A 61,594-nucleotide genomic window follows, 5' to 3' on the forward strand; every position below is an offset into this window, starting at 1 on the left:
CTTCTTCTCCTAGGTGTTAAATTCAAGCCAATTTTCTTGTAAGCTTGTAGAGCGAGAATCTGGGATTGTAGGGGCTCATCTCTGTTTTGGATTATGAAAAATGCACAGTCTTGATGTTTACGTGTATAAAAGCTACAAATACTTTTTAAAGTCAGCAATTCTAAGGAAGAAATTACTTCAAACACCTCTCATGATCAATAAACATGAACCTCTTCTTTTTATTGTTGAAATTATTAAATGCACTTGAAGTGTTGGAGTATAACACAAAATCCTATAAAAATGGACACAGTTTCTTCTTCCTCAGCTGCAATTTATTCCATTTGACAAACTCGTGCTAATACAGGAGAGAATGTTGGGGAGCAAGGGAAGATTCTTTTTTTTTTTTTTTGTAAGCGCAGAGATGAATATACTTCATTACTAAAATAATTTGCACAATAATAGAAATACGTAAGTGCACTGCAGACTCTCTGGAGTAAAGCTTTCCTTCTCTCTTTGCTTCCCTGCAAACTCTGACAGTCTGCTCATTAACAGTGAATTGGATTTACATGCCATTTCAAGAGAAGAAGAAAGCACTGGTGTATATACTGTATAATAAGCACTTAGATTTTTGGTTTAATGTAGATGGGAGGGAGCGTTAACATTTTTAAGGCTTTCCAGGGTGAATTAAGTTTTGATGACCTGCTTCATTTCTGACAATAGTCCCCAGCTTTAGACCTGTAAATTTGAGTTTGATTAACAGGACTGCATGCATCCTGCTGCAGCAGTCTGGCTTTTGCTGATTTTGGTGACCATGCAGGCAGGAAATAATCTACCAATAATTCAGGTAAAGCACCTTTTTCATGGGTGGGTTTTTGTTGGTTTTGGTTTTGTTTTGTTTTGTTTTGTTTCTTTGCAAACTCAGCATCATTATGAACCGAAGGATTTGGCTCTGGGAAAGTGTTATGCAGCCCCCTTGTTAAAATGATGCCCTAGAACATGCCTTGTGTCCTCTTGGAGGGGAGAGGGCTGTGCCAGTCTGAAAAAAAAGGCAGGAAAATTTAATGCATTCTTTTTCCAGAGCAGTTGTTACACATCTGCCTTTCGAGTGCCACACATTAAGTTGGTTGAAATTGAAAGCTCAGATAGGAGCCTCTCTCTCAAAACATTTCTCAGGAATATTTTTCATTAGCTCATATCATTACGTGCACAATCCCTTCTTCACCCTCACCCCTGTCATGGTTTCATACATGAGGGAGGTGAGGGAGTTTATCTGAATTGAAATCTATGCAAAGATATCTTTAAAAGTCTAACAGAGGGTGCTCTTCTCTCAGAAGCTGTGATGGGGAAGCACATGCAGAATGACTAAGGCAGCCAATTAATATGTTATATAAACAGCAAGCACCACTAGAAAAAGGAGAGAGAGAAAGAAAAATGAGAGATTTGGGGTGGGGGAGGAAGGGGGGAAGGGAGGTTGTAAGTATAAAGTGTTTGCCTTAGGACTTGTCTTCAGTTATAGAGCCAGACTCACATGACTGGAGCTGGGTTTGATGTGGTAATGAAGCATTGATCACAGGAAAAAGATGAAATGGCCTTTGCTCATTCATTATTTTTATCTTCTAGCTGTGGAAGACAGAAAATTGTTCATAGGAATGGTTTCGAAGAAGTGTAATGAGAATGATATCAGGGTGATGTTTTCTCCGTTCGGCCAGATAGAAGAATGCCGAATCCTTCGGGGACCGGATGGGCTGAGCAGAGGTGAGTGTGCAGTCTGTAAAGTCTCTTTCCTTAAGTGCTAATTGGGAGCTACATGTCACAGCCAGGGTAGGCATAGCCACTGTCTGCAGCTAGAGGTTACGCTGTAATACGTCCCACGTGATGAAGGTATCCACATGAACTTTTCACAGTGACTGAAATTATCACCTTTTATTTCCAGTGTCAGAAAGGTCTCGGTGCCAACATATTAACTTGTGTTATTGCCCTGTTTGTCAGCTGGAAAGGTTCCTTTGCACCCTGAGAAAACACCCTCAGTTTTCTGCTCTCTTAAAATCAAAGATTCTTCCCTGACCCCATTTCTGCTTTGTAACATAAGGCCATGAAAAAAAAATAGGACTGTAAATGACTGCTTGAAGGCATACAGGGTCATGGGAACTGGCCCACGCTGTAGCGTTATCTCCTCCGTTCCTGTGTTTTCTATAACTGTATGCAAAACATATGTCTGCTGTAACTCAGAAACAAAGGTTAGCTTGAACCTGAGAGCTTTGCCTGGACAAAACTTTGTAAAAAAGAGCTTTCAAAGCTTGTGCCTCTATCCCAACCCCAAGACCAGGGCAGAGGCGTTAAGCAGCATCACCGAGCGTGGTCAAGCGGCTGACCTGACCTTTGGCAATGAAGTGCAGCATAGACTTCAATAGACCTGTGATCCATTTTGAATGAAAAAGTGCCTTTTGGGGAAAGGCCATCTGAAAACATACTGAAAAGAGAAATAGATGTATATTGATGACCCAGGCTGCATATTAACTCCATGGTATATGGACCTGAAATTATTCTCAGAGCATGAACCTTCTCAAAAAGTCAGTGCCAGGTGGTGCTGAGTGGAAAAGAAAATAGTGATAGTCCCATCAGTCAGTGGGGAGGGATGCTGTGGTACCAGCCATGGCCATTTAACAGCACAGGGAGTAAAGTAATTTTAAGTGTGGAGCTGTGAAAACATCACTCTGTTTCTATAGGAAAAAAAAATACATAGAAAGCACAGTTTATGCATTTTATTACATTTTCAAAAGGCACTGAAAAAGTAATAGTACCCATTTTGCATAGAGATACAGGTATAGGAATTGTTCTTTACTTTTGGATCTACTTGTTTCCAGGAAGCTGTAGGAACCTCAGTATTTTGCGCAACAATTTATGTGTGGGATTTTTGTTTTGTGTGCACCCCAGCTTCTTTAAAATGCCTATAAACTTCAGCAGGGGAAGTTGCAGGTATTCCTATGTTTTGTGGAGTGGCTTGAAAGCACTTGCTCTACTACTTCTGAATAATAAGGACTTGTCGAAAAGACACTCCGACAATAAATAAGAAGCCCCAAGCAAATTACACACTTACAGTTATGCATGCTTAGTCTGGGATCCCAAAACTTCTGGGGCTGGGATGTGGCAATCCCTTCGGGCAAGGAGAGCCTCAGGATCTTGGCTTTTGCCTTGGGGAAGACTGAGGGAAAGGTCTGAGGTTGGTGCCTGTAGCTCAGTAATGAATGTTAACTGATGGAGTCGAGCACTGCCATTATCTGTCTAGACCCAACATTGAGGCAAAACAAATATTTCTGATTTTCACTGAGTACATTTTGTAAGTAGCACAGGGAAGGGATGATGGAAGATACAAGTGGGAAAGGAGCTAAGTGACTGCTGAAATAATAAGATCTGGGCATCAGATGTTCAGAGCCCCAAAAAGGTTTAACTGACTCCTAAGCATCACCCAGCAAAGAAATGGGATCCATAGAAATCCCACTGTGTACTTGCTTTTATTCAACAGACATTGGGCGTAGCACGAGTATAGAAAAGCTAATCAGGAAATCCAACAGGGTAAGTAAGTGTGGTGGGGTAGTTTTGTTCTGCAGTAAATAGCAATCTCACAATAATCAGAAGATGAGATTTTTAAGCCATGTCACCGACGTATCAGGCAGGGCGGTGCTGTCTGCTGGCCAGCAGAGCCGTAGAGCTAATGTGCTGCTCTCTCCTGCCAGAGGCTGAAGATCTCAGTCCAGGTAGGTCACACACCAGTAGTTGTAGCAGAGCTGTATCCTCTCTGCCACTGGGGTTTATTTCGGTCACAATCATGACTGATATTCTCTCATGCCCTCATGCATCATGCCTTGTTAAACTTGAATTGCTTTCTACACACCCATGTTCACACTTGAAAATGAGTTCAGCTGTGCCAACCAGGTTTTCAGGCAGATGTTTATCAGCTTCACAGAACCACCTCTCCATGAGAGAAGCCAACGCGTTGGGAAAATGGCTGGTATTGCAGTTGAAATGAAAAGTGCTAAGGGAGATTTGCAGTGGAGGGAGCTCGGCTGCAAAAGCACAGGGTGAAAAGCTGCTTCGCTAAACCAAGAGGGAGAATTTATACAGTTCAATCGTTGTAACAAGTTCCAATACTTAATGAGTTTTAATTCACGTTACCGTCTCCAAGATGAGTTCCCTTTGCCACAAACAGTATTTGTTTTCCCAGCACCCATCCAGATGTGCTTCCCTCCCAGACACAGAGGGGTGAATGAAAAATAGTCACTGTCTTAGGAAAACACCGTCCTCACCATGCCAGAGCTTTCGGGAACTCATGGTGCTCACAGCAGTGAGATGGAAATATGGCCCACTAAACCCTGTTTGGCATCTCTTTTCAATTGCATAACGAGTGCACATCATGGTATCTCGGATGAGAAGAGCTTGAAAAGTATATTCATTGGTATTTATGCCAACTTTCGAGCTTTGTTAAAGGTTCAAGCACATAGTCTTTATTGCCAGCAGATAGCTGCAAGGGATAGCACCGCTGCTCAGTAGAATAGTTTTGGTTTGTGCTGCTTTTTTTTTTTTTTCCTAAATAAGGAGTAAAAAGCTTTCAGCTGACTTGTAGACCATGTCTACACTACAACAGCAACCTTCCCACTAGTACGATAACGATCTGCCATCAACCCGTAGGCGGGATGTAGGGTTGCGGAGTACGACGTGGCTCCAGCAGCAAGGAGAAATCCCGTCCTGTGGTATCAAGGGAAAATGTAACACTTTGTGATGAGTGTGATATAAGTGCTAAGATAAAGAGAGAGCGGAAGAGAGATTGAGCTGGTTGTTTCTATTGTAGTTTCTAGTCAAGAGTTGACAGAACTTTAATAAAGTCACACCCATTGTTGTCACTACTGATAATGGACCGTCAGCATTTCCACTCCAAATTCCTACTGTCAGCTGTTTGAAATTCATCTGTAAACCAAGACTAAAATAATGATACAGAGCTCCAGTGGCAGAACAGTGGATTTTAAAGAAACTGAGATTTCTGTCCTTGAGTCATTTTTTTCCCCACTGTTGTTCAGTCCTGCATCTAAGAAATAATTGTTGTTTATATCTGTAACTTGTTATATTCCGGCCAGCTACAAGAAATAGTCAGCAACCAAAAAGCATTGCCTTCCAAAGGCTCTGGGATAGTCCCTGTGAAATTAGTTGGCTGTCAGAGAGGAATTCCTAGCTGTGAAAAGTATTAAAAAATAAAAATACCCCGTTGGCTGTAGAGATAAAGAAACCAGGGACTCAACAGACATGGAGGCTGGCCTTCGCTTTAGCAGGGTTCATGGGACTATCTAAAGAAGCTTGCCACTGCCTGCACTATATTCATTATTCAAAGAGAAAGATTCAGCCTGCAGGGTGGTTTAATCCAGCACTTTTTCTGAAGAGCTAAGTATGCTTTACAAAAATTCATGATTGTGATATCATGTGCTAAGCTTCATTATCATGAAAAAGCAGAAGTGAACTGCCTCAGATGATTAAGATTTTAAATCACTTATTGTAAACGGCTTAAGGAAACTTTCGGACCTCCTGATTCCTTGCACTGTGCAGTGTCTACTTGACCACAGATGCCAACACAGACAGCCATGCAATGATAGCTGGAGTGTGCAAAAACAGCCAGAAATACCCAAGTTTGATTTGTAGCTGTGCCACTGATGTGCTGTACTGACCGTAGGTGAGTTGGTCTCTCATCATCTCTCTGTTATCCCGTTCCTTAAAATAAGGATAGCGATGCTCCTCTACCTTTGTAAAATGCTTTTTTTTTACATCACTGGATCAATATCTCTGTATCACCCTAGGAATTATTACCATCAGTAATGATGATTTTAAAAATCCTCTTATCACAGGAGCACCACACAGCAAATTATTCTGCTGTATTGCTAAGTGCAGATTTATATAACAGATACCAGAAAGAAGCCAACTGGGTTGATAGCATGCACTGAAAAAAACTTCTAATAGCATATACGGACAGTTGGATATACCATGAAAATTGTGGAAAAGCTCCAGATGCCTATTCCTACATCTTCTAGGCTCCTAACTGTATGATTTTTTTAACAAAACATCACCAGGTACATGGGACAAGTGAACATTTCTGCAGACATTGATTACAGACTTTTTTTTTTCTTTGTTTTCTTTAAGAGCAGATTAGAAGTGGCATGGACACTTAAACCATGGCCAGGCAATTTAATTTCGTGAAAATCCATTCATAACTTTCAGACTCAGGAGTTTTTTTGATGACCGAGTAAAAGAAAATTAGTATTTGCATCAGAATTAATCACAGTGAAGGGTAGGAGAGGAGGTCTTATGCCTGTTTGTTTTTCTTTATGGATATTTACTTCTCCTTTCTGAGCTAAAGTAACATGAAGTACCAGCCACGGGAAAAGCCTGGATTTGGGGACACCTCCTGACTTGTGTATCAGTAAGTGATGGGAAATGAGAACAGTGGAAGTGCTGTATTTTTAATTGCTCTTCAGAAGCACTTCCATGTCTTGTTTCTTTTGCTGTAATGTGGTGACTTTTTAATTTTTTCCAATCATTATGGCACATTTAATTTTCTTTTTCCCCTGCCAAAACTCTTTTGAAGCTGGGAAGGAATAAACACATCCAAGTGACCAGTGTCTCTGCTGGCCTTTGGCCAATAACTACATCTCAGATTTCCATTACTGCAGCTTTGCAGCAATTGCTCCCCAGAGGGAAGTCTGAAATGAAATAATTTCCAAGAGGTTTTATTCCAACAAGGCAGTCATCTAGGCACTGTTAGAGAATGTGGCCTTTGGTACCTGTTGGATTCTGGTTTTGTGTAAATTCCAGTTATTCAGGTCTGCAATTTGCAGGGTGGTTAATTGACTGTCCAATTAGAAATGCTTTGAGGGAACCGTGAACTTCAGGAAGTTTAAAATCTAGAATCTGTTATCTGATCGATAGTCAAGAGAAGTCAGTAAAGCCAAAGAGATGAGGCATGTTCACAGGATGTGCCTCTTCTTTGTGCCCGATATGCTTAAATGAAAGAGCTTCACTGTGACTTTTTCAAAATGCTTTACTTTGCACTGGGTGTTGCTCCTGGTCTCAGCCCTGTCTTGTGTGTCTGAAGTAATACCTAATGACCAAATGTCTGTACATAAACAATTTGATGTCTTAGTTTGTAGCTGAAATGTATTTTAACCCCTAAGCCAGATTTTTGTGTGATGTCTTCATTAGAAGGCTGTTTCCCAGGCTGTTCCTTCATTCAGACCATGCTATATTAGCACAGTGTAGAAAAGGGAAAGTCTACTTTGCAATCTCCGCTAGAAATACTTTAACACAGCTAGAGCTTATTTTTATCACACTTCAATTTCCATAGCTTTTTATTTGAGCCTTATCTTGTCTTTAAATAGAGGCTTTCGTTTCAGAGGATCCCAAACACTTCTTGCAGGAGTACTTTGGCAGCTTTTCACTATTGTTTCTCCACAAAATTGATGAAAAACCCTGTTTACGATGAACGAGGAAGCTGTAGTGCAACCATTACAGCCCCAGCTGCACAGCCACCATACGTCGTACTGCGGCTGCTTGCATGACTTTGAAAATCTCTTGAGCCTTCTTCTGTGTCAGAGGGGTCATTGTATTTTTTTTAATTGATTACATCTGCCTTTCTTTCATCTCCAGAACTTTAAAGCCATGGTTTTAAACTTCCATTTTTTAACTCTAGGCGTGATTCAAAAAAGTCTAGGGGTTTTGCATCTCCCTTTGGCTTCACTGAGGGTTTGGGGGCTTTAAAACCTCTGGTAGACCATGGCAGTCTTATGTGGGAGGCTTTTTGTGTAGGTATGAAATCAGAGCCCTTACCTTGAGGCTTCCATACTTAAAAATGTTCTACTTCACTTGCGGCTCGCAAGTATTGATGTTATGTTAGATTGTGTGTGAACTGCTGACTGAACGTTTCAAAAGAGTCTATGAAAGCCTGAGATGAGAAGAATTGAGTGAAGCAAGAGCTGAAATGGGGCAGTGCTGAGGTTTTTAAAATATTTTAAATAATTCAGTTGCTGGAGCAGCAAGCCCTAGGTTTGGGATGGCATGGGTCAGAGAGAAACCTTACCAAATTTCACAGCCTCTTCAAAATTCTCCCTCGGTTTGGAGTGGGAGGGGGGTAAAGACCAACCCTGTGAGTTTAGATGTTCTCTCAGCTGAGATGGCAAATGTGATGACAATGTGCTCTAAAATATCGTCTGTGACAGGGCTGGGTGCCTCCCTCCAGTTCTGCCTGCAGAAGGAAATTGCTTCAAGCAGCCTTTCCCCAGTCAATCATTTATCTGGTGCAGGGAGTGAGGAGGCAGCCTTGGAGAAGCAACTAAAACTCTTAGACCTCCTTTCTCCCTCCCCTTTTGTTTCTGTTTGTGATCCCTGACATTTTGAAACCAGAGGTGATAAATAATTGCAAGGTGACTTGCAGGTTGGCTGTATTTACAAAAGGATTTTTTTTTTTTTTTTGTGGTTAGGTAGCTGGTGGTACAAAACAAAGTAATTTCAAGACATTAGCTATAGAAACAATCGCCACATTTTCTCTCCTGGAGAGCTTCATAGCTCTGGTAAGAAGGGAGTCAGTATGGTAAAACAGAAATAATTCGCTTGTAGCTGTTGGTCCAGAAGACCTCAGCCCACAGCACTACAATCACTGCAGTGTTTCACAGGAAGAGGTAAGAGGCCATGGAAATCTTTCTTGTTTCCTTGCACCACGAGGCATGAAACCTGATTAGTCTTGTCCTCTTGTAATTGTGATTTACAGTCCTAAAGCTGGCAGTGTGTTCCCGAAAGACCACCTGTATCCATGAGATACACTGAGTGAGAGTGTGCTGAAAAGGGTTTTCCCAGCCCCTCAGAAACTGATGCAGCAAGAGTGCAGGATGGTTCAGGCAGAGCTCAGCTGGATTAAACGGGCAAAATCCAGTGACTTGTGATTAAATTCTAGGTGCCCAACTAAACCATCCTCCCAAAGTGCATACGTACCCCATACAGAAAACTAAAGTCACTGCCATCAACTGTGGCAGAGAGTACAGGCATCTCAGAAGAACAGCTTTTCTGAATACCTACACTACACGTGCCAGTTTGGTGGACTGAATCCTATGACAGAGGCTTAGCTCCCCTCCAGTGTGGCAATCTGGTCGTGAAGGAAAGGATCCCATGGTTCACACATAATCAAATACATATGCACACATAATAAATATACAAATATTGTGTGTGAGTGTCCAGGTTTGGTAGCTGCAAAAATAAATAACTCTTGAATGTGAATACCTGTAGCAGTGTCTGGAAAGATGGTTAAATTAGCCAGCATTTAATTGGGGTGCTTGATGGTAACAACCAAAGGTCTAGGTTATCACATAATTTAGAAAGAAGGTTGTCTACTGAATTTTTACCATCGTTATTGAGACAAATTGGGTATTTACTGTGCAAATGGCCACTGTCCACTGGCGGGAAATCACCCACTGACTGGCGGTAACAAGGGGACCTAACCTTGTCGCCTCTGGCTGGCAAACCGTAATTAAAATGCAGTCCCGTCTTCTCTGCGGAATGCTGTTTCCAAATGCTCATATTCAAGCTGCATAACCTCATTCATCAGGCATTCCCCTTGCCCAGAGAACAAGTTTCTTTTAAATTGGTAGCTTGCTATATGTCACTTTTCAGAGATCTGCTGCGAAGGTCTTTTCACTCCATGACAAAAGCGATGGGATCTACGCAAATGGATTTGGACTGAGGAACAAGGAGGGGGGTTTTGGAGTAGCGTTGGGCACTGAAAGTCCCCAACAGCTGAGCTTTGTGGTTAAAAAGAGAAAAAGCTTAAGGGAGGGAAGAGTGCTTTATCTTGAGAGGAGCGCAGCTTTATTTCTCTGCTGAATCACGTTTCTTTTGAGACCTGCTAATTGCAACATCTCTCAGAAAGTTACTTACAGCGGTACTGCTGGGTAGAAATTGTGATAAATGCATAAACTGTGTCTTATTGATTTCTGTTGACATTTTACATGCTTCTTATGCATTCTAAACCTCCATTCAGTAATTGTCAGTATGGTACACACTCCTGGATAATGAGAGCAAAAGAAGTGAATGAAGCAGTTTCTTGAGCATTATAAACAATATTATTCAAGGCTCTGTATGGGGTTTCCTTCCTGCCCTCCAGTATATCTCTATTTGTGCTCATCCCCTATTGAATTTGCAAGACAAGAAATGAAAACCCTTGGTGTTATTTCCTCTGTTAATGACAATAACAGAAATGTTTTTTAAGAGAGATTACTTTGAGACTGCTGGTAAATTTGAGCCTCTTTAATTTTAGTGGACAGCAGCAATATGGAATCTAGCGGAGGTACTGTAGTTTGTTTACCCTTCTACTGCACATTTTGTCTAGGTGCCGTGCAGAAAGCTGTTTGTTACATCGTTTTCTTTGACAGAAATTTGTTGCTGAATAAGAATAGTATAGCCACACGTAGTATGTGGCTAAACACCAGTACAACATCATCAGCTGTTACCTGAGAGGTACAGAGTCACAACACTGCCGTGAAGTTTGCATAAAGAATTCTGACTTCTGATTTTATCACGCTCACTTATCAGTCAGAGGTACACAAGCCAGCTTAGGTTCTCTTGTATCAAGGGCCTCTACATTAAACAAACAAACAAAAAAACATACTGCATGATGCAAAAATGCATTGACTATTTTCATGAGTAGATGTAGTGCTTTTGGGTAATGATCAGGCATTGCTTTCTCTTACTGTTGTTTGATTAAAATGTGAATACAGTCTTGACTTGATAATCTCACCAGGTACACACAGAGCAAAAAAAGAAAGGTATTTTGTGCCTCAAATTGATTTGTATGAACCAAACAATCTGTTGCTTGTTGGATTGCAAAATAGTTTATTTTGCCCATTGGCCACAGGGGCAACAATATTGTATTTTTGGTGCCAGAATGGAGCTTTCATGCATTAGCTCTAAAATGACAATATGCTTTAGCCTCTCAGTGCTTAGATTTGCTTCATTTGGAAATCTTTTAAGTAGTAATAATAATAATGTTTTGAGGAAATTGAGTGGAACACTAAATTATTCTCTGAAACCTAAGTTCAAACTGTGCAAGGCTAAGGGAGCTGAAAATCAATGTACTTTTAAAGTCATTAGAGATCACAAGTGAAATAAGTCTGTGTTGCTTTAGCTAAGCTTTTAGTGTGCCATGGTATTATTACAAAATCAGCCTGAATCGGCATTAATTTCACAGTCTTTTTCTTTAAGATGCCCAAGGGTGCATGAAGAATAAAATTTAAATCTCAGAAGGCAATGTTTTTATTAGTCAAAAGGGCAATGAGTCGTGCACTAAAAAAGTTGACCTGTACCATGCAGTGTAGGTATGACTGACAATAGCAAAAGGGTGGAAAAATAGCCCAGGCATTAGCCTACTGGCTTTTCATTACTATTTAAAAGACTGAAGAGGGAAAAAAGTGGGTTTTCAGTTATTCATGCACATAGCTTCAGAATAGTTCAAGTTGGTGGTAGCTTTCATAAATCAAAGAATTATACTTGTACGTAGGACTTGGAGAAACAAAAATCATAAAGATTTTTATTTTAATACGTTATTTTCTTAAATGTTGAGATTCCACCTACATTACTGAATTTTGTCTGAGTCTTTTCACACTTAGTCGCAGGCTACACAGTGGAGATTTTCTCATCCTTATTTGTCTGGTTATTCTTGGTGCATCACGGAAATATGTGATATTATGGACTACTTTATTAAATTTCTAGTTCAGCTGCCAGTGATGCCAGTCATTTATTCACTATCCACAATCTACCAGAAAAGCAGAAAAGCTATAGCAAGCAATTGTTAATACATGGTCTGAACAGACTAAACAATGCAATCCAAAGTCTGTATAAAAGCCTTACTTATTTCAAAACCTGTGGCTAAAGAAAAAAAAAAAAAAAAAAAAAAAAAAAAAAAAAAAGAAAAAAACCCAGGAAAAAACCCTTCCTCCTCACCCATCCCCACCTAATTTTTTTCTTTCATCTATGGTCAGATTAGCAAGTCAGCACTGTCAATAAATAAACTAGAGAAGTTGTTTATTTTTATGTACTACAGAGAACAGTGTCGTCTTGTGGCCGTTCTCGTAGACTGTGTTGGTTTAACAAGCGTCCAACCCTTTTGTCTTGTTGTTTTTTGTCTTTCCTGCTCCCTGTCCCCTTGTTCCCACAGGCTGTGCGTTTGTCACATTTTCTACAAGGGCAATGGCACAGAATGCAATCAAAGCCATGCACCAGTCTCAGACCATGGAGGTACAGTACTGTATCATTTGCCCTTTCTTTGTTTTCTTTGTGCAAATGATTGCGAATGGTAAAGCCATGCTCTCCTGGACCAGATCAGACACATGACAATCACAGATTTAAATTTTTTACCAACTCACTCTCCCTGTCTTTCTGAAGCTTGTTTTTCTTAATGAAAGCGCACGATAAGGTTGCTGTGTGGTATCCAAACACAGCTCTTGATCCTCTTTTCAGTGGCATTCAGCAGAAAATAAAAACGCTGTGAATACCACTCCTCAGTCATACTCAGAGTGTATCTGATGAGTAAATGACCTCTAATTTTAACACACACACACCCCCAAAGAAAAAAAATCTTGGTTTCTTTTAAATAGATTTCTAAGCATTGTGGTTTGCGCTGCTCTGAGAAAAAGCTCAAGAGATTTAACCTGGCCACGCTGAGTTACTAGTGCATGTGTTTTTCTGCAAATAGAATCTCTTTTTAAGTTAATATAATTTCTCCTTCTTCATGTAGCCAATAAAAATGCTAATGATGACAGAGCATATCGAAGTGTGGCACTTCCTGCAGAGCGCCGTCGTGGCCAGCCCTTCGCAAGCAACGCTCTTTATTTCCTCCCAAACCGCCGCTACGGCCTCTTATTTTATCATGATGAGCAACACAAAACTTTAAACCTGTTCACTTAATGTGACTAGAGCTGCAGGCTAACGACCCATCCATTGGAGTGGTTATCAAATGCCACGGCTTGTCTGGCAATCTCAAAACTTTTTTCAGTCTGTGATTTTTGTCATGGTCTTTCAGAATTTTGCACAAAAAACCGCACAAGAATGAAGTCTTTACTTACTCTGGATCTTCTAGCTTATCATTGGAGAGTGCATGTTATACTGTATTATGTATACTGTATCTTTGTGTAGTGATGATTTTTCTCAGAGGTGGCATTGATGTTATGTGCACTTGTTTCTTTTTTTTTTTTAATTTCTTTTTCCACCAGGACCTTTCAAATTTATTTTTTTTTCTCAGTGATTTTTCTTTGCAATGCTCTAGTCTCCCAAAGCATGCTGGGTGCTAAACAATCATTATTGCGTCATGTCGTTGAGCTGCTTTGTGTAACGAGCCAAGGGGGGAGACCAGGGGTGGGAGGGTGGAGAGAGGAGAAGAAGGAGAAGATAAAAGCCAAGCCAGTGCATGAAAATGTCACTAACTGTTTCCTGTATCCTACAATTAATGATATCGGCATTGCAAAGCTATTGTCTTTCCAAACATCACGTTTGAATTTGGTTGAGCTCTCTTATAATCAATGTGTTTTCTTTTCAGTGCAATGCATTTTTAGACTCTGAGTATACAGTTTTAGATGAGAATCCACCAGTGAGATGAGAATAATTGGAATTATCTTTACTAGAAAGCTGCTGTTATACAACATATGCAATCTGACCGTATATTATGAAAAAACTGACACTTTGAGTCTCTGAAATAATACTCACAGTAATTTTTCTGCCATGCACTGCTTCATTAATTCAGATCTATATGTTTTGCTGGTTTTGATTCCAAGTAAAAACAAAATGTTTACTAGTAATACTGTGTTTTACCTATATTTTTCCATGTGTTTTAATGTATTTTTCTGTCTAGCAAAATGACTTTTACACAGCTCTACTTCAGAAGATGGTAAAATTAAAGCAATAATACCTCTCAGACAAATTCTCCTATTTTTCTGTTGTATGCGGTACTCCAACAGAGGCTGCATTTTGATGTGATACTTCTGTTGACATTAATTCTATAGAATAGTTGTTCTTGGATCAAAATACTTCTCAACACCTTTAGAGACGTCATCAATAAGGTCCCAAAATTGGCAAGGTGATTCCAAATATTTTGCACTTTGAACATCTGGGTCTTCGTGCCAATTGAGCTTAGGCTGAATTCCTTCTTGGAGAGAAGCAGGACACCCTCCAGCTCCCTGGGTGAGGGGCTCAACAAAGTCTTTACCTGCTGTCTTGACAACACAAAAAAAAAATATGAAGGCAGCACCAGATGTTGGAAAGAAAATGGCCCCATGTGGTGTGGAGATACTAAGCCATTGAATGAGGAAGGGAGATGCACCTTTGTGTACGTGCTGGGGTCTTCCTCTCAAGATAGAAAATGGAAGAGCATAAAATAGAAATCATCCTTTAAGCAAAAAAAGCTTGCTCGCTTTAGCCAATACTCTTCTAGTAAAACGTTAACTTGGGTTAGCTAGTGTTAAATCTCAACTCTCAGCCTGAAACAGTGGTCCTTGGACACTTTAATTTTATGGGTTTTTGCAAACAAAAGTGGGCTTGAGGGACAATATGTAGTACAAAATTGTTTCAACCCGATTACTGCAGAAATTTTTTTTCCCGATTTCATTATTTTCCGTTCTTTGGCACACATCATTGACCAAGATGAATTTTCAAAGTGGGCTAAGGAAGAACAATGGGGATGTTAATGTCCAGATGAACACGTCTCCTAAAATAATGAATTCTCTTATTGCTCTTTCCACCTGACTTTCTGACTTGGTTAAATCAACTGATTTTAAAAACATAATTGCTGCTCTAGAGTTTTTGCTCTTCTATCTCATTTCTGCGGAGTTTTTTTGTTTGTTTAAGGTGTTCAAATGCAGCACCAGTAGGAGACACTAATTTGTTATCATGGAGTAAATTTGATGCAACAATAACAACCCTTTTCTCATATAGAGACACTTGCTACATATAATTTCAGTCTTCAGAATGTTTGCTCTCTGGAAAATGATGAAGTGATGAAATATAGAGCAGACAGTGAAAAAATGAATTATAGATTCATAAATTGCAGATATATTGTTTTTATACAATTTACTGACATTTAAACATTCATACATTTGATGTCAGCTGTAGTGTTGAGTGCTGAGCTGCTGAACTGAGAACTGAAATAGCCATGTAATATTTCTTCCTGGGAAATTCATTTCTATTTCTTTGGAAATAGACTTGATTCTCCTGTACTTATAGGTAGAAGGCAGTAAGTTCTGTTTGTTCATAGCTCAGTGCTATCAAACCTCATATTAAATAGAAACAGCTTGCCTTTTTATTAGCGAAACCAGAAAAAACTCTCCCACAGCCTCCACCCCCTGGCTCCTTTTTCCTTCTTTTTTTTTTTTTTTTAAAGGGTCTTATTTTTAATATTAGTATAAAAATCACCGGAGAGAGGTAATTGTATAACAAGCTGACTCCTTTATAATCTTTGTTTGATTGCTGGAGTGGTACGTATCTCCTTTCTTCCTCATTGAAACATTGAAAGACATTTTTACAATGAAGCACACAGGAAAAGGAGTTGGTGGTGGAATAATAAATCACAAGCAATGATTTTCTAAGATAATTCTAAAGGAACAGTATTGATGGGAGATCTTCATACAAGAGATATTATTATTATTGTGGTTTATTTCATAATTTCGTCTGTTGATTGTGAATATTCTTTTCATTTGTCCTGGTGTGAGGTTCTTCAGAGAAAAGGTACATGGCTGCTTTTTGTAAATATTAGAGGACAGGAACTTTTCTGAAAAAGTTTACAGTGTTGTGAGAGCAGCCGTGGGAAGAGTTACGTTAAGTATAACCCCAGTCCCCATCCCACGCTGTACACTTTGGCTAAAGTGCTGCTGTGTTTTTTGGACTTGAGTCACCTTTCACTTCTACCAGATTCAGATTGAAGTTAGACAAGAAATTAGTAGAATAAAGCATGACGGGTGGAGGGAGGTTATTCGTTGGATCCTATGAAGTTGGAAAACAGTATGAAATGGATTGACAGTTTCTATGACTCACAGAATGCTTGAATTAATTTGAAGACCTGAATCATTGCAGTACATAGTTTGCTCCCTTGATTTGAAAAAAATGAAGACTTGAAAGGTTAAAATATGAAAACAAATTTTAATATCTTAGCGGGGTGGGAAGAAAGAGTGAGAGCAACAGAGGCATCTTTCTAATTCCCCTGTCTCGTTCTCTCAGTGCCTTTACCCAAGAATACCCAACCTGAAGTCCAGGGGAAATATCCAGCTTACCTCAGAAGCCCATCTGGTCCATGACCTCCTACTTCTTCTCAAGTGTACCTTAGACATGGGTGAGGAGTAGGCTGCAGACCAGACTTCTTTTTACAGCCTCCCTATTTCCTAAGGTGTCTTACAGCCCTCCCATATCATGTAACAAGAAGCTTATACAAGCAATAGAACTGGTGGCAATCAGGAATGGGATGCTATCACCACAACTAGTGACTTTTGGTCTGCATCCTGCCCTTCGTTCACATCTTAAGGGTGCTAGATACAAAGCGTGCCTGGGAGCAGACTGCAGGTGGGTGAATTGTCCCAGCAGCATTGCCCTCAGTGCTCACTTGGGACTCGGGGTCCTGGATATGAAAAGGATCAGTGACCCGCTGATGACGGGCGCAGAAGTAAATCTGTTGCTCACAGTCTGTAGACGTAGGGTACACAAGCCAGCTGCACTGAGCGTGACCGCACAGCCAGAGCGTGGTGGCAGGGCGGTGTTGGCTGTGTGGTCCCTGGCAGCGGGGAAGTTGGACACCTCTCCCTTTGGCGATGCCTTGAAAACAGACTGCAGACAAAGCATCGCATCCATCTTATCAGCTGTGAAGCTTAATTAAAGAGGACTGGTACACTCCACTGTCTCTGGCAGCGATTTTGATAGCTGGAAAGAAAAGAGAGCCTGAGGAAAGGTGCTTTATATAAAGAACGGGGGAATCAATAATTGTTCCATAGCCTCTTTTCCTAAGAAGCTGAAAATCTTAGTCCTTGCGGTCCTACATGTGCCAATCACAACAAGAGGGTGAGCAATCGGGTTGTGCCATTGCTGGTGGTCCTATGGGACACGGCTGAGCTCACAGCAAGAGGGTGACTTGGTGGGATTTAACATTTCTGTCTTTCCCGATCTGTCTAACCACAGGGCTGCTCTTCGCCAATCGTGGTGAAGTTCGCCGATACCCAAAAGGACAAGGAGCAGCGGCGTTTGCAGCAGCAGTTGGCGCAGCAGATGCAACAGCTCAACACTGCCACTTGGGGAAACCTCACAGGTCTCGGAGGACTCACACCACAGTATCTAGCTGTAAGTTCATTTCAGAGGTGGTGGCTGTATTATACTGTGTTTATTTCAGAACCATGGTAAAGCAGCCATAGCAAACTCCCTGTAATATATAGCATAGTATCATAGAATCATTAAGGCTGGAAAAGACCTCAAAGATCATCAAGTCCAACCATCAACCCACACCACCTAACCGTGTCTTCTTCTGTATAAAAAGTCTGTATGTTTATCACATGGTCTAAAAATAAATAACAAGGAATAGAATTTGAATAAACATTTCACAATGTGTCAGTGCTGTCAGAGGCAAGCATTTAAAGTTTACTCATACTGCAAAATAAAATTTGATTCCATTAGTTTTATTGTTCTTTTGAATGTTAGAGTCTGTTTTTTTATAGGTGGAATAAAATTGAAGTTTTTCCTTAGGGGAGGGCAGATAGGCAGCTGAACACTGTAGGGGCCACATGTCTATGGTGCAGCCTCTAAACTAGAATCTTGTAGTTCAGTCCTCTAATTTTCCACATTTTAATTCAGAAATGGCTTTCACTTTAATGCATGGTCCCGTCAATGCTAAACATGCGTGGTTCATACTACCTTGTACAGACAGTGAAGATGGCAGGGGAAAGCCATTTGTTTCTCATAAATTTAAAATGGTATTTTCTTTGGTCCATTTGTAAGATGAGAAACAAACATTTCTCCTTGTTGGAGAAATCTGAAATCCACAGCCATGTGTCTGAGGTCCTGGACAGCAGCACGACTGAGAAGGAGCCTCTGCCTTTTGTGGCTCTGAAGCTGAGAGTTCTGGTTGAGCAGCTTTTGGATAACTTGGGGAGTTCCTGATGGTTCTGAGTTAGACAGATAGACATGCCCATATATATGTACTGTGTATGGATAAATACATAATTTACACGCATACAATGCTTTGGGATGGTGATATAATTATAAACAGCAATTTACCTTGCAAATAAAAATATATATTAGTACTGAGGTAGGCTAAATTGTTATATACAAATACCAGCCTAATGAATATCTGTGTGCTTGATTCATAAAGATAATAAAGAAAAAACTGAATTCAAGGGGGTGAGGGAGAATGGACCGTGATTGACAGAGATGAGTTATGGTAACTACTAGACTACAGAGGGTTGTAATTAGTCACGCTATGTTGGTTTAAATAGATTTAACACCTGGTTGTTAAAAAGAATAAATTGATTAATTGTTTTAAAGCAGCAATGTTATTGAGTTTCCCCTGTGTCTCTGTGTTTCTTAATAGAGATTAGACATTAATATGGATTTACAGCATTGACTCTAGGGATGTTCATTCCAACAATAGACAGAACCAAGAGACTGTATAAATGTAAAGGAAGGCATAAATGCTCCAAATGTGAAATGATAGCTTATTTTAGTTTTCTCTTCATTTGTTACGTTAATGTCAGATAGATTGCCGTGTTCTGTTGTTAATTTGCAGCTCCTGCAGCAAGCAACTTCCTCCAGTAACTTGGGTGCCTTCAGCGGCATTCAGCAAATGGCCGGTAAGTTAAAAACCATTTCATTTTGCTCCAGTTATGTTTTGTATTCTTAAGCTGTTGAATTCTGTACCTCTAATAATCACATTGTCAGGGGTGGGGGGGCGTGTTGTGTATTAAATGTGGCAGATGTATTGGCAGGGGACAGCTCGCGGTTCAACGACAATAGAAACACTTTCTCCCCTCTTTCAGAAACTGAAATTAAACCCAGTGCTCCCAGGTTGTGCAAACAGTTTGTCTTGCATTAGTCACCTGCCATTTGTCCAAAGCAACCAATTGTAAATTGCAGGAGAGCTCTTAGTCCCTGCAGCTGAATCCTACCCTATGAAAAGTGTCAGTAAAGCAACAGCAGGATTGCATTCTAATTTCCAGTGAGATTTCTGTGTCCTGAAAAATCAAATTAATGGCAGCCCTCAAACATTTTAATAATAGGTGGTTGGTAAAAATGTTCTGACCTTTTTAATGAAACCCGAGATTACAGGCCTACCTTCAGTATGAATTTTCCGGCTCCTTTTATAATCATGGAAAATTAACTGGGTGCCTTTTTGACTTTGGAACCCTAGTTGACCAAATTACACAACAGAAGCTTTTATGTAAAAGTATAATCTTTAGTCTGGGGGAAAAAGAGAAAGAAAGAAAAGGGAAAAAAAAAAATCAAAGTGTGAGTGGATTTGAAAGCCAGCTAGTTGGAGGGTTTCTTAGTAATGAGCTGTGTGCCAGTAGTAACTGATGTGTAGTGATTAGCAAAAGGTCGCTCCCACTGTGTGACCTACCATGCTGATACCCTAACTTAACATGATGCTAGAGAAGGCAGCATGTGCAGTAAATCAGAGCACAGATGCACATTATGCCTGCCGCGAGAAACTGTTAAAAAGCTTTTTTTCTTGTTAGCAGGGAGGAAAAAAAAGGAAGCACAAAACCTCTAAATTGCTACATTAGTTTATTTTAATCATGAACCCACTGAATCAATGAAGTACAACATTGTGCTTGCTTCATCATCACAAAACAAGGGCTAAAATATTCAGAAGCCTTTATGAACACCATTTTATCACTCTTCTTTCAATCCTGCTCTTCTGCTTCTTCTGATTCCGCTTTGAATGAATCCTGAAATACTTTAACAAGTATAGATATACCGCACTGTATAGCTATACCCCACAGGTATTCTTTGTTCAATTGTTATATTATGCCATTATTGCAGTGACATCAGAGACTAATGTGATCCTGCTGTCTTGACAATATAAATTGGCCTACAGATGACAATATCTCTGAATTATTCTCTCTTCCTCAGACCTGCTGGCAGTGCTTGCTGGTTCTATTATGTTACACTTGCAATCTAGCATTTTTTCATCAAAAAAATGTATCTTAATATGATAAACAGAACAGAGCGATTTTATATTTGGCAGTTTTGGAAGTGGCTTTGAGCTCGGAGATTGTGTTTAATGTTTTCATATTTGGTTAGGTCTACAAAATGGAAGAACTGAGACCCCGAGGAAAAATAATGTGATATCCATTGCATTGTGTGCACCTTGGAAGTTTTCTGTGGCCTGTTTCTCACTGTTAGTGTAGATTCAGCTTTGTCTTCAAGAACTGTGTTGAAACTAAGAATTTTAGTCAAGCAGTTTCAGGATGGGCTCTCAATCTGGGATGTGATTCATTCTCTGAAAATCATATGGTCTTGAGACGAGTAGAAAGTCGTCTTAAGAAATCTTACTGGCACATCATCGTTACTTGAGGGATATACCTTCCTGACCACAGATTAGATTGCTCATGCACTCAGCTATGGGATAATTTAATGACTGGCTGCATCACATGGAATATATGTATTTTTTTATCTTATATTCATGTTATCAAAACAGCTTGAAGTTTACTCCTTTCTCTCCCCAAACATGTAACTCTTAAACCTTGATGATCAAAGTAAAATTAATTATTTTAATTTTCTCTCTGAGCTGCAGCTCTACATGAAAGTGCCAAAGCACTGTTTCGTCGTTAGGACTGAGAGTTCATGTCCTCTCCTCAGAAATCACGCAGTACTATGTCATGCAGTATATCTAGTATCACAGATTTGTGTATTATATTTTGTGAAAGGAATAGAAAATATTCCTGTGCCTGCAGCAAGATCTTGCATTACCTGCTGAAGCCATCCTTGAATGTTTGCAAAGGCCCAGAGTTTTTTAACTTAAGCTGTATATGTTTATTCTACAAAAATGAATCTAATACGTATTTCAGTACTGCATATAGCTTGCCTATTAAGAAAATATTTCAAAGCACAGAGTAAAATCTGGGCACAATTAAGTCAGGTGCTAAAGAAGATCCGTCATTGCAACTTGGAGGTTCTTTGAACATTGTGTTTGAGTGGTCCAACTTCTCTCTTTGAAGTCAATGGGTGTGCTTACTGCTGAATTCAGACACTAAAAGTTTGATCAAAAGCCACATGAAACGCTGAAATTTCACTCTTACTTACATGTGAGGGCTCTAGCATCTCTTTTGAGCTTAAGTCTCGAGGAAGTCATGGTTTGCTAAATTAGGAGTTGTAATACAGCCACGCTCTTGTCCAAAATTAGGGACTTTTTGCTCTGTACGTATTTATTTGTACTGCTAAAACTCATGTTGCCTCTGTACTGAGCAGAAAGGACACAGCACAAGCACTGCTACACATGTGAAGAAAAAAAAAAAGAAATATTTGTCGTCCAGTCCTCAGTGACATTATTTCTTGAAGCAGTTTTCTTTGATAGCAGAGCAAAGACACTGATCTTCGGTGTGAAAGTTTAAATTCCCTTTCCCTAATATTCCGTCAGTCTCATGAAACTAATTTTTATGTGTCAAAAGCAGGGATTCCTTGGTTTTGTTGAAAGGAGTGGTGGTTGAAGAGAACTGGAGCTTGTTTGTTTGTTAGGGAGCTGGGGATCTAATCCAAGGAAAAACTGGGATGTCAAGAAATCGCTAACATACAGACATGAAACACACAGAGCACTAGCTCCAACAATGAACGCTGTTCTTGCTGTAGCAGCCCACTGGCCCTGCTGTATGTTCAGACTTGCCTTCACCCTCTGTTCGTAAACCATGCATGATATCCAAGCAAATCATGAAACTGGCTCACCTAAAATTTGTCAGATATTAACATTTGAGAGACAAAAAAGTAGCAATTTGCCATTTAGCTTTCCAAGCTTTAAGCTTCCACATGTGGGTCCCCAGTTTAGATTTGCTCATTTTTATTGAAAAATTAGATTTTCATTACATTGTTTTATTTCTGGAGCCAAGCCGAAGAAAACAGTAATATGTCGACACTGGTAAGAAAGTTGGTAGCGTAGTCAGTGCCACCTTTGGTGTCACAGTAATCCCCTGGTCTAAGGATTGCAGGAGATAACCCTACCTTGACAAACTCTGCTTCGCTGTCCTTTGTAAAACGTACAAGTGTGTATTTTGTAGTGAGCACTTCCTCACTTTTCCTCCCCTCCTCTGGTATCTGCTACGGCTAATTTAAAGGCAATGTTTTCTCTCACATGCTTCTCAAGCCTCGGTGTCTAGCCTGTGCTTTGTCTTTGGGGAAGGCTGATAATGTAGATTAATTACATTATGTGATTTGATTGTCTTACTTTAAAAAGACAATACAAGCTACATTAAGCACTAGCAACCTTTCAAGCAAAAAAGATTTCTCCTTCAAATACATACAAATTGCATGGAAAGTGTAGTTCAAAGGAGATTGATGTCACTTGAATATTTCCATTGAATTTGGCTGGCACTGGATCAGGTCCTAGAAGCGGCAGTTATTTAAGCCAACCTGCCTATTTAAGAAGAACCTGGAAAGTACTATACAGACAGTATAAACAGGGAGGTTTTATATTACAAAGGGTGATTGTAATATATGTGCAAAAAATATACGATCTATGAAGATTTTCCATTGTCCATTAATGTAAAATGTTTTGTCAGGAATAAATATTCTCTTATACAGAAATATTTCTATATGTGTGACCATTCAGGACATACAAACAAGTACAGTACTCAGACACAAAGGGACTCTTAATTTTATTGAACAGATAGTGTATTTTGCTGTCTGAACTCATGCAGAAGAAGAAACCATGCTTTTGGCTTTTTGTGCTTTGGCTTTCAGATCACTAAACCCTCTGCAGCTGGGACTTTTTATATTTTTCCAATGTATGTTTTTTTTCCAGTCCTTTCCAAACGCTCTCACAGTTTGGTTGCATTTGGGGCTGAACTTCTGGGCCTTTCTGAGCCCTGTTCAATCCATTTCACCCTTCTTCTGTTACTCAAGCCAGATTTCCTCCTGTTGCAGAGTCTGTAGGAGCAGATGGGTGAGAGAAGCTCAGTGAGGTTCTGCTTTCTGAATATTTTCCTCTAATTGTTGGATTGGCTCAGTAGATCTGGAGGGACCGGTTGGAAGCCAGGACCATCTGTACGAAAGCTCTATACTTTTGCATTGGCCCAAGGATCCTTTATATCCTCTGACTCTTTGGTGGCTTCCTTCCAGCAGAGCCATACTGAAGGAGGGCTTCTCCTGCTATGACCTCTTTAGGGATATCATATTAAAAGTAAAGGTCACTGAGAAACTGTTTCCAGCTCAAGGGAGATAGCTGTTTCTTAAAGATAACTACCAGTTTTGAAAATGTAGACCTCAGGGACTGAAAACATTGAGCTTTTGTAAGAGTAATTCCATTGAAAGTCCTGCTTAATTTAACCCATACAATTAGCTTAGGTTTTGGGGGTTTTTTTAGCTAATAAAATAAACAACTCCATTTAGCATTTCTGGAGAGGCAGAGTTTGAAGCAAGTGAGGCTGTTTTCAATCCACACGTTGCTCCTGCTCGCAGGAGAAGGAGAGGCACCTTGAGAGGAAAACCAATGCTCGGCAGTTTACGAGACGTGCTTATTCAGGTGGTAAAAGAGCATGATGTGGAAGTTTGGCTGAGTCTGGGCTCAAGATCTGTAGCTCTGGCTGGGCTTTCCATAAATGGCAAAAGGAAGGAGAGGGGCTTTTTATTGTCTTCGTTCCTTTGTGGGTGGAATTCATGCCACTGAACCTCAGCAGTTTGGAAATCAGGCGTCTGGTCTCCCCGCGATGTCAATGAAGAGGGAGTCACTCCCGGGCTGCAGTTCATCCTACCAAGGGCTGGTGTTAATCTCTCTATTTTAGGATCGGATGAATCATCTTCTCACACTCTCTCCTTTGACTACAGCAAGATCCTGGGCGAGTAGCATTTATTTGGATAAAGTTAGATCAGATGAATCCTTCCCACTAGGCCTGGGAAGTTGCAATTGAGAAAAGCACATTTCTTGCCAGGGTGTTTTGAGAGCATTCGTAGCTTGAAAATGTGCTGAAATCCTACGTGAGTCAACCAGTAACTCTAGATTTCAGTCGGATTTAAGCACGTACTCCTAAAAAAACAGGGCAGAATCAAATGTGGACTTTAAAGTTGTTTTAAGGGCTTTGCTAAATCAAACACTAAATTGTCAGGATACCTGAAGCACTGTTCAGATTAGCAGCTTTTCTAAAGGTAGGCATAGAGTATATGTGGTTCGATGGAGGTAGTGCTCAGGTCTCCTGTCGATTTTAATTCTTAGACTATTGCTGGAATAACATCACACTCTTTTAGACACAGGCCATGAAGCCTTTACCCCCGTTTTTACCATCAGCATCTGGAATGGCTGACGGCAGTGTTAGCAAATAGTTGCTTTTTGGCCTGGAGATTATAAATTTTATCTTAATCAACAATTTTTAAGGTGCAGTCAGGATTTAATTCAGAAGGAATAAATCCTAATGATTGGGAAGGATAAAATTTCTAAAGAAAAGGAATTCAAGTTAGTGGGAACTGCCTATGAGCTGTCCAGATTTGGCTCTGATAATCACCACTGACTTTGAAACTCTCCATGCATTTCTTGTCAACAAAATGTAGCCAGTGCCTTCCTTTATTAGGAATTTGTTCAGCAAGTAAGTCTCAGCTACCTCCTAATATGATTTTATTATGCTTTTGGAAACCCAAGAGCTGATGAGACCTAAGAAGTCTTCAGGAACGGCTTGTGACTCTGTTGCCTCCTCTACAAACACGCAGTAATTCCGAATTTACAGTTATCACAGGAGAAAAGCTGTGGTGACTGAAATGAGGCAAATTGCCTCATTGTATGAAAGTTTGTGTCGGAGGCAGCGCAAGAAGTTGTAAAATGTAAATCTCGTGCTCTCAAATTTCCCCGTGTTTTCACAGAACTGCATCTGTGACTGTGCAGCACTACAAAAATTTCCTCCGCATGTGCTAATAGGCCTTATGAGAATGTTCTATCACCATCCATCTGTCACTTTTTAACAGGCCTGATTGGCAAGCACTTGTAACAACTGACATCTGTTCTCGCTTATTGATATGTAGATTTATGGTAATTGCTGTGAACAATAAGACACAAAATTACCTAAGGTGAACATTAAATTAAATTTTCATGCCCCTATCCTTATAAATAATTTTTTTAAAGTCTTAAGTTTCGAGGAAGGCATACTGTGCATCTGTTTTGTACATAATTTAATTGTTTTTTTAATCTGCTAAATAACAAAATGAAAGTTGAAATTCCTTGCAATCTTGAATATTTGCCAAGCTGATAGCGCATTGGTAAATACATGTTATTAAAAAATGGAATCAAACTGTATTGTGATTCTCTTTTTTTTAATCATTTCCCTTTAATTCCCAACATCGTCTCCATCATGAAGATCAAGAGTTATTCCTTACCCAGAAGTTTTTTTTTCCCCCTACAGGGGAATTTTCATTTTTCATGTGCAGCTCTGCCTGTGAGGCTGTTCTTCAGCATTAAGCAATTTGCATTTCTTCAGAGAGAGGTGCATTTGCTGAGTGAGCAGCACTTTCAAATAAAAACGATCTACTCATTTGTGGTCCAGCTCTGTTGCGGGATTTGGGACTGTTTTGAAAAAGCTGTAGGATGCGAAATGTATGAAGGCAGTGTGTGAAAGGGGAGCGAATGAGAGAGCAGATTAGTCCCACAGAACTATACCTTGGCTGAAGTTCAATTGAACCAAAAATCCCCATTTGAAAGCAAAGTACTTTTTGGGTCTGGGACTTGAGAACATTTGGTTTGCCTCCTCCAAGTTTGTCCTCGCAAGTGGGATGTTGACGCACTTGACAAGTTGACGGGAGAAACCAATAAAGAGGGAGCAGAGATGGTAACATGCCTGAGGAATGTGAAACAGTGATGACAGGACTTATTTTTTATATATTTGAGCAGACAGAGGGTCCTACAGAGGATGCACGTTAAGCAATACACCTGATGGCACAAGCAGCTCTGGAGTGTGCTGGCTGAGGGTGTGTGCTGTGGGTCCTTGCTGACAGTCACATTCAGGTGCTCAGTTCAGTGGGGCTCTTTGCCATCCTTCTCTTTTCCATGTGTGACAACAGCAAGCAGTCTTCTTTCCTGAAGGCACCAAAGCTGACACCCTCTAACATCTGCAGAGCTGGTTTGTGGCCAGTGTCTTTTAGTCACCTCTAGAGTAAAACGGACTGGGTGGGGAGACAGCTTCGTCACTGCCTAGCTCTCGTTTCTTAATCCTTTTTTTGGCAGTGCAACTCCTTCACCCAGTTGATGGGTTCCTCTTGTGCTTCCACAGGAAATGTCCCACTATTAAAAAAATGTTTTTGTGGGATGAGGCAATGCTGGGTTTTGTTTTGCATCCACAGAGGCAAGACGGTGGTTCGGGAAACCAAAAAGGCAGTTGTTTGTTCCACTGCCTGTTGACCTTGTCTTGCCTGCTGTACTTTCCTTGGGTACTGTATAGCAGCACTTATGCTGCCTTCCAGCTCCGTTCTCGTAGCCTTCTGCAGCCTGGCATGCATAGGCAAAGGTGTGCACATAAAATACAATAGAAAAAGCAGTATTAAAATGCTTCAAAATCCATTTGCTTCTAAACTGAGGGTTGGAGAAAAGTCCACGCATGTGGGATTTCACCTAGGTAAAGCCATTTCGCAGTCTCTACTACTGTTCTGTATTTATTCACTGTTATTTAATCCTGCCATGTGCACTGTTTGAAAGTCCAAAGTGGAAACCTCCCCACAGAAGAACTATAAGCTGATTATGACTGATCCTTCCGATGAATAACTAACCAGTGGGTGGGGGAAAACCATGCTGCCATGGTGGAGAGCAACCCACTGCTTTACCAAATCTCTGTTACAGAATGGCTTGAAATATGGCCTCAGTGAAGACCAGCAGTGTTTGCTGGACATTTTTTTGCTGAATTACTTATACGTCTTATGAAAGAGGAAGATAAATTATATTTGACGACCAAATATCAATTCAGGATGTAAATGGTTTCCATATCTCATTTTGAGAACCACTGTCTGACTTGTTTGCGAAAAGCTGGACCCCAGTTTAAGTCTTCTCCATCCCTAAAGTCTTGTCTGAAATAATCTGCAGAGTGTTACTATCAAAGAAAGAGGATTTTTTTAATGAAAAAAAAATTACACCTGAGACAAGCAAGTAGGTCAACTGAGTAATTAAAAAAATAAATTAAAATTATGCTTGCATATCTGCATTTCTATCTGAATTGTACTTTTTGACTGAAAAGTTGGCAAGTTGAACCAGAGATAGGATTTGAAAATTATTATTAATTTCCTTACCATCTCTGGTTTCAGAAATTTATTTGTTAATATGATGCTGCTTCTAAAACTTTTAGACTGATAGTTAAAATAAAAGGTTTTAAAATATTCAGTCAACTTTTCCTGCTTTAGAAGATGACTTTGAGAGTTTAAGCAGTTTTATTCTAGTCATTTAGGTATCTAATATCTAATTCTTTAGTATTTATAAAATGCCTATGTAATTAAGATACAGTTTTGCCATTTCAGAGTTATCTTTGTATTTTAAGCACTTAAACTTTGTAAGAACTGGTTTAGAAGGCTGACCAAATTGCAACAATGACTCATGATCACTTTAGTAGTTACACCTAATTGTCTAGGTTAATAATGACTTGTGACTAGGGTAGCTTTATTGCACCTTGCAAAATAGTTTGGGTTGGTAGGGTTTAACAAAAGCCTTATTTTTTTAAGATGGTCATTAGGCTCCAAAAGAAACCTGAAAGAGCTTTTTTGGTTACGTAATTCCTCCAAGTATGTTGTGCAGATTTCACGCTGCAAAGTGGTGGATCTTGGATCAACGAAAACCTTGCTCCTAACATGGTCATTGTGTCACATTTTCAAAAGCACCGACATCTGAGCTGACTTTGGGCATTTGACTGAGGCACACCAGTTAGAACCTCTGCATGCTAGGTGCTCAGCTGAGACCTGACCTGCCTGTTGGAACATGCTGTATTTAAATTTGGGGATTCATTCACAAATAAATGTTTATATCAAGGTTCACCTCAGAGTTCCTAATGTTTGGACAATAAGAATACCTCTTTATGGGGCTGGTTGATTGTACCAACCTGAGTCTGCAACATATGCATTTGAAAGTAATATTGCTCTCCCTTATTGCAGGAGTTCTCCATTCCTAGAAAATACCTCTCCTTCATTGCATTTTTTTGTCCTTCTCAAACATAATTACAAAGTATTATGTGTAACCTCTTTTTTTTCATCTTCTCCAAGTTTTTAAGTTCCCCTGGTTTGAGAAACAAAGTGTGCAGGGAGAAGTGATATCTCTTGTTTGACAGACTAACATTCAGAAAAAAATTGGACAAGTTTCCAGGCACTCAAGCTCTTCTTTGGGTGTTTGCCAAAACTCATATGCTGTTCCTAGCAATATCACTTGGTCTAAAAAAGATATTTCTCTTCCTACCACCTAATATTTTTGTGTGTGCTTATGTTATCAGGACTACAAGAACATTATGAAACTGTTTCAGTATTTTATGGGGCTTTTGTGCACTTTGTCAATTGTATTGAGGGTGCAAGCAACATGCACAGATTTCCCTCATGTGTCCAAACCAAAAAGGATGAACTCTCACTGCCAACCAAACAATCTCTCTCTCATCTGTACGTAGACACCCAATCTGATCATCGCCCCTATGGACAGTTGTATCTTATTCAGAGGATCCTGAGAAGGATCCAGTCTGTTTAACTCTAGCGCCTACCTTGTATCTGCATTTTAGTCTCTTACTGAAGCAGTTCACCTTAGAGTAAGTGCCTAAGTACTTTGTGTAGTCCGAGGTAAAAGGTAGGTACTTTTGAAGGCCTCTGGAAAAGCAGGCTCCTGTCCCTCTGATTTAAGTCAGTTCCTTAGTCAGCTTTTTTTCCATTTCACATAAATTCTGTTTATTGTTTGTCCTTTTTCACTTGCCACCTAAATTAAAGCTGTTGCTATTTAAATGCATGCATTTCTTGAAGGTCTTCATTGAAATGCAGGTGTATCTCCCCCACATCTTCTAAAACCAATGAAGTGACAGATGACTGAGTAGACCTGATACCACAGTCCAGAGCTTATGGCCTGAAAGTCCCTACCTCAGTGATGGCTCTGTGATCAGACTGATACTAATATGATGTTCTTAGTTCATATGTGGTTCTAGAAATGAACCATGAAAAGGAAAATCAGTGCAATTATTGACTACTGCACAGTGTAGCCTCAGTAGATACATACAGAGGAAACAGGAAACAAGTTGTATTCGTCCCAATTATATGACCCTGTCCTGAATGAGTTTTAAACGTTAGTTATCTTCTTTACACCTCCTGTTGTGTCAGGAAATAGTATTATGCCTGGGCTTCACACTGAGTTTAAATGACTTTTAATTCCACAGTTCCCTTATAGAAAAAGGCATAAACCAGGTTTAATTTTCCTGAACTATGACCTGGTGCCTTTGTTGTATTCTCTCAACTCCAAGGTAGAGAGGGGAGAGATGCTATTCGGGGACTCTAAGAGTTGGTTCCCGGATTATAGATGTCTTGGGAATGAAAAGCAGAATTGGATCTCTTGGCAAGATGCATCCAAAGCTCCATGTCCATGGAATAGCTTATTTTTTTTTAACTACGTGTTTTAATTAACCCTGTTCCTTCTCCACGCAGGCATGAACGCTTTACAGTTACAGAATTTGGCAACTTTAGCAGCCGCAGCAGCCGCCGCCCAAACCTCAGCTACCACCACCAATGCAAATCCTCTCTCCACAACGACTGGTGCTCTGGGAGCCCTCACGAGTCCCGGTAAGAGCGGAGTCCTTGCTTTCAAAATACAAAAATGAAAATGGTTGGGAAGATGATGTTTAAACCAATGCTTCCATGTTGTGTCTGAGTTCTGTGTTCATACAATTTCTAGAGACCCTTTTAATAGCTGAATAAATTTTTGTTGCTTATTTTTAAGCAAGTAACTAATTGTGGTCCAGTGTGGGCATGTTCACCTTTCCAGACTCATCTCAGGGGCCATTAAAGCCTCATGGGCCCATCTTACAAAACTCTACATGAAAATAACAATTGCTTGGGAAATTTAAGCTAAAATATACTTTTCAGAAAGAATTCAGAACAGGGCCAATCCTTCCCATCCTACAGAAAGAATCAACTGAGGTGGTTCTTTTTAATCGCTGAGAGAATGATCTTTGATTCCGAGCACATCATGCACGTATTTCCTTCACCCATTATGAAACTTTGTGAAGTCCTTCTCTCTTTTTCTTTCTCTTTTCCTTAATGTAGCCTCAGTTGAGCTTTCTTCTGTTTCTGAGAGCACAGTTACAAAAGTGATATCAGATGCATAAAGAATACACAGGCAGATTCTGACATCATTACACTAAGCAGAAGACAGATTTATGGAGGAATAAGGAACAGGATAAGAGTTAGTGGTGCCTCTGTGACCACCTTGTAGACTTTTCAGCCATGCATGTCCCATGTCTGGAAAACCCTAGAGAGAAATCAGGGCAAATCCAGAGTTCAGTGACACTTTAGCATCTTCAGAATCCACAGAGAGAGATGTTGATTCAGTGTAGTTACTCTGGATTTGCAGTGATGGATCTGAGTCAAGAATCCAGACACTTATCTTTACATAAAGGCTGCAGGGTGTAATTATTTGCATCATGAAGTGTGTTTATTGCTGTTCTAAAAAACATTCATATTATTTTAAGCACCACTAAAGAACATTTTTGTTTAATCTTGTTTAAGTGTGTATTTATTTCCCATGAAAAAGTAATTCATGGCAGACGGTTTGAGCCCATCGGTAAGAAAAACACTCTTCACTGTACAATAGATCTGGGACCAAGCATGGTGACGGGTGTTAAAGCTGGCCATCGCTTCCTGTTAGATTCTAGGGAGAGGTTAAATGGAAGGCAGCTTGGCTAATACTAAGTTTGTGCAGCATTTTCCTGTTTATGGTGTGAGCGTCATCTTGACCTAAAAATAATATTTATTTGCAACATCTTTGAGAAGCAGGCTGGGTGAAAATAATTTTGGTTTGCTGAAATATTTTTTTTAAACCTGAGCAATCTCTTCCCTCTGTCCTGGAGCTGGGGCTTAACGCTTTGCAAAAGGCTAGTCTCGGTGTCAGTGCTTCTGCGCTGCTCCTGTCTAAATGTCACCCATTTATAGAAGTGGAAATGTTGTATTTCATGCATGCTCTGTAATATCTCTGCAGTTTAGCTGTTAAGTGTCTGAGCAGCCTGTCCTGCCAAAGCATACTCAGCATTTCTTGAGCCGTACTGACAAGACTTCTTAGGGCGACTCAACGAACTGCGCTGCAGTGCAGCGGGGCTGGAAAGGAACTTTCCCTATCATTGCTGCTCTGCAGCAAAGTGGCAGCAGAACCTCAGGCAGCAGCATGTTTCTGTCGTGCTCTTTGTCTTGTCATGTTAGCACAGGACTTGGATTCTTCCTTAAGATCCACATTTTCCTCTCTCCCTCTCCAAAACAATCCTCTTATCCAGCCTGGCTGACTTGCAGTTCCCTCTTTTAACCTGGTCTGGAGGCTCCTTGAGTACCTAGAAAGTAGTTTCATCCAATGTCCAAGTCTTCAGAGATTCTTCAGCCGGGCTGGGCAGATACTTCTTTGGGATAACTAGAGCTTAATATTGCGCAGGGTGGTACTGTAGGGCAGATACCAAGGTTTTTCCAAAGAGATGAATGAATTTGGCTAACACATTGAAGATGTGACATTTTCAAAAAATTCTGGACATGTAGCCCTTGAAATAGTGTATTCAGAATGACAATTGCTTTTCAAAGTCTTACAGATAGTAGCTGTACACAAGTGTTTCTAATATTCGTCGGCTTTGTGTGCCAAAGAGAAAGTCTAATCAAATAGGTGCATTGACCTATTTGTGCTGCACAACCAACCTAAAATCAAGGCTTGTTAGAATGTCCTTCAGTTTAACCTTTCTTATCTGGTTCCACATTCTCCACCCTATTAAATATTTTGTAAACCTGAATAATGTCTTCAATAATTCTGCTCTGCTCTTTGGAAGATGAATTTAGTTCAATAAAGCTTTTCATAGTAGCTCAAAGTATTTCCATCAAAACTTGAAATATGTTGGCAGAAGACATGTAAATCTGCCTTTCAATGTGTGGATGTTTGGAGGCCTTGAGGATAATTTTTTGATCTAGTTTTCTTTTCATAGAACACTTCAGTTTATGTGTTTCATTAGTGTAAATTATTTTGTCTGATTTCAAAGCTTGCACTAAGCCCAGGAAGAAATGTTTGTGTCTCTCCTGATAATGCATTAAATTAATATTTCTTTGTTCAGAAAATGGCCCAAATTTAGGAGAGTGCAAAGGTACATGTTTAAATTTAATCCTTTTCTTGATGCTGTGAAAGCAAAATAACTCTATGGAACAGGGATGGGCATGAGCATGTCCTCCTAATATGCCTTAAACCATGGTAGCAAAATAAATCATGTCTATGTTTCTACCCATACATAACTATATCTCTCCTGAAGATCTCTTCTGAATCAATCTTTGACCAAGAGCTCTTGTTCTGTCCTTTGTAAACATGTGTCATAAGAGCCCCGAAAGGTGGTTACTTCCGTTAAAATTCATCTTGCAGCTTAATTTTACATAGATAAGATTTAGCAACCTTCAGTGTATCAAACTGTTATGGAGGGATGATGATCAGATCAACTTTGATGCATTGGCAACACACAAAAACGGGCCAGGAGGTGAGGAACAAGCAGGGCATCAGATATTTGAGGATGTCAAGTTTTGCTGCTGGCTTCCAATTGCAATATATTCAAAAGGAAGAGAAAAATATTCAGCATCCAATAGTGACTGTTCAATCTGTATGCAACTCCTTCTTCAAGGTCCATACAATCACATATTTCCAAACAAATTGAACTCCAATGGTCTTTCTCTCATACATTCTTACTAAATAGCTATGACCGCAAGTGAGTCTAAGGACACTCATTCTCCTCCGTGTGCTAAATACTTTCTCTTAAGCTTGAAACAGTATTCATTCAGAAAGAACAGAGACAATGCAATCCCCAAAACTATTAATTTTTTTATAATTGTAAATTTATAATTTCAATTTTGCATACCCATGGAAGTCTCTCCCTACAGCATTGTTAGAAATGATTTTTTAAAAGCCTTTGCTTAAAAAAACATGAAAGATTAAGCTTTCATTTTAGTAAAAATTCCCTCAGGCAATAAATAGGTTCTTTTGTCTCTTGGCCCTGGAAAAAAATTAAAATGGTTTAAATTGCCCATGGTTAAAGTAGCTGTTTCTTGCAATTATCAGATGGTAGTGAATAAAAATGAAAATGAAATCATGAAAGAATGAAAACCAGGTAAATGCATATTACGTCTTTCATGAGTTTCTCACGGGTCTTTTGAAGACTCATTTAATCATCTTTCTTGTCTTTTATTTTGATATGATAATTGTTTCCTTTATTTACTTTAATCACCTCTATTTAGTTAATTAATTCTTCACTTTCTTTTCGTTTCACTTGCTCAGAATACTTTCCTGTTTTAAAGGCAGGTACCTGCACTATTTCATAACATAAGGATTTGGGCTGGGGTAGCTTTTACCAGACTCCAGGTTGTCTGAGCCGGTTTGTCTCAACTCCCTTTTGGTTGGGCCCTGAAAGTTTGCACTTCCCATTAACTGGGAAGAACTACCTCAGGTGCAGGTATCAACACTGTAAATTTCTCAGTTTAGGCAGGATGAATCTTAGCTGAGTGACAAGAACCTTGTCCTCTCCTCCAGAGACTGTCCTTGATGAGTCCTGCAAATGGATCGACTAGCAAAGAGGTCGCAGGGAGGCTGCTGTTCCAGAGCCTGCAGAGATTTATAGATAATTCACTGGGTGGTGGGAGGGCCTGGAGCTGGATGTGAAGGAGGAACATACAAGCTCATGATCAGAGTACCTACCTTAATTTTCCTCTGTTCATGGCATGGTTTGTGTTGGAAGGGACCTTAAAGCCCATCCAGTTCCATCCACTGCCATGGGCAGGGACACCTCCCACTAGCCCAGGTTGCTCAAAGCCTCATCCAGCCTGGCCTTGACCCCTCCAGGTATTGGGCATCCACAGCTTCTCTGGGCAACCTGGGCCACTGCCTCACCACCCTCACAGGAAAACGTTTCGTCCTAGTATCTAATCTACATTTACTCTTTTTCAGTTTAAAGTGATTACCCCTTGTCCTCTCACTATGTGCCCTTGTAAAAAGTCTCTCTCCAGCTTTCCTGTAGGTTCCCTTTCAGCACTGGAAGCTGCTCTAAGGTCTCTCTGGAGCCTTCTCTTCTCCAGGCTGAACAACCCCAACTCTCTCAGCCTGTCCTCATATGGGAGGTGTTCCAGCCCTCTCACCATCTTTGTGGCCTCCTCTGGACCTGCTCCAACAGGTCCGTGTCCTTTTTATGTTGGGGGCCCCAGAGCTGGATGCAGTACTCCAGGTGAGGTCTCACAAGAGTGGAGTAGGGAGGGAGAATCACTTCCCTTGACCTGCTGGCCACACTTCACGTGATGCAGTCCAGGACACAGTTGGCTTTCTGGGATCCAAGCTCACACTGCCAGGTTATGTTGAGCTTCTCCTCAACCAACTTGTTGACCCACTACCCAATTTTCACAAGAGTAATAGTGTTTTTCTGACTGTCCTGAGTGGTACAAGGTTGATACAGCTGTAAAACATTTCCTGATCTCAGGAGCTATGAAGCTCCTGATCTTTTTGCAAACTCACATTAAGCAATAGCAGAAAAATGTTTTGTACTCACAGAAGGAATATGGAAGTTGGGTTTCAGACACCAGCTTATTTTGTTGTCTTGCCCTTCTCCATCACTGCATGGACTTCTGTTGTTTAATTGCATAATGTTAGAGTCACAGAATCACATAGGTTGGTAGACACTTCCCAAGGTCTCCAGGCTCCTGCTCACAACAGGACCAGTCAGAGCAGGTTGGTGAAGGCCATGTCCAGTCAAGGTTTGAATCACTCCAGGGATGGAGATTCCACTGCCTCTGTGAGCTCATTTCAATTTTGTTTCTTAAAATTCATGCATAAATGTTTTTTTCAGTAGCCAGTAGGAAAGCCCTTCTATGTGCAAATGAAGAGATGAAACATCTAATTATACATCCAAATTTATCTGCCTAAACATACACAATATAGCTTCTGAGCGCTGGGGGGATAGAACTTCTAAACCAGAAGCTAATTCAGTTTCAGACATAGAAGCCCTGATTTTCCGTGACATTTTCATGATTATTTGATTCTCTAAACTATTATTTATTCACATGGCTGAAATAGCTATTCATGCTTCGGTAAAAAAGCTCTTCAGGTTTATCTGCTGTGTAAACTTAAGAAGAAATCTTTCTGCAAAAAGTACTGTCAGTGTAGAAAATACAATTTTTTTTTCTTTAACAACCTCTTAAAATCCAGCCCAGCTTTTACTGTATTATATCAGAATTCAGCCATTAACTCTTATGTTGAAAAAGAGCTATCCTAAGCACAAAAGTCTAAAAATACTAATTTTCAGACAAATGCTGACATTGAAGAATAACAACCCCAAAAAAGGAAGTCTGTGAAGTATAGAATAAACTGAAAAAGAGAAAAAAAACCTGAATACAGTGCCTGTCCTGTAAGAATTCATTCATCCTTTCCCCTTGCTAAAATCAGAGCATTATAACTTATAGTTAGCATCAGTGGTTCGTTATTTTCTCTGCCCCTTCATATAGCATGAAGATTGTCTTTGTTAGTTGAAGGTATTCACGTTGTGAACACAATTGTTGAAATATGAGAGATTTTATAAAATATACAAGATGCTTCAGCCGAGAAGCAGTGAAGAACGTTCAAATAATCATTCTTAGAAGATTCTCTTTTTGTTCACTTCACTACAATACGTTTTTCTCCAATCAGCAGTGCAAGGCTGCCACCATGACATTTTGTTAGAGGCCAGTACACCCACTGAGATAGCTGTGATTTTCTTCCAGGATGATCCAAAAATAACCCTACCAGTAGGTGTGTAGGAAGGTCTGACAGTTTGCTAAAGAATGAATTGAGGGAGATGTTTCATGTTGGAAAAGATCGGTTTAAAAGGCAGAAAGGCACTCTTCATACTGTAGTACAAATTGATTATTTTTGTACCATTTCATGTGGAATTAATACATTATTATAAAACCAATTAAAATAAGATATCATTATTAAAAAATATTTTTAATCAGCTTTATTAGTTTTGCAGTGCATGGAAAATTTCCCTAGTATAATGTTCATTATTTTTAGGATAAAGATACAGTTGATAAATATCGATAAATATAACACATATCTTAAAGGTTTATAAATACAGTGTACACACAGTACACATATCCTGGATGGATGCTGAAACAACCCAAGTGTATGATTTCCAATTTTATATTGAAATCTAGTTATATTATTAGCACCATTATCTTAGTGCTTGGAGGACAGAGCAGTCCAATGCCTTAACCCTGATCTCAGCACCAATTTTTTAAAAGTATGTGTTTGCAAGGAAGCCATGGAAGAAAATCCTTGCCTTAGCATGCCCACCACCCAGTGCCTGTCACTCAACTGCATAGTTCAAAGAGATTTGTGATGGGAGAAGTATATTTCTCAACTGTTGTGTGGCCGCTGGGCTTACCCACATAGTGTTAAGTTTCTGAGTCTGTGGTTAGGCTCCTAAATAAGTTAATTGATTTTGTCTACTCTTAGTGCCCAGAGATTATGCTACTTCTGGGAGAGGTATATTGGTGCCAAGTCCATCTGATAATTAGGTCACCCTTAAGCAGGCATCCAAACACAAGCTGGAGCCAAAAATAGGAAACTGGGCATGCATTTTTGACCTGGATTTGTATTTCTAATAATGCTTCTAAATATCTTAAATAATTATAGAAGAAAAGAGGAGGAATTGTGGCTAAAAATCTGAGTCCCAATACAGTAAAGGGAGAGGTGAAGGGTGATGAATTCCCGCGGAGCCTCTCTGGAACGGTGCTGTCTCTCCCTGGTCTCATTTGGAAAAACGAGCCAGTGATAACCTGAAGGGTGCCGATGGCAGCAGACAGGCCATCAATTAACTGGAGTGACCTGTTTGCATATTTGTCCCTTAAAATGTAACAGGTCTTTGTATATTCTCCTAGCAAATTGGTTTCTGAACAGGTACATCAATTCCGCCTAAAGGCTTTTAGGGAAGTTCAGTTGCTGAATGGCTTAGGGTGGGCAGAACCTGTCAGTGAAGACAACTGCAGAAAGAGGCATTTTGCTAAAAGCTCCTTACCTCTTTTGTAGAATCAACATTATCAATTTATGAATTTTTGGCACAGAAATTTCCTACTGTTTCATCAGAATTGCATAAATACCGATTGTATGTTGAAGGACAGAAGCACGTGCGTGTTTTTCAGTGAAGCATTGTGATAGTTAATTCTTTGGGGTTTTTTTTTAGGAAACGGTGTACAGTACTAAACCGTGGATTAGTAGGATCTAATTCAACAGGAGACATGTTTGTTTTGTAAACATTACTACATTATCATCTTCCTAAAGTATTAAATCCATTGCCTTAGCACATTTCAGGATTTACTTTGCTTGCAGTATACAAATAATGCTTTGTAATACATTATATTTTGAAAGTGTCTCTCTACCCCACTCTTAATCTCTATTTCAAGTCACAAGAATCCCAGTTTGCTTTGTATACTGCAAATAATGCTCCATTATATTTTGAAAGTGTCTCTCTACCCCACTCTTAATCTCTATTTCAAGTCACAAGAATCCCAGTTTGTAAAAAAAAGGCTATTTTTCTCTCTGTTGGAGGTACTATTTCAAGTTCATTCTGGATTGTTTTCTACTAAAGAAACATGATCCTATCAGCTTGGCTACACAGGTAGATATGTGAGCTTATATGCTTATCTTGCAAGAAGTTCCAAGCCCAGAAAACTCTGGAGTTCATAATATTCAGGCAATAATGTAAATCTTAGCAAAACTTGAAGGAGCTTTCGACTCTTTAAGGTTCACTACTGCCAGCACTGCTCCTTCAACCCTACTGAATTGTGTGTGTGTCCGTGGATATTCATTGTCTGTGTTCCTAAGGCAGGATAAATTGTGGATCATAATAGGAATTAAAGTTTCCGAATGTCTTTAACCTAATTGTTTCAGCATTGTCTGAAAAGAGATGGTTGTTTGAATGTGGGGCCACTGATTTATTTTATGCATTGGCCAAACAAAAATATCTCCAACAACTGCGTATTTAAAACCCAATAAAGTAAACCCTTGGCTGCCTTTTCTGTTGACAGAACAAAAGTGTGCAATGTGGATGAAAAGAACCAGTGCCACACTGAACTGCGTATTACTTCACAAATGGTCTGCAAAGGACCTGGCTGAGTAATTTTACATGAGACAAGATAATCTTTGAGTTCTGCGGCTTACAGAGGTGAATGACTGTATCTTGTGGTGTGCTGTGACAATGAGGTTGTGCTTGCACACTCTACTAAAAATCCTTTCTTCCGTGGGAATTATTATCCATGCACTTTCTGGACTCATAACTCTTTCACCAACAGACTCAATTTTTCAGTGTATACTTTATCTGATATCTATTCTAAAATATCATGGGCAGGACTCCTAAGAGTCTAAAGTAAACAAATATTTTAGGCACATCTTGCAGCAATGGAAAGACAAACACCTCCTAGGGACTCTTTACCTGATCTTAAGACAGATGTGTTAGAGAGGTGAAAATGAAGAGGAATCAGGCCAGCCTCTCCCATGCACCAGAACTTGAATTGTCATATATGCATGTGATGAGCACTCTTGCAACAAAAACATTGCTTACCTTGAACTGTAGACTTGGACTCTACTGACACTTTTCTTTTATAGAGAGATGCTACTGCTTGTTGTTTGTTATTACTGAGTGGTGAAAGTATGTCAAAGATGTTGCAGGCACTCGGGGGGCAGTGTGAAGCAACCTGTACTCCATGCAGGAGATCCTGGTCTCAAGTGGAGCCTTATTGATTCTAGATCAGCAATTCTTTGGAAAGTGATTTAGAAGGGGCTTTATGCTGATGTGGCTCCACATGGAGGTCATTTCAGCATCAGGGCACAAGTCAAACAAAAGCTCACTCCAAATAGTGTGAGATAGCAGTAACAAACGTGAGAGCACAGCTGGAAGTTCCCTGTAGAAATGATCATGCTCTGGTTTGGATGTGAACTCAGTGGTGCTGATGAACACAGTCCACAGCCCTTGGCCCCACTGAGTAAAACAGAGTCATAAATACTCAGTAATTATTCTTTGTTTTCTTCATGTTGTGGGGTTGCAATTTGGTTTGTTTTCAGTGCAAGTTACAGTTGGAAATATCTAATGGGCGGGCAGCTATGAAGTTTAGCCCAAGCCAGTCCACTGTGCCCTCTTATTCTCTTCCCCAGCCTCCCTTTAAATACTTCCCACCCAAAAGCAAAATTGATTTATGGTTGTGGTCTGCTGGGGAGAACGCATGATATGTTGCAGGCACAGTGCTGAAGTAGGATATATGACTTGCAGTTTACACTAGAGGTGGATGATCTTCATTGAGCAAGACATTTCAACAAAACAGAAGCATCAGTGTGGAATTGGCCCAGAATATTAACTTGCTTTTTACTCTCTCTCTCCATCTTCATAAACTCACAGGTAAATGTACCCCTAAACACAATAGCCTAGATTCACAAAGATGTGCCCAGTCAATAAACCCCTGTTTCCTAAAATACTTCCTGTTGAATTGATAGGTTTGGAGGAAACTTACAGAACATAAGACTAGAAGACTACAAAAATAGCCAGCTGGTAGGCTTGTCTGCCATACCTGTGGTGCCTTTGTATGCTCTGTTTTCTTCTTCTTTGCACTGCTGTGGAAGGTCCTCAGTGTAGACACCGTATTTTCAAGACAATCATAAATGTCAAGTTAGGCTTTAATATAAATGACATAAGTGATTAAGATAAATGATCCTGATTTTCACTTGTCCCAAGCTCACAGAGCTTCCTTAGCTCTCAAAGACCCATGCACTACTGGAGAGTATGGAGTTATGATTCTAAAGTTAGTCTCCAGTTCTTGAAGACCTTGGCTGCTTCTGAATTTGCAAAGAATTTGAATGCCTCCCTGTTTTCTTTTTTTTTCTTGTACAAGTGAATGTACTCAAAGGACTTTGTAAAATATAAAGCTGTTTCCAGAAAGTCAGCTTCAGCCAAAAAGATCACCAGGGGGAAAGACTCCTCTCCTCTTCTCTCTCTCTTGCTCTGTCTTGCTTAGTCTCATTTGCACGTGCATGCACACAGCCACAGAAGCAAACAGATGTTGAGAGTATGCTGCTCTCCCTTCCTCCCTGCCCCGCTGGTGCTTCTCTTTTTCTGTGCCCTGAGAAGATATGGACAGTCTTTCAAAGGAATTGTTCACCTGTGAGCAATGAAGAAGTAGAAGGACACTGAGTTATTTGAGAAGGCTGTGATATTCGTATATGTCTTTCTATATTGTCATTCTTGTTTCTCCCTGACTCTTTCTTGCTCTCTTGCTTTTCTGGCACTCAGGAGTACGTCTGTCACTTTTCTTTTATTCTATCCAAGCACAGGCAGAGCACTTAAACTTACTAGAATTTTCCTTTTTGACATGTCAGACAGCACTTCCAAGCACTGGAAAATGAGCAAGTTTTTACTCCTCTCTTCCCCAAAATGGTAATGTGTTTGTCAGAGGACCTCACAGAGAATTAACCTCCCCAGACTAGGAAAATTCCCCTCTCCTTTGCTAAAAGCTGCCCGAAGAAACAGGACCAGTGCATGCTGGTTCCATGTTAGCAACTGGGAGACCACCGGTTTGTGCAGGGGTGAATACTTGGATTGGCTGGAGATCACCGTAAAGGGCAGACAATTTAATGCCAATCACACATGTTAGTTAGATTAGAATACTGATGAGCCCTTTTGAAAGGCCAACTGCATCTTCTTTCCATAAAAATATTAAAATGCCCCCCCTTCCCCCACCTCCCCCCCTAGATTCTCCACAAGAATAAATTAAAACTTGGAGGTGTGGTTATTATCACAGAATAATTAGACCCCATGGGATTAGAGACACTCAACGTTTGTTAATGCCCCTGGGTTGTGATTATCTAATAATGATGATGCCTCTGTCATCGCTTAATTATTCTTCCCCTCTAAAATGTTCCTTATGCAGTCAGAGCCTGTAGAGTGTGCTCATTTCAGACAGAAACGCAACTGCAAATTCCTGAGAGCAATGCCACATGGGCAGTGTGATTGACTTACCCACTTCTCCCCATGCCATGTTTATAATCCTCATTTCATAAGCTCCATCATTACTATACTTGAATCGCTCTCTTTTCCATAGGGGACACTTAAATTCTGTGTTTAGGAGAAAGTTTTTTGGCCTCCATTTCTTTTAAATGACCAGTTGTTGTTAGTGCTACATAAAGAGGATACACCTTAATCAGCTGACCTCAAATGTGTAAGATCAGATCTGGCCAGAAAGCTGAGTAACACCAGATCCATGGTCCAGATTCCCCACCACATAAGAACATCCTACAGTTGGGTGCCTTTCTTCTCTGTTTAAGAGACCACTACAACCAAAAGAAGATGTAAATCAGACCAAAGTTGGAAGCTTTGCATAGACTTTGTCCAACACAGCTAAACTTTGTCCAATATCTTTAGTCTTTCATTTGGGTCAGCAGGTGTTCATTTTGTTTAGATGCAGTTTGCAAGACATTGTTCCAAACATGGTTGTTTTTTGCAACTAAAAATTAGAAAGAAAACAGAGAATGCAGCTTTAATCTGATTATCCTTAAATCCAGTGTTGTCTCTTAGCTTTATTGTACTAACAGAACGACAATGGAATATTCAGTTTACTCAAGAGATTTTGGGTAGTAAACACAGACTTTAAATTCAACTTGCTAAAATTAGAGATTCCTTCTTTGGGTTTAATATTTCTTTTCCCTTTGTCCCCAACACTTATGTTTTTTTTTCCTGTCACTGACTGGAGAGATGTTAGAAGTATTAAAATAATTTTTATTTTCTTTTCTGACTGCATTTACTCTCTTTGCATGATTTATTTATATCTATATAATTTCTTTCTTTCCATACTTGTACTACAATTTTGTTTTCTGTTGTACGTCGCTAATCTAAAGAAAACTAAGGGGAATCTAAAATCTAAGGTCAAGACCTCCTTTTGTTAGATGTTGGTCTAGCCCTGGAAACCTTACGCACTGACTAGTTGTGGCAGACTAGGATCAGAAGCACAGTCAAGAGTTAAGTGGTATATTCAGTGTCAAGCTCTATACCTGTAAACAGACCCAAGAACAGAAGCCAGATCTCCTGTTCAGTTTTCTGCCAACACATTTTCATTCTTCAGTTTTCTTTCATTCTGCCTCAGCGTTACCTGACTTTTTCTCCTTTTCTGCTACACTGTTCTACTTTTCATAAGTTCATAGAGTAATCAAGGTTGGAAGGACCCTCAGGAGGTCTGTAGTCCAACCCCTTGCTCAAAGCAGGGTCAGGTGTGAGGTGAAATCAGATTGTTCAGGGCTTGATCGAGTCGAGTCTTGAAAACCTCCAAGGACATGGACTGGGAAATCTGGGTAATCTGTTCCAGGGCTTGACAATCTTCATGGTACAGATGTTTTTACTTATATCTGGACTGAACTTCTCTTGTTTCAATTTACCTCTCATCCTCCCACCATGCACTACTGCTCTATCTAGCTGACGACATCCTCATAAGTACTGGGAGGCTGCTTTAGGTCCACCTGAAGCCATATCTTCTCCAATCTGAACAATCCCAGCTTGTTACAGGATGAGTGCTCCAGCCCCTGACCATCTCACTGGACTTCCGCTGGACTCCCTCAAGCTGATCAATGTTTTCCTTACAATGTGGAGCCCAAATCTGGATGTAGTATTTAGATGTGGTCTAACAAGTGCTGAATAAAGAGGAAAAATCACCTGGGTCTCCTGGCTCTTCTTCTGTTCCAACAGCCCAGGATGCTGTTGCTTTTCTTTGCTGCCAGGGCATGTTGCTGGCTCATGGTCATCTCCCACCAGGACCTCCCCCCCCAGTTCCTTTTCAGCAGCGCTCTTCCCCAGCCCATCCATTCCCATCATGTATTAACCAAAAGGGATTATTTCTTCCCAGGTGCAGGACTTTGCTGTTAAATTTCATAAGGTTCCTGTTGGCCAGCTCTGCCTATCTGCATCCCTCTGAATAGCAGCCGTTCACTCAGAAGCAGATTAAGTCAGATCTCTTTTATCTAGTCCTTGGAGCCAGTGAGCTCAGGAAGGCAGCAGAAAATCAGAAATACACCCAAATTCAGTACAAGAAACAGGATTCTGGACTCAGACAACAACCAATGCAGATTTGACAAGCCTCTCTCCCAAAAGAGAACATATTTTCTCTGCAACTTCTCACGCTTAAAGTCATAGAGATGCTGAACCTTAAATTTGTGGGTAATTTTGATCCCTGGTGCACTGCTATATCATCTAAACCAGAACAAAATAAGCACTTTGAACACCGAGTTATTTCAACTCTCCATGAAGGAAAACAACAAGAACAAAGTTGTGGTTCCCAGCCGAGTGGTGTGGTTTGCTTTTTAACATATGCACATCCTCTACGACTGACTAAGCAGGATGTGACCAGAACACAGATAAGCAGGTCACGGATATCAAAGTAAACGTTGAGCTTCCTGTTGTGCCGTGCCTTAGGCAGTGACAGGCGATGGTGGGGTGTAACCGAGAGCTGCCTAAAGGAAAGCTGCCAGCAGGGCTGACACCGTTACCACTTTGAATCTCTATGGGGAAAGCCCCAGCATAGTTCAGCTGGTCTTGGAGCTGCCTTGACGCCCTGCAGCACCAGAAAGATGCTCTTCATGTGGATAGGGTGGGTGAAGGTCTGCGGCAACCCTCTACGCAGGCAAAGAGCAAAAGCTGCCCGTGCTTTTCTGTAGTCCTGCCCTAAAACCAAAGTTATGTACCAACGAAGAAACTTCACTTTAAAATCTTTCAAATTGCCTCTTTGATATTCTTAATACCGTAGTCCCAGGCCTCCAGTGTGACTGGATATCATTTCCAGACAGTATGTCAGTGTTGGAAGAGGAGGAAGGGAACAGGACAAGGCAAAGAGGAATGGAGAGAGTGCACAGCCTGCTGCGTATCACCACCCATAAAACTGCCAAGTTAACACATATAGTGGGGAGTTTCCAAGAGATTCTTTTTTTTGGGGGGGGGTATATCACTTTGCTGAGAAGTCATTGGAGTTCTTTATTACTTAGACATTTACAAAAAAAATTAAGGAAAGAATGGGTTCAGCAATGCACTGCAAACCATCTCTCTGCTAACTCATAGTGGTCCATGTATGATTTGAATAGGTCGTTTTCTTCAGAGCAACAGTGAGATGCAGTGCTTATCTAGCACTTTTTTTCATCACCAAATGCGCAGGCAGCCTCCCTGAACCCTCCGGTTGACCTCCTGTGTTGCAGAAGAAGATTCATTTCATAACTTGGCCCTGAGACATGGGAGGGGTGGCATTGCCCAAGGCTGTACTGCAGACAAACATAGGCCTGTGGTTTACTTCCTTCAGTATGCCTGGAAGCTGTATCAAGGGCACTCCTTGGTCCTCGCTGGAGGAAGTAAATAGGCATGACAAAAACGTGCCTGTGCCTCCAAGATATGGCTTTCTAAGAGACAAGCCAGCGACTGGAAAAAAGCAGAATTAGCCCTGTCTTGCAGCAAAAAAACATAGCGAGGGCTTTATCTAGGGCAGCACGGGAAGTTTGAGGCATAACTGGGAAAAGCATCAATAGCACCTAGTAGTTTAGCTCATCCTGCATGCCTTTGTGCAAGACCATCCTGCTTTGTATGACCTGTACTGTAACGCTGCAGAAGTCCCTGCTGCCTAGCTCCTTTCTCTGACAGGGTGTGCTTGGCAGAATAGTGCACATCCTCTGCAGATTAGCTCCAAATCACCCAGCATCAGGCAATTCTCTGAGCTTGAGATTTGATTGAGGTGACTACATTCAAACTCCTGAGTCTGCATGGTTTGGCATCGGTTCTGCATGCAGGATGAAAGCAGATCCATCACTTTCAGATCACCAGGTTGTTAGCACAACGTGTGGCCAACAGGAAGGGCAGGATCTGTCCTACAACATGTTTCCTCTCTGAATGGGCTGCATCTACTTTGAGTTCGCCATCTCAGTCAGTGGAAACGGGCACTTCTAGTGGGCAATTCAGGCCATCCTGAGATAGCAATCTAAAGGTAGGGTTTCTGAGTTGGAGGTCTCTTCACCTCAGAGACAGTCCAAAAGAAGCGTTTGGACTAGACTAGCTTAAACTAACAAGGTTGCCAAAGTTGGGGAAATTAATCCCATCCACAGTGTGCATAGCAAAGCCAAAGAAATATTTACACATCATTGCCTTTCCTAGATGCTCTAATCCTGAAACTAGTTTTCCAGCTGATGTACATCCAAATGATGTAAATCATCATGACTTTTTGGATATAAGCTAATCAAAACAATGGCCAAAACTTTCTATGCTAATACCATTTTTTTTTCTAGGTTGGCATAGTAGTTAGGAATTGTGCTGAAATGTTATTTAAATTAAAAGGGAAATGGCTCATTGCTAGTTTAGATTTCCATTAAAAAAAATCTCTGACCTAAAAGGTGCTATAACCTTTTACAGGCAGAAATAAATGTGTTGAGGAGAATAGTTGAAAATGCCAGCTCTTTCCAGGCTTAAAAATCTCTAGGAATGCAACATTACTAGTTAAACACAAATATCTATACCGTGTAGAGCAACCACTCCAAATGAAAATGTGTTCTCTGTATCAAAGAGAGCTCTGTTAAAGAATTGATTAACCAAAGGCTAAGTCTCTTTATTTATAATGAAGCTGACAGCAAAAAATTTCATCAATTAAATGGAGAAAGCACAGTAAGATCAAATGGCTGGGGTTGGGAGTGATTTGGGGGTGTGCTGAGGAAAGGCTGCAGCCATGCCCTTCTCCAGTTCACAGCTTCTTAATAATATTATTTGTATTAAAGTTTTCTGGATGTTTATTAAATTGGAGTTGAGTTTGGAAGAAAGAGGAGGAAGGCTGTGAGACTGACACAAATGTGGGAATAGAGGGGTCAATGAAGAAGAAACAGTAAGGTCTCTTATGCTAAAATAAACATTGTTAACCTTCTCACCTCTCATGGTTGGAGATGCTGAAGTGTTCTCTAAAGCCTCTGTATGTGGCCTGGATGGAGAAGGCAACAGGTGACCAGCACGCAGCGTGCCTGCAGGAAACAGAGCAGATTGTTCTACAGGTTACAGGACAACTACTCCTACAAGTCTAAACTGACTTCTTTATCCAACGCTGTGATGTTATTTTCACGTATTAATAGATTTTTAAGGTCAGCGGGGAATATGATGAACATCTTGTCTGAACTTTTGCAACAACAGCCAAAGGATTCAGCCCTGCAGCTGCTGCCAATAGTCTCTGCTTGAGCAACAGCCTCTTTGAGAAAGTTGTCGGCTTATTCCGATGACTGATGTTAGAGAGGAAAAAGTTCCTTTGAGGAGACCAAATCGTATCTATCATGTTCCGATGTTTATCCAGGGCTTATCGTTGTGAGGGAACGATCGGTGCAGCTGGTAAAAAGCGTCTCTGTTCTTCACCAACTGTTGTATATTCAGCTGGCATTCATCAGGCTGGAGCTCCAGCCTGTTGAATCTCTCCCCCTAGTCTCAGTATTAGCTGACTCACTTAATACTGCTCCAGAAACATATTGACTCCCTGACATGTATGGGTTTTAAGGAGGCAAGGGTAAAATTCCCAGTATAAAGAGAAAAATAATACACTACATGCTGTGGGTACAGGGTGTGCCATACAGAGTGACACCAGCAGCCCAAGTCATTTGCACTTTTTTTTGTGTGTTCTGATTTTCCTCCCTGTTGCACCGAATGCTGGTGCACCAGCAGCACAAATAAGGCAATTCCTAGTGGCACTATGGCTCCGTACATCAAGCTGTCTAAGTACCTGGAGACAGATGCCTACTGTTTATTAAGCAGCACTATGAAGTGATTCGATTCAGAGCAGCAATGTGCTGGTGTGGAGGATGGAGGGAGTTGCGAAATGTTTTCTTTTAATTTATTTGGTGGCAGGGGAACCTGCTAAAAAACAATTTATAAATTCTGTAGGTATCCAATCTATTTTTGTCATCTGGACAACTAAAAGCCATAAATATAGAATAATGCTATTCTGACAGTGAACTATACTTCCTTTGCCATTACTCTGAGCAGTTGTGGAGCCCAAGAGCTTTGCTGACGTGAGGGAGTTATACAGGTTCCCCCAAAGTAGTGCAGTCACCTTCTGCTATCACAAAGGGTGTGATTTTTCTTTTTCCCTTTGATTCAATATGTGTTACATTTTTTTAGCTGAAAGAAACTATCAAAGGGCAAAGGATGGGAGAAGCATGGTCCTTGTCTTTAGATGGATTTCAACGTATTCTGGGAGCACGTGAGGTAAAAACTTTCAGATAGCCTAAGCCTCCACACATGTCTTGTAGGACCTTTTAACTTTTGTTTCATCTCCCTTTAAGTTTTTTTGGCAACAGGGAATAGCATCGTGTCATCTGTTGGTTTTGTCCAACATTTTGTGAGAAATTTTCACCTCTCAATATCTTGAACCTTTTATGGCCACTTTATTATAGTATTTTAGCTCATCACTGGTTTCATTTCGTACATGCATGTCTTGGTCAAAGGGAAGGAGGTAACTAGAGTGGAGTCTCTCAGGAAACCTCATGCAGCAAGGTGCTGGATCGTCCTTTACAAGTGCCCTAACAAAAGGAGCTCCATTCCTTTCTGTTCACCCCATGCTCAATAAGATAATGGAAACCACAATATTTGTTCAGATTTTTCTCCTCAAAGTAATAATAAGCCAAAGAAGAAAAAGCATTGTCCCAGTGGATCTGTGAGACAGATCACTGTTAAGCAGAAGAAATAGCCACAACAACAAAACGCTGATTTCTGAGGTGCTTCAGTGCTCCAACTAGTATTTTACATTGATTATACGCCAAATCATTATTTAGGCAAACTAGATAATCTACAGTGTGACTTCAGATGCAAGGATCACTGAGGCACCTGCCCTGTGTTTGTCAGAAGGAATAGAGAAATTTGATGTGAATAAAAGAAGAAAAGAGATGTTGGCCCCAGACACTGGCCATCCCTGGAGCATGTGTTTGAGCAGTGAGACTATGATAAGAGCCACCATAACGTACTCTGTGAGCCATGCAAGAGGGAAGGATTTAATCAGGTTTTTCTGCCTTCTCCAACAGATGTGTTGACGATCCATAAGCGTATGGCTCTCATTCACAGGAGTTATTTGCCCCCAAGAGCTTTAATGTAATTTTCAGGCAGTTTCCTAGCCCCCATTTCTCTCATTTCCTAAATATATGTTTTCTCAAGAGAAAAGGGTAATAATCCTCTGAAACAGAAATGGATGGAATTCAGCCCAGTCAAAACCAATCAGATCCTTCAGATGTGAGGTTTATATACTTCATTTAAATGATCTGCTAATGAACATGAGCAGAAACACGGAGCAGTGTTGGTCACAGGGAATTCACTGACGTTCATTCACTTTGATTTTTTTCTCTGTTCTCTGTTGGTGCCCACATTATCTGACAAAAGTGGTTTTTTGCTTGGTTTTTTTTGATTACTTTTTTTTTTAATCAAAGACATTATTGGCTTCTTATTGCTTTGCGGAGAGAGATTGAATAATCAAAGCTGCTTCTATCTGCAACATATAAAATTATTCAAGTTAACATTCCGGATACGGGGGAAGTGGGGACAAGAAATGCCTCATGGAGTCTGGAAACCTCTCCTCACCCACACCCAGAGAGTCTCATGAGTGTGAAGGCTTGTCTTTGGTGGGTCTTAAGGTTGTAAAGGTGGGTTATTAAGGTTGTAAATATGGGGTATTTGTAGGTTAGAGCTTTAAGGTTGACCCACAGAGTGAACAAGTTGCCTCCTACTTTCCTTACTGGTTCCTGTATAGACTTCACTTTCTTGAGGATTTACAGAGTAATCTGGTGGGTTTGACAGCTCAAAAGAGCATCAAGATAAATGTGGTCTTAACCATTTCACAGCTAGACAATGAATAGGAGCAGAAAAGTACGATGTAGACATGATTTGCCTCTGGTAAAAATCATCAACAAAACTGACTTTAGATGTTCACTTTTCAGAAGATAATACAACTTTTTAAAGGAAAAGAAAGTCTTTATGATTGATGCACTAAAGTGGGGCTCAGGAGACAAGCTAAAAACCTAATTGCTTTTGCAGCTTTTATGAGTGTGATTCATCTGGTACAGCTTTACCTACCTGTAAGTTAAGTGTTTAATCTACACTGGTTATTCAAGGCCCTTTTATGAGAGAGACGCATCTTTCTAGTTCATCCAACCTATCATTTAGGATAGCTCTTTGTAAGGTCCTTCATTACTTTCTGCAAGAGAGTGAGTCTCTTTCTCTTCCTAAGTGTTGTAGTTTAGATGGATTAATCTCATCCACCTTCATCATTCCCTTGGCACTGTAGCCACAAGGACCTTTTCTCCACCTGAGCCTCAGTTTCCCCTGGCAGAGTTTTTGGGCATGCAGATAGTATCATTTATGGGGTGCACATACATGAGTAGTTATGTACGAAGGCCAAGCTAAAAGCCTGTGGTAAATGGATAGTAGTTAAATTTTGTATTTGGCTGGCCTTTCTTCTTTTTGTAAACTTCAAGACTTTAAATGATGTTCACACAGTGTCCTAGAGCAGAGCCATAATGGCATAGTGTCTCACTTAGAATAAATAAAATTTCTCTTAGAAGACTTGGGGCTCAGAACAGAAAGCCTTTGTATGACAAAATTACTGTGAGTAATTCTAATTTTTTTTTTAATGATGGAGTTTAAAATGTGGCAAAATTTCAGTATCCTGGTTAGCTGGTCAGCCTGGGATGCTAGGTTGGTTGACAAACTTTGGAGAAAATGACTGATCCCATACTTACTGTTTCTGTATTATGTTTGCAAATAAAAGCACAATGCTGAATTTTGTGATCCAGCCCTTCAGTTCAAGGCTCATCAACACTTTCCATGAATAATCATGCTATTAATATGTTGAACAAGGTTGGTCTATTGGTCTCATTTTCTTTTTTTCTTTTTCTTGCAAGCAGCCCTGTTGTTGTGCTCAGCATTGTTGTAAGATGGGTTGTGATCAAATAAAATAAGCAAAATATGGCCTTTAATTTTGCCTTGCTTTTTTTTTTTCCTTTCAGTGGCTGCATCAACTGCTAATTCCACAGCTGGTGCGGCCATGAATTCTTTGACTTCTCTGGGTACTCTCCAAGGATTGGCTGGAGCCACTGTTGGACTGAATAATATTAATGCACTAGCAGGTACCGTAAACAGTGAGTATTTATTGCTGTGGTGGACAGCCTTCCCCAGTAATCATGCCACAAAAACTATCAACTGTAAAGCGATGATATTATTATTTTTAGTCTATATACAAAATAAGGGGGTCAAGTTGATCTATGTGTGCCGTTCTGGAGGCTTTTCGTTTCACATAGTTTGCTCTGCAAAGTGAAGTCCCTTGGGTCCCTGCACAAAGACTCCTTTTCTTGCTGGGCATATGGAAGGTAAAAGAAATGTCACCAGGCATTTGGGTTATCTAGGTTAGAGGAGAGGCTCCTTTTTCATTTAGGGAGTCTAAAAACAGGTAATCACCCCAATGTACAAAACCTCACTTAGAAATGTAGTGATAAGAAAGGTGTTTGCTATGGAGGCAGTCTTTTAATGTCTGTAGGAATTATCAAAGTGACTTGAGAGCAACATACTTTAAAAATGAAGGCAAGTCTTTCGCTTTTAATTGGCAAATAGAAGAGAATGATGCTCTCAGTCACCTGTAATACCAGAGCATGCACATCTATCCTATGACATCTGAAACAAACCCTGGCATCTCCAGCTAAATAGATGCCGGTAGTTGTTAGAACATTCTTCCTTGTTCTTAGCCTTGGTCAAGACTTTCCTGAAGAAGAAGGATTTTTTTGGTTTTTTATTGTTTCTGCTATGATGATTTCACTTTTGCCTGCAATGGAAGAGATGTGTCCAGTGACATTTCCCCCCCCTCCTTTTTTTTTAGCTGCTGTTGCTCCTTGCATTTCCTTTTGCAATGCAAGGAATCTATTTGGTCATTGCCAGTCCATGACCCATCATAATGTACCCCCAGGAATGGGTGTCCTCCTCAGTATCTCTTGCTCACTCTGATGCTCTGCATGATGTCCTTTCTGTCACTGTTACTTGGCTGCTCACCCAATCTTTTTGTCCTGTGATCTCTGGTTGTCATTGTTGGGAGCTGGGAAGGAAGGGGGCTAATGGATGTCCATGTAGCAATGTTGAGTGGTTGCATGGGGTCTTGTGTAAAACAGGTCTTGCTTCTGGCAAGGACATGCGTATTTCACACTAACAACCTCATAGTGTATATGACTCAAGAGCAACTTAAGAAGAGTAAGTATTAGGTCCCAAAAAGGCAGATGTTATTTCATTTCTTGTTATTATGTTAGTATTAAAGCAAGCCACTGAAAATGGCATGCATGAAAAGCTAACTTACCACCTCTCATGGGTTCTTGTAGTAAGGGAGCTACCTTGTCATAAGTAAGAAATCATTAAATGTCCTTTCCTGGTAAACAATCGTTGTGCTTTACTTGGTTTATAAGAAGTCAGAATATCAAGAGAGGAGTATAGCATCCCACTCCTTCCCTCCCACAAGTACCAAGAACCCAGGTACACTGGAGCACTCCAAGATAATGCCCCCTCCATTAAGACTGAGCAATAATGAATCACCTCTGAGCTCTTGACTTTGAGTGGGAACCCTTCTGTTGCACTCCTTTTAAACACTTCTTGCTAGGCTACAAGCAAAGTGTTTACATTTTCTCAGCAAGTATTTTGAGGTGATGTGTGTGCAAGCTTACCTGCATGTGTAATTCGAAGTATTGATGACGTATTCACAACCTAGTACCAAATTTCAGCTTGTTTTAAGCCACCATTACTTCCTGGACTTGTACCAAAAGTGCATTAAGTCCCAAGCCTTCTTCATGGATGTTTTTAAGGACACAGAGAGTGTATGTGCCTAGAATATCTGTATGTGTGTAGCACTTACAAAATGTATGTGGATATGTCTGTCTATGTATATGCACATATGAGAGAGATCTAAAGAGGGGAAACTGCTTCCCCACAACACAACACGGTGTTGTGGCTCTGTTTCTCTGAAAAGGAAGGCACTGATTATCAATTTCAGTTACTTGTGATGCTAACAATAGCGAAGCATTGTTCAAGTTACAACAACCTCCCTTATTTATTTTAACAGCAGGCCAGTGCTTTTCCTCACCACCATGTCTGATCCAGTCGTTCACACTCAAACCTGCCTAAGGGAAAACCTCACATTCAGTGAGTCTCATGTTTCACACTATGCCGTGGTCATAAGCACTCCAGTAAAAAGATTCAATGGTCATGGAGGTTCCTGAGGTAGTTGTGCAGAGAAGTTGGAATTGAATGAGATGCTTCTAATTGGAGACTTAACAAGGGCAATCCAAAGCACAAGTCAAGCAGAGCTTAACCGAAAAATTAATCAGAAGGTGGCACTGGGCTTGGACATTGATTTACACAGAGGTGTTGGAAGAAGTACTCTGCTGTTGAAGCCATGTCCTGTTCTGTATGTGCAAATCACAAGGAGAATGTCTTCCAGGCTGAGCCCACTAGGAGACTTTTATCTGTTTTCTGGATCCTGGCTGGGTCCATGAAAAAGAAGCTGGGCTGTGGAGACTGGTGGTGCTCTCAGTTGTAGAGAGCACCAGTGTAGAAAGATGTCTTGAGGTGTTAGAAATTAAAGAAGGTGGAGTATGGCAAGTTTAACTGTCTCCAAGGGTGTGGGGATTCACCCAGTCTTGCCTCAGTTGTGCTTGAAGCATCTAAAACCTTAAATGACAAAACATTACACTGTCTCCTTTGGGCACATAAGTTCAAATAATGTAACTAACAAAAAGAATTATGAATAATGAAGAAAAATTAATAAAGAAGAAGGAAGAGATTCTTTGCAATGAAGAAAGAAGCCCATGGACTCAGGATGCTGGACAGCTATTACACAATATTTGTGTGTGAACCCAGGGCAGTTACTTAGCCTTTCTGCCCCCATATTTACATCTGTAAAATGGAGATAAAACTATTCAGGATGGATTTGAAGGTGCTTGGAAAGCACTTTGAGAGACCTTTGGACTTGCCAAGCATTGTCACTTCTGTATTATGTAGAGTAACTCAAAAAAAATAGAAGGCCATAGATGAAAGACTCCAAAAGGTTATTTCACAGAAGTGAGGAAGGGACCAGAGTTCAATATCAGACTGAGGTGCATTGGTAGAGATAAATAAAGAGATGGCAGAGATGTGTAACTGCAGCTGGACCTTGTAGATTTCATTAAAATGTAAAAAGGAAGAACAGAAAAAATGTCAAGAGCCTTCTGCAGATCTGTTTTACTTTAGGAGGGAAGAGTATTTAGACACATGCGTGGCAGTAGCAGCAGCTGCGCCCTTCCCAGAAGCAGTGCGGTGAGCCAGGGCTCTCTGGCTGTTTGCTAATCTGAAATCATTTGGTGGGAAGGGACTATTGATTCTAGGTGAAAGAAGAGGGAGGATGCTGCCCACTGCAGCACAAAGCATGTTTATCTAATAGGCTGATGACTTACGAAAGATAACATGTTATCCTAATGCATCCTCTGTTATCAAGTTATTTCAACACTATAATAAAAGGAGAGATACAAGCTGCTTCATCAGGAGCCTTTACTTTAACCAGTGCTGTGTGTAAACCCATGCAAGCAATGACACAAACCTCAGTACAAAAACATCACAGCAGGTTAAGGTCAGGCTCAGGACCAAATAATGTATTACTATTATTATCATTATCATTATTATCATTAATTTTCCAAATGTCCTGTCTTTTAGATATGAGATGCTTCACAAGCTATCTTGGTCTGCAAGTTTTTCTTTTATGACTGGAACCATTACACAACAAATATCTGTTTCTCTTGTGCTCTGACAGAGGTTTTTGTTCAAAGTAGTGGCAGCCAGTAGCTCCTATCAGGATACAGTGATGCTCTGAAGTGGGGTGGAAGGGAAAGAAAAATCTTCAAAGTGCAAGGTATTTTATTAAGGAAAGGCTAAGAATATCACATCTCTGTCAAGTGTTTAGTCACACAAATTATAGTAATATCAAAAGGTATAATTTATGCGGTACAATTCTCTTAATTGGCATAGGCTCTGGTGGAGCCAGAAAGGTGCCACTTGAGCAATTGTCCTGATTATCAGAGACTCATAGGAATACACTTTTTGAATCTACATAAGAGATGGAAGAAAACTAGTAGGTCAGCATCTTTATCCTCCTCTGTCAATGCAGGATAATTCCCTGCAGTATTCTTTCTATCTCTAAATTACTCATGTGATAAGGTTTATGTCACTTTCCTTGAAGCTTGTTTCCCAGTCTAATGGATTTAATTGTTAATTCACTATAAAGTGTCCTCTGCTTAATTTCCTCGCTTTTCTCCAACCTACATATCACCCCTTATTATTGCTTGGAAATTAAGCCCTCTCTTTCTTGTCAGTGTTCCTAGCTTTTGGGTCTTAATATGGCTCCACCAGCCACCTCACTCATCATTTTGCCAACAGAAACACTACACAATGTCTAAGAAATGTTTGTTGGTGGTTCTGGGTGTTCCATTTTTCTGGTGACTGATCTCCTGTACTTCAAGGGGCCCGAATAAGCCCTTTTAAGTTGTTTGTGAGCTGTTCACCTAAAAACTGGGGAGGATGGGATAGATAATTGTGCAGAAAGCATGGCCTAACTCTCAGTCCTGATGAGCAATTGCTGCTCTGGTTGACCCAAATGGGCGATGAGCAGGGGTCGGAACTCTGCCACCCCTTCGACTGCCAAAGAGACTGTAGCTCTAACAGAAGATTCACTTTTCCTGGAATTTATGAAAAACAGATAAATGTTAACACTGTTAACTTCAACGTGGCTGATTTAGGGGCCATGATGAGGAACAGAAGCAATGGAGAGAGGGTGTAGCCCAGGAGTTTGTCCACCATCCAGTCAGAGTAGTAAAACTTGTTGCAGACAGCACTGTTTGCATGGATGGCATTTTCCACACAGCTAGAAGTCCAGTCTGAAATTTACTCTTTGGCAGTCATCCCAGTTAAATTAATCTGTTATTTATCAGGATGTAGAATCGCTTTAAAGAAAAAAAAAAAAATGAAGCGACTCTGCTTCCCGTGAGAAGAAAGGCGTTGCTAGAACCAAATGCTTTTGTTTCTTCATGACCATGCCTGGTCTGGATGAAGCACTCTTAGTCACTCCAGATGTGCTGCTGTTCATCTCTTCTGGAGTCACTGGAGTAACTGGAAGAGGATGGAAGCACCGAGCATTGCAGTCCATCTTCCTACCACAAACCAAAGGGATGAGGCCCATAAATGTACAGAGGTTTGTTTCAAAATGCTGTTATCCAGGGTTCTCTGCTAACTCTGCACAAGCAAAACACTTCTGGTATGATGTGGTCATGTCCTGTTGGTAAAGACGCTGTCCAGACAGAGTTGGTTGCCTTGCAGACTGTTTTTTCCCAGTGGCCAGCTTACAAGGGTACAGGTCAAATAGGTCCCACTCTCCCAGCTTCAGATACCCTCTGCAGAAGCACGAGTGTCGAGGAGGGTGGGCAGAGAGGCTTGCAGGAGCGCTGAGCTGTCATACTTGCCAGTAGCAGGCTGCATGCGCGTCCGTTTGGCTGTGCAACCCTTGTGCTGAAGTGATCCTGACGCCAAAGTCGTGTTTCTTTGTTTTCAGTCTCCATTTGGTGAAGTGCCGAGCTGTGCATGCACTGCTGTCGTCGTCAGTGTCATATAATACCAACGACTTTCGGAAAGCACTAATGAACAAGTGCAATTTCTTTTCTCTATTGTTGGGTTTTTTGTAAAGTTGCTCAAATGCTCTCAGGTATGGCGGCCCTGAACGGAGGACTCGGCGCAACAGGCTTGACAAACGGTACGGCCGGCACGATGGACGCGCTCACCCAGGCCTACTCAGGAATCCAGCAGTACGCTGCCGCCGCGCTGCCGACGTTGTACAGCCAGAGCTTGTTGCAGCAGCAAAGCGCCGCGGGCAGCCAGAAGGAAGGTAAGCACCAGCGGAGCAACTCCCGCGCTGAGCAAGCTATGTACGGCCAAAAAAGAAAGCCGTGTTGTTGGTTCATTTTTTCACAGAGGCTTAATGAAGGACCTTGAGAAGCCTAATCTTTGATTTTTTCCATTTTCTCCTGTTTACTGTTGTTACTTTAACTTTTAATGTTATTTTTTAACCATCTGTCCTTCAAGTTATAATTTCCTGACCTTCCTTTCTCATATAAAAGCATTTACCAACTACCGCGTAAAAAAGGCACCAGTAACAAATATCATCCCTTTATGGGTGCCATTCACTCTTCTGATTTCCATTTTCTATGATAATGGAGTTAATCTGATTAGGTTTAAGGTTTTGAGTTAATGACAAGATCCGTTTTCGCTTTGAGTGGTTCTTTGCGTAATTGTGGGTCTTGCGGGGAAGCAGCTAAGTGAATGATTGCCCCCCTCTCCCTGCGCCAACAGCAAATAAACCTCAGGAAGTTACTGCTAAGAATAAATGAATACTAATTACAAGATGTTTAGGAAAATGAGCTTCCCCTTTTCCCCTCTTCTGTTCCCCTGCACACTTCCCAGGCATTTGGGGGGTTTGTTTCTGTTTTCATTGTTTTCCCTCGTCCTAATTTCCAGCTAATTCTAGAAGGATAGGAAAATATTGCATGCTTTCTAAGATTGTATCTATCTTATCATTACTGTTCTTGCCAGAGCTAAGCTTTGGAAATAAGCCTAGTATAATATCCTCAAGAGAATTTTTTTTTTATCCTCTTTTGAAGTAGGACCTTGTACTGTTATAGGAAGTGTTTCCTAGGAAGACAAATTTGGCCTTCCCCTGCCTGGCTATTGCATAGGGACACTGGACCCAGAAAGTATATTTTTTCTGGATTCTTTACTTCATTTACTGCTAACAGCTTGGATTATTTAAAATTAAAGGATTTTTTTTAATTAACTTTTTTCCTCATTTTTTTGTGTTCTCTACATTTATCTTTCATCTTGCTCACTTTGGTCAGTGACAACAGACTATTTGAAAGCAGTAATTATTTATTTGGTGTCATTGTAAGATACATATCAGAGGACAGTTTGATTTTGATTTTCTCTATTTTTTTTTTCTGTTTATGAGTGTTCATCGAGTGTAGGCTTACTTTTTTTTTGTCATTATGAATTGGCAGTGTCCCTTTTAAAATACAGTCATATATGTTGTATGTGTTTCTATTCATAAGGGGTTAAATTAAAGTGAGTAAATTCCATCACTGAATACTGACAACTGGGTTTTGTCTCTTAACATGATTTCTGATGGAATGGTGAAGAGTCTGGAGTGGTTGAGGAGAAAGTATCAGACAAAAATGCTGTGTAAATATTAAATGCTGAAGCACGGTGAACAGCCTCATGCATATGCTCTAAACTATTGTTTAATACGGGTTTTCTATTTCAAAAAAAAATTATTTTCTAGATAAGATAGTTTACTTGTAGTAAGCAGAAATAAGTTCCAGGTGGCAGGTTTTTTTCCTCTTTTTTTTTTTACACCATAAAAATATATTTCTTTTTAAAAACTTTTTTTTTTCCCTAATCCATTTATCCCCTCCTTTTGGGCAAGCATTGCAACCTTTTCCTTCAGGCTAAGAGAGAGCAGCCAGCCTGGTTCTTCTGTATGGGAGAGGTGAGGCTTCGTGACTGTGTTGCAGAAGGTACTCCTCCATAAATCTGATGTGCGCTTTCCTCTTCCTCTCCAGAAAACCAAGGATATCATATCTGAGGCACACTTAGGTTCCATTAAGTGAGGGAATACTTAAACAAGTTACTTGAGATGTTTTTTTTACTGGAAATATTTTCTCCCTTTGTGTACCACTCCTGGAGTCCCCATGGGAAGGCCACATATCTGGCTCCGTTTCTCATTTCCAGTATGTTATTATAAAGGAGATATTGAGCTAGGGAAAAGAATTAACCTATTAGCGCTAGGATGAGTGTTTAAACCAACAGCACTAATAACATGTCTCTCAAATTTTGGCTGTAAGAAAAATATTTGGAGCACCTTTTTGTTCGCACCTTTCTTTGAAAGCTCAGCTTTGTCTAAAGCCACTTTAATTTCAACTGAACTACTTTATTTTGAACTTTTTTAAAAGACTAATTTTAGAAAGTTTCTTCCAGGAGACAAAGCTTTCTATGGGGAATTTGTATTTAAAAGAAAAATTAAAAAAAAAAGTCAATTTGTCAGTACAAATTTAATTCTGAGTATCTTTCTCTCCCTGACTTCCCTGATTTCCAAGTCACAAGGTTTGCTTTGTCTTATCTTTTTTATTCACTTCTCCACCAGTTTCCTGCCTTTTGAGTTTACACCTGTGATACTCAAAGGTGAGCTCAGCTCATTGCATTTCCGTAAGTTCCCACAACAAGAATTAAACTGAGAAACCCAGGCAGGTGTCTGAGGCAGCAGAGGACTCCTTGTGCAGTTCTTGGGGTATTGTGAGAGAGTAATACATGGTGTACCTGTTTTCCTAGCCTTAATTATACTGAAAGACACTCCAGTAAATTGAAGAAGGAGGCTGCAGCTTAACTTCTTCTGTAGTAGAATCAGCAAGTAAACACTTTTCAAGATAGGATGCTCTAAGGAGCTGCATTTCAGCTCTGTTCCTTTGATGATCCACCTGCTTTTGTTCCTTCAAAGTTAGAAAGTGAAATGCTTTCTGACCATCACCTTCAGTAAGTATTATGGAAAAACAGATTAAATATAGCACTTGTAATAGGTGTTTTCATACTTTTTGTTTTGTTTTGTCTTCCTAAAGGTCCAGAAGGGGCAAACCTCTTTATTTACCACCTCCCCCAGGAGTTTGGAGACCAGGACATTCTGCAGATGTTCATGCCTTTTGGAAATGTTATCTCTGCTAAAGTCTTCATTGACAAACAGACCAATCTGAGCAAGTGCTTTGGTATGTCAAATTTAATAAATCAAATACTAGAAACCACATGCACTGTACTGAGAAGGGGCCAGGAAGGAAAATTAACAGCAATGTGAGAAATGTCATACTGGAAACTCATTCCAAAAATAATAGACTGTTAATCCTCAAATGAGCAGGAAGATGCGCAGACAAACTACTTCTAAGTAAAAATTGGATATGAAAAAACAATAATAATCTTCCAGTCCGACATCTCGCATGAATGTGTCAAGTACATGAAACTAATTACACCCTATGTGGGGGAATGTCATTTACTGTACTATTAAACTGCCTTATTATGGATACCTAATTATTCTCTATTGTACAGCTGAGCCACTTAGAAACGCTGTATGTTTAACCCATTACTTCTACGTTACAGGAGCTTCTTTCTTCTGAATTAAGTACAAGATTTTGCAATTAGTGATTGAATGATGTGTATGTGTAGTTCAGAACACTTTACAGACAGCTGATGTCTAGATATGCAGCTCTGGCTGTTGCGGGCAGGCTCCAGTCTATTGTGGAAGGCAGCATCTCCCCTTACCTTAGGGCAAGGACAAAGGGAGCCTCACACGGTCAGTGTCAAGATTCCCAGAGAATACTTTGAGCTGACACAAAATTAGATCACAACAGAGAAGATATGTTAGTATAAAACAAATTTTAGGGTTGATTAAGTGAGCTGGTGGCCTTTGAATAGCATAGATGCACCAGTTCAGTGAAGTACAGAATGCAAGAGAGTGACAATCTGTTGGAGCATTGGTCTGATAACTGTGGTCTTATGCAAGACATGAGGAGGGTCTAGGAAGAGGTGAGAATCTCTTAAAGATAAGTTTTATAAGGCTTGACCGAAAATTTTGGAGCTGAAAGAGTGACAAATCTTTCCCAAGGTAGAGGAACATGACTGTATGTATGACAAAGGCGTAACCAGTCCAGGTAACTCCTTAGTTTCTAAAATTCCCTTGTACTGGCAGTGTTGCTCTTTGCACAGCACCATCCCTTAATTTTGAAGTGTCCCAAATAACCATAATACACGTCTCTTAGCATGCATTTCATTGGGTTTTTTTAGATATAGGTTTTGTTAAAATGTGTATGTCTGAGGGTTTGTCTCCACCAGGGCCATTCAAGGGCCGCACAGCTACTGGGTTTTAACCCATCTTGAAAGAGCTTGAATTTATCTAAACAGCCAGTGCCCAAACATGAGAATTCATCAAGTTACTCAGAAATACCTACTGCACTGGACGTCACGCCTTCCACAATCTTGAGTGGTTTTCACCAGAAGATAAGCCCTTAATACACACGGAAAGTTAATTCAGTTTAGAAAAAGGGTGTGACATTCTTTCTGCATTTTTCCATAGTCTTTCAGGCTGGTTTTGAAGCATTCATCTCTTTAAGCTTTACAAAAAAATTGTTTGTATCTAGACTAGTATGGTCCAGCATGTTTCTGCAGTGGGTTAAAACAGTCCCTGAGGCTGTAGCAAATTTGAAAAGTGGAATTGAAATGGACTCCCTATTGATCTGGAGCCAGTTCAGTTAGTATGTTGGGGTGACAAAATCGTTGTTGAGGTCTCCAGGAATCTTGATGAAATGTCAAATCAAGGTATGTTAATTGAAATGCAGCAATTGTGGTGACTGCTGAAAGGATGTAGATTAGTTTGGGCAGCCAGCTCAGTTCATCAGCTCGCTTCCCACACTAGCTTTTTGTGGGTTTCCTTTTACTCTTTGCTTACCTACTTACACATTTGGCTGGATTCATGGGACACGATTACCTAACTTAGAGCGATGCACTGGGGTTATCTTATTTGAGAGAAAATAGAAGGGTCAGCACCCAACGGACGGAGGAGTTCTCTGTCTTTTTGGCATTAGTCAGCTTTCACTAACATTTCAATTTCTCATCCTTCCTCCCCAGATATTCTGCCACCAGTGAGAGTTCTGCTTTAAAAACAAAAAGAACCGCAGTGGCAGAGGAAGTTGAGATTTTCTGATTCAGTAGGTGACTACCTGTGTGATGCTGCTAATCACAGGCAAAGCCAGAATTAATCCTACTAGTTTAACATCCTAGCGTACTCTGTATGTATCTCCTTAGCTTTATTAGCAAGAATCGTCTATTTGTTGTTTCGGTCCCATATTTGTGTTTTAAAGAGCTTTAGTTTTTCTCTGTCCTCCCACCCAAAAACTAGGACAACAGCACATCTGAATAACCCATTTCTCTCTTGTATTGTTAACGGTCATTGCTCTTGGTACAGTTTGGGTTTGGGTTTTTTTGTTTGGTTG

At 40.3% G+C, this 61,594-nt stretch overlaps 1 protein-coding gene across 1 annotated transcript; it reads left to right on the plus strand.

Moving 5' to 3' along the window:
- Nucleotides 1-1,599: 1,599 nt before the first annotated feature.
- On the plus strand, nt 1,600-59,320 carry CELF2 (CUGBP, Elav-like family member 2; the record flags this gene model as incomplete). The annotated part of the gene is made up of 8 exons (XM_010072827.1): nt 1,600-1,734; nt 12,215-12,294; nt 17,209-17,367; nt 18,806-18,869; nt 29,851-29,985; nt 50,471-50,590; nt 56,221-56,400; nt 59,177-59,320. Coding segments are annotated over 8 exons (1,017 nt in total), but the record flags the coding sequence as incomplete, so codon positions are not given.
- Between the last annotated feature and the right edge of the window lie 2,274 nt (nt 59,321-61,594).

This window comes from Pterocles gutturalis, unplaced genomic scaffold, assembly GCF_000699245.1.
Source record: "Pterocles gutturalis isolate BGI_N339 unplaced genomic scaffold, ASM69924v1 scaffold34072, whole genome shotgun sequence".
Lineage (NCBI taxonomy): Eukaryota > Metazoa > Chordata > Aves > Pterocliformes > Pteroclidae > Pterocles > Pterocles gutturalis.